This window comes from Aquila chrysaetos, chromosome 3 (genome assembly GCF_900496995.4).
Source record: "Aquila chrysaetos chrysaetos chromosome 3, bAquChr1.4, whole genome shotgun sequence".
NCBI classification, from domain to species: Eukaryota; Metazoa; Chordata; class Aves; order Accipitriformes; family Accipitridae; genus Aquila; species Aquila chrysaetos.
In genome coordinates, this window is record NC_044006.1 from 76,387,686 (window position 1) to 76,458,469 (window position 70,784).

General features: G+C 47.2%; 1 protein-coding gene across 1 annotated transcript; it reads left to right on the forward strand.

The window, feature by feature from the left end:
• The first annotated feature begins 938 nt into the window (after positions 1 to 938).
• Positions 939 to 57,499, forward strand: WNT9A (Wnt family member 9A). The gene is made up of 4 exons (XM_030010382.2): positions 939 to 1,073; positions 38,300 to 38,559; positions 42,510 to 42,772; positions 55,328 to 57,499. The coding sequence occupies exons 1-4, from the start codon at positions 979 to 981 to the stop codon at positions 55,799 to 55,801; spliced, it is 1,092 nt and encodes a 363-aa protein (XP_029866242.1). The 5' UTR covers positions 939 to 978; the 3' UTR covers positions 55,802 to 57,499.
• The last annotated feature ends 13,285 nt before the right edge of the window (positions 57,500 to 70,784 follow it).

Below are 70,784 nucleotides of genomic sequence, written 5' to 3' on the forward strand. Positions count from 1 at the left end.
ACATTTGCCTGAACCTTGCACGACTGCCCAGACCTTGCACGACTGCCCTGCCCTTGCGCACCCAACCCTTGCACAACTGCCCTGCCCTGGCACGCCCAGCCCTTGCACGCCCAGCCCTTGCACATTTGCCTGAACCTTGCATGACTGCCCTGCCCTTGCACGACTGCCCTGCCCTTGCACGCCCAGCCTTTGCACGCCCAACCCTTGCACATCATCTGCCTGAACCTTGCACGACTGCCCAGCCCTTGCACGCCCAACCCTTGCACATTTGCCTGAACCTTGCACGACTACCCTGCCCTTGCACGACTGCCCAGCCCTTGCACGCCCAACCCTTGCACATTTGCCTGAACCTTGCACGACTACCCTGCCCTTGCACGACTGCCCAGCCCTTGCACGCCCAGCCCTTGCACATTTGCCTGAACCTCACATGACTGCCCAGCCCTTGCACGCCTAACCCTTGCACATTTGCCTGAACCTTGCACGACTGCCTAGCCCTGGCATGCCCAGCCCTTGCACGACTGCCCAGCCCTTGCATGCCCAGCCCTTGCACATTTGCCTGAACCTTGCACGACTGCCCAGCCCTTGCACGACTGCCCGGCTCTTGCACGCCCACCCCTTGCCCATTTGCCTGACCCTCTCACGCCAGCGCAGCCCTCTCCTGCCCGGCCGTTTCCCCCGTCCCGTCCCGTCCCGCTCTCTCCGCCCCCCCCGCGCCGCTGCCCCCCCCTTCCTCCTCCTCCTCCTCCTCCTCCTCCTCCTCCGCCTCCCCCCCCCTCCCTCCTCCCGGGGAGTGGGCGTGCCCCCACCGCCTCCCGCCCCGCCCCCCCGCCCTCCGCCCCGCCCCTCCCCGCCCCCGGCCCCGCCCCTCCGCCGGCCGGGCGCTCGCCGCCGGCCGCGCTATAAGAAGCGGGGCGGGCGGCGGGGGCCGCAGCGGGCGCGGCGGGGGAACGAGATGAGCAGCGCCGGCGCCGCTGCAAGATGCTGGATGGACACGTCCTGCTGGGATGGCTCTCCTCCTGCGCTCTCCTAGGGCTGCTCGCCTGCGCCCCGCGGCCCTCCGCCGCCTACTTCGGGTAGGTGCCCGGCCGCCCCCGCTCCTCCTTTTTAACTTTTGCTTTGGCTTGGGTGGGTTTTTTTTTTTTTTTTTTTGGGGGGGAGTTGCAAAAGGGCTTTTTTTTGTACGTTTGGCCGTCCCGCTCGAGGTGGGGATGCTGCTGTGCGCCTGCCGGCAGGCTCCTTGCCTTCTTGCATCCCCTCCCGCCGGCGCTGACAGCCGCCCCGGGGAGCGACAACCCCGTGCCCCCCCCCTCCCAAACCCGGCCCGCCGCTCGGAGCCGGCTCTCCCTAATCCCTTCGGCGTGCTGCCTGCCACGGCCGGGCTCTCCGCGAGCTGCAGGTTGCAGCCTGCCGGGGGGTGCCGTGCATTCCCGGGGGGCCGCGGGCAGAAACCCCGTTGAGGGCGAGGGAGCGTTTCGTTCTGCCCTGTCCCCGACGGGGTGGGCGGCGGTGGCCCGCACCGAGGGGACCCGTGGCGGGGTGACCGAGGAGCTCGGCTCCCAGGTGCGTGCTGTAACCACCACCAGCATGGGACAGCGCCGAAAAAACTCTTTTTTTTTTTTTTTCCCCTATTTAAGTGCATGCTTCAGCACCAGGTGCTGGCAAGCGGGTCCCGCCATCACCCCGGCGGCGTTGTTTTTGGGGTTTTTTTGGTTGTTTTTTTTTCTGTTTGTTTTTTTGGGGGGGGGGGGGGGGTCTGCATGCTGCCATCACCAGCCTGCGACGGTGCAAAATTTATTCCCGAAGGAGGTGAGGATTCCCACCGGGCTGGGTGCGGAGCGGTCCCGCCGCATCCCGCCCTGCTCACCTGTGCGCGGTGCGGCGGCGCGCCCGGCAGGGGGCGCCAAAAGCTCGGGCCGCGCCGCGCAGGTGGATCCCGCTGCCCCCCCCCCCCCCCCCCCCCATCCCCTTTCCTCCGGAGTTGGGGGGGGGCTGATATGGAGGAGCCAAATAAAACCCGCTCACCCCCTTTTTTTCAAGCCCCCCCCCGCAGCCGCATCGTGAATTTTCAGGCCGTAGCGATGGGTCCCTGCTGGCTTTCCATCTGCGCGCCCCCCCCCCCCGTTTTGCTTTTTTGGGGTGTTAATGTAGCTGCCTCTTGTCTTTTTTCATTATATTTTTAAAGGCTTAGTCCCAGCATGGGGTCGGTTTGTGAGGGGAGTGGGGTGCGAGTGCCTGATTAAGGGGTTTCGGTGCAAGTTTACTCCAGAGTGATGGTTCTTGCTTCCTTTGGGGATGTTCTGTTGTGACCGCTGGTAGGAGCCACTGGACCGGCCCTGGAGAATGTTTTAGCAGACTTGAGGTTTTTCCCCCTCTTTCCAGTAAAACAAATCCTGGTGTTGAGGCTTGTCCATTGCCTGTGGTCTGGCAAAGTTTTCCAAACAGTGCTACTTACATCTTCTGTTTCCAACTCGAGAACCATTTAACTTCCTGCTGCTGGGGCTGGTTTTCTGAGGAAACAGCCTGTCCTGTGTTTGCAGGTTTTTAGGAAAAGCCCTTTTCTCCCTCGGCAGCACACGGAGGGCCGTACCGAGCCCGTTAGCTCGCGTGTCTGCCGAAGACCACCGGCACTGTGCAGTTGTACTGTGCCTCAGGGACTGACAGGGCTTGTAAGGAGCTTGGCTGTAACTCTCCCGTTAATCCACGCGGTACGGGAATCTGCTGTAGTGCAGCAGGTAACTCATTCCAGTCGCTTGCTTCTGGGATTTCTCTTCTGGCCTCGTGTGGCTGGTGTAGATTTTAACTTAAGAGCGAACACGTCGAGCCAAGGGAAGTGTGCTGCTAGGTCTGTCCTGACCGCTTTGGGTTATTCTCTCTGTCTCGGTACGGCTGCTGTTTCTGATTTGAGGCTCCCTCTCTGGCAATAAGGGGGGGAGAGGAGATGCTGCCAGATGTGCACCCAGCCAGATGTGCACTCCAAGTGCTCCGGGGCTGCTGCGATGCGCGGCGAAGTTTGCTTATGCAAAGCATCCCGCTCTCTGGTTAGAGCCCCAGCGAAGGAGCAGCATCTGCTGCTAATCTCCTCTTTGTTCTTCCAAGAGGCCTAAAGCAGAGATTGCACTTGCTGAGCTGCTGGGGACACGGGGGAATAGTCACTGCTGAGGTCCAGGGTCCCCGCTAATCCCCAGCGATATGTGATCTAACAAGTGTGTGTGGAAAAGCTGAGCCCTCCTTGCTGCGGGCTTCTGTATATTGATAAGGAAAGTAAATCTTACCTGGTAAAAGCCGTATGTTCCTGCAGAGCTCTTGGTGCCCCTGCGAGTGCCCTGTGAAGGCTAGTATTAGCCCTTCTTGGTATGCCTAGAAAGGTAGCCACACGCCTAGAGGAACAGCTCCAGGTGAGGAAGGACATCTCTTTTATCTTAAAATAGACCTTTCCTAAAGACCTGGGTGCATCACCCTTTGCTCAGGAGCTGAGCTGAAATGCTGAAGTAGGCTTAGTTAACGCAAACCCCTTTCTGGGCAGGGGAAGGGACATTCTTTCCCAGTCCAAGGCATCATCAAAGCTACCATGACACCGTTTAGGTGGCCTGCTGGACCCTCCGCTCCGGGTGCGAACATCCCTGTCGGAGGAGGTGGCGGGGCGCAGAGCGTGGCAGGCGGCTGTGTTAAACAGATGTCATGCTGTAGCTGCAGCTTAGCTGCTCCGTTCCGCAGTCTGGTGGGGGATAGGGACAGCTGTGGATGATCCCTTCTCCCCCCCCCCCCCTTCCCATCCCCAATGTCTTATTTCAGGGAAAGAATTCAGTGTCTCCAAATGTGTGGCCTGGCGGGGAATTAGTGCATGGGGACAGAAATCGGGCATGGTTACACGATAACAAGATTGTGTCAGCATGTAGTTATGTCTGTGTCTGTCCCACAGGGGCAGCTAGCGAGCGGGAGAGGATGCTGGGGTGGGAAGGCCACGGCCGGAGGCCGCTGCTTCGCCGTATGTCTGGCTGTGGTGTTCTTAGAGGGATGCACAAGCAGCCCAAAATGAGAAATGCCCTCTGGAAGTAGAGCTCCGTGTATGGGAGAGAAAGCGTTGGTGCAGATGGGGCAAAGGTGGACCTGAAGTGATGCTGATGTGTAGCAGTAAGCAGAGCTGAGTCTCTATAGGCACCTGCTCAGGAGGGGTTTGCTAGCCCTAATTACCAGAAAGCAGCTGAAAGAGGCTGGCTTCAGGGATGTGGTGATGCTACAGCTCCTAAGCCTTGTTCCGATACACTTCGTGATGCTAGAGAGGAGAAAGCATGCCTCCAAAAGTGAGCAGGACCTGATGGCTTGTGGTGGGTTTAGAGTTGCCCGTCAGGATGCCTGACGATGATGACGGGTGCATTTTAGGGTAGGAATCCGTATGGGAGACTGTTACTGGCGGAGTCTATACCAGAGGGGGAAGCATTGCCTTGAGATAAGCATCAGCTGAGACTGGCTGGCTGAGATGCACTGGCTGTTCTAAAAGTGAGCCTGCTTTTATGTTCAGCCATCTCCTCTGCAGCTGGGCTGTCTGAAAACTAATTTGCACCATATTGCAACTGGCTGATGGGGTAGTTTGGAGCAGCCCCAGACTGCCGGGGTCCCTGAGAAAGCATTGCATTTCACTTTTCCTCCCTGCTCTGCTTTTCTTGTGCCTGACAAGCTTTGGGTGTGGGTACCTCCCCCTCCCTCCCTTTCCTCTCTCAACTGTGGCTAGGAGGTGGTGGAAATGCCATAGCAGCATCTGGGAATTGTGTTGGGTCTTGCACTACTGGGCTTTGGAAGTGGCAGATGACAAGATTAGCCATGCTGGGGTGACAGGCAGGCTGATTAACTTCAGTCCTGCTGTGCCCTGGTGCTAGCGGGAAGGCAAACCAGCCCCGCAGGAGCTTGCTGCTATCCTGAGCTGCCTGGTCTGTGGATCTGAGGTTGTGACCTGTCCAGGCCATAAAGCAAAACTCCTCTATTTCTTTCTGGGTGTTCTCATTTATAGTCTGACTCAGTTTTGATGTACCCCCTTTTTTTTTTCTTGCTGGAAGAAGGGTTGGTGTATGGGAGATACAGCTGAGCAGCTCTGCTCCCTTTGCAAACACTTGTCAAGACAGTCGTAATGTTACAAGTGGCTCATGCTTACATAGTGTTTATATTGACAGATTGCAATGTTCTTCATAAATGTAACTGATCTGTATGCTGCACGCAGGCAACAGGAACCCTTAAATGCTCGGGGGGGAGGGAGGGGAAGCATAGCTTGCCCTAATTTACCAACACATCACTAGCGAGAGCAGGTTCCTTGCTGCATGGTGGGGGTTTTTTTTTTGGTGTGGGAAGTGCAATATATTTTTGTTCCCATTGGCAGGTGCAGAATAGGTACCCTGCTATGCTTTAGGTGCTGCTGGGGTAGAAACCCTGCAACTGAGGGTGTGACTTTACTAAAATTACTTAGAAAAGATCCGAATGCTGGACTTGAAGGGGTATTCAGGGGTTGTGACCACCCTGATGGGGTGGGATCTTAAGGGGGCTGAGAGTTAGCGTGAGCTTCTGAACTCTCGCTACAAGCGTGTGGCATCAGCTTGAATGTCATCTCCAATAAAAGCAAGCCCACTGGTGCTGGCAGGCTTTGCTGCTTGTTTTTTCCAGCCTGCGGGATACGCTAGGTGCTAACATGGCTGTTGCATATCAAGAATTTCTGTACCTGTCACTTGATGGTAGTGTGGGGCCACACGCTCGCGTTTCCAGCTTCGGCTGAAGGCGTGTGAACTTCTCGGGAAGCTGTTGCGTAGCCAGGCCACAGCGCGTTGGCTTTCCAGACGCGCCGGTCGTCTCTGGCGTGTGTGAGATGGAGCAGCTGGTTCTCGGCGCAACCCAAAAAAACAAAACCTGGACTCGGGTGGCGAGGGAGGAATGCGGCACGCAGGCAAACACAGCTGGAGCGTAAGGAGGCAGCTCCTGGGGCTGGGAGGGAGGCTTTGCCATCCCACCCTGTGGTGTTCTGTTTTTTTCTAGATGGCGATGCTGGTTTTTAAGGTGCTGGGTTTCTGGTTTTCCTTGGAATAGGGTGTGCCTGGCTGTGTTGGTTTTTGTTTGTTTTTTTGGTTTTTTTTTTTAACCCTGCTCCTTTTGAGCAGGGTGAATTGTCACGTAGAGACTGATCCGAGTCCTGACTGGCTTCTCTCCCAAAGTTGGCCCCTCTGGGTCAATTCAAAGCAGTGTTTAACCTCCATTCCTTTGCGAAGGGGAACCCCGTGCCCAGAAGAAGCATTTGCTTTGTAGATGTTTGAAGGTGGCACTGGATTTGATGAAGTGCCATAAGGGTGGTGACAAACCCAGGAGCAGTTGGAAAAATATCTGTGCGTGCAGCTAGGGTCTACCAGACCTGCATCTTCAGCCCTGGGGACTGGGATCTGTCCCAGATCAGGCTGGGAAGTACCTGAAAGTGCCTTCAACCTGCAGTGTACTTAGAGGATGGAACAAAACTTTATTCAGACAGGGATTAGTATGTCTTAGACTTCTGTATGGGAAAGACCATGTTGCTTGAGACTTGGGAACCGCTACCTTTGTGCCTCAGTTTCCCTTACTTGGAAAGACACTGGGGCTATTTTTCTCTGAACTCAATTTAATGGTGAGCGTTGTATGCAGCCTCAGTCTCCAAAAACTGCATGTTTTTTTGCAGGGTTCACCAGTGCTACAGAGGACTCCTTAGGGGGAGAAGATGGCTGTTAGGGGAATATTGAGTGTATACTTGGCAAAGCAGGAGGCCAGTGACTTTATTTAGTGTGACTGGTGATGCAGAACTGGAGACCAGGAATCTATAGGACTCTGGTCTCCTGGTGAAAGGCCTGGTCAATGATTAACTTGCTTTCTGGAAGCTGCTAACAACAATAAAAGGGAGTCCAGCCCCACAACCCCAACACAAAAAGCCCATGAGTGTTTAATAATTAAGGGCCTTGTGCTTTATCGCAGGGTAATGAGAATCGCCTTAAGGCTTATTCAGTGGTAGGTAATTGAATTAGGTTGTGGGATTGGGGGGAAGGGGGGGAGGGTTAAGTGGAAGGTCTGGAAGACTGCAGGGAGAAGCCAATGTGATGCTTCTTAGTTTGAATCTTTCTGACCAGACTGGGTTTTGTCAATCTTTGCTGCTTTCTTCATTTTTTTCTGTCTGCTTAATGCGCTGTGCTGGCAGACTTGGTGCAATTGCCTCCTGGAGAAGATGTTCCTGTTCCAGGGATGCTCCATTCCATTCCCTTCATTTAGGGAGATGCTGACAGTGCTTTTATTCCTGGTGTTTTCCTCTGTGAAATGTTGATATTTAAAGGCTCCTTGAGATATTTTTTGGGTTTTTTTGGTGGAAGAGCTAAACCAGAAGGCACCGCTGAACTGTGCTATCCATATTCATGGAGGAGCCTGACTAGTCGGAGGAGGTACTGAGCCGGTGAGCATCACGAGTGGTTCCACTGCGTGAGGCAGTTTCTGATGCAGAGCTGACCAGAGCTGCACAGGGATGGTGGGACCTAGAAAGCTCAGCTCAGAATAGCTGAAGGCTAGACTTGCCTGCCCCGTCTCCTTCTTAAGTCCCTGTGCATCGCTGCTTTCTAAGAGGGACTTAGGTTGGAAGGGGGTTTTGAAGCTGTTTTTGGAGACTGAGGAGATGCTGCATATCCCTGGGAGGGAGACCGTCTTGAGCATAGTCTCAGGCCACCAGAGGTGTAAGGACTTCTGCTGCCAGAAGCCTGATGGAGATCCTCTGCTCCAGTTTCATCGAGCAATGCGGGACCTTCGGGACTCGGGTTCTCGAGTCACCCGAGTTCTCTAGAGTACAAATGGGCCAACTCATCCTAATGTTTACCTGAGGCATTTGAGAGGAGAAGGCTCACTGCATTAAAACTGTCTTGATCTGGTATATGTGAAGGCTCTCTGTGCCTAACCATGCCCCTCCAGCTACCTCCTGGAGAAAGTACTCTTGGGTGGGATGGCCCTTGCTTAGTTCATACTAAAAGCCTATGTTAGACTATGTTAGTCTAACAAACTTTTTTACCCCAAGCTCCCTGACTGTCCAGGTAGCAACCTGCCAGCTTCCCAGTGCTTCCCTTAGGGGGTGTGTTGAAGCAATCCAAGAAGTCTCATGTACCTGGCTTTCCAGACTGCAAACATGCTGAGCCTCTGGCTTCCCTCCATAATGAAGCAGCCTTTCTCTGTGCAGCCAAAAAAAAAAAAAAAAAAATCTCTCCAGTGGCTTGTAGCATGTTAATGCAATTGGTTTCTTAATCTGACAGCCCTAAGCAGAGGGTCTGTTGCTTGCACTCTTAAATGCTGGTGGGAGGCCACTGCTGCTCCTGCAGAATGTGGCTGCAGGGAGACTGGTGCTGCAGGTCCTGGACCAGCACACGGTCTGGCTGTGGGCAGGACAGGTAGGATATGTTTTCCTAACTTGCTGGATCCAGAGCTGGGGAGCCAGCTCAGGTCAAGTTAAGTAGGAGCTAGAAATTATTGTGATGCTGGGTGGAAAGGGTTAACCCTTTAGAAGCTGGTTTTTGATGTTTATTCTCAAGTTTTTCCTCTTCCCCTGTTTTTAACTGCTTTTTAAGGTTCCCTCAAATCGTGGCTGTAAGTGCTAATGAGCCTTATCTCTTGAGATACTGTCATAAAATACACTTATGAAGCTTATCAGCTCAGTAAGCTTTACATTTTATTGTAATGCCTGTTTGCACTGTGCTAAGTGGAACGGAGTATTTTGACTACATGGATAAACATAGCAGTTACAGGATTTGCTTTAGCTGATAGAAAAATCTATTCTGACTTTTTTCCTTAGCTGTTGCAGAGAACTCTATTTCAAATGGATCAAGCAGCTCCTGCGTGAGCTATGTGGTCTTTCAGTCTGCCTGTGATCTTAAATCATTCTTCTGTAAGGTGTGGGGAGTACTTTGTTAATTCAGTTGCTGAAGGATTTCTTTTGGGGGAAGGGGAAATGACAGGTTAAAAAAACTTGAACTCTTCCTTTGGAAAGAACACAGAGCAAAACAGCTCTTCTATACATCCACTGTAGAACATGCAAACTCAACAGTATCTGACATTAATGCTGAGTCTGTGCTGGCTTGGAAGGTAGCATGGAGCGTGCAGTTCATGTTGATGGGATGTCAGGCTGTATGGGACTTGGCATGAATTTTGTGAGTGGATTCATTTGGCCTAGCTCATTAAAATAGTGTTAATTGGATAGCCAGATGCTTATGGAGTTTGACGAAAAACTAGCTTGCTCTGACTTCTGCATTTGCTGTGCGCTGGATGGACAAGTTTCACAATTGTGGCAAAAGTTTCCTTTCTTGGAAAAACTGCTCTGAGTCTTCCAGAGACTGAAGTAGCATAATTGACCATTTACTGTGCATAGTAGGAGGTAGCTTCTTGCGCTGCGGAGCAACATGTGATTTCCCCTAGATGTGAATGAAGTACTGAGATGCCCATAGGAATATCTGAGCTTTGCTGAAAAAAAAAAAAAAAAAAAACCTGTCAAATGGCCCTGTCTGACTAAGGCAATCCTGGGAGGAATGGGCAGAAGTTTAGCCCAGAGCCTTGGTCTGCTGTTGGGAAACCTCCTGAAAATCAAACTATAGAGCAGCCTCCCAAAGCAAGTGGAGTCAAGCAACTGTTGCTTTCAAGGCCAAGTCCTTTTGGAAGAGGTCAGCTCATGAGCAAAAGAATTGGCTTCCATTGGATTACTTAGATTTTTTTTTCTCTGTCTTTAGGGTCTAGCAACAGTTTACTTTGAGGTACACAAAGGTATGTTTTGAGTCTGACCCCTGGGCGATGCCTTAATGTATAACATGCAGGTAGATGTGACAGGCTGCCAAGATTAATTACTTTGTGCAGAGCCCATGGCTTGAGACTGGTTTCTTGCTTCTGTGTCTTAAGTGCCTCTTAACTTCTTCCCAAGAGGAACTGGTCACGACTTGGTTCCAAAAGCATCAGCGCTGCCAGGTGAGCATCCTCGGAGGTGGGCTCACCCATGTCTTCAGGAATACCTGTTCTAACTTCCAGTCAGAGCAAGTTATTACCCTTTAAATTCCACCTCCACAAAGTGCCTTATTTATTTTCCCTGCTGTCATCAATCAGCTGTATGTGACAGCTTTCCCAGCTCTGCATTTGGGAGCGTACTCTCTGTTGCTGCAGCGTGCGGAGGAGTGCCCTGGCGCTAGCTGACCCCTCCAGAGGCTTGGCTGGGGGGGCTGCAGGACCACCGAGTGTTCATGTTACAGCGGAGTGCTCATCCGCTCAGCTTGGGCATGCACGGCCTGGCAGGATGCTCTTGTGACTTGCTGTGATTTTTGTAGACTTCCCCACCCGATTGCTTCAAAGAAACTGCACAGAGGCATTGCTCACCATCTGCCTGCAGTGAAATCCCAGTGTAGATCTTGCTGTGTGAACCCCTGCTGAGCTGGGTGCTTTGACTGGCTTTCACTATTATGGTGAGCTCAGACCTTTAAATATCCTCATTGTAATGTCTTCTCTGCAGGTTGATTTTTTTTTTTTTTTTTTTTTAAGATCGGTGATCTCATGGTTGGTATTGCAATGAAGCAAAGCCGGGCAGCCCTGGGTGTGCATAACTGCACTTCTGTTAGAGATTGCAGCTGAAGATTGGAGATGAAGCTGGTTCTGCATGTTGCAGAGGACCTCTTGTGGGGCTTTCCAGTTCCATCTTTTAGGATTACTGTTAGTAAACACCTTGCTCTCTGAAACTGCCAAGGTGTTCAGTCTTCTGGGTGTTGAGACAGCGCTCCGTGGCTATGCCTGAAGCTGAGCTTATGGGGGCTTCGTTTTACGCTGGTGATCAATACAATGCTTCACTTTGAAACAGTGCTAAGACCTCTGGTAGCTAACTGCTGGTAGGGTGGGTTTTTTTTTTTGATGGGGATCTGTCCTGCTTGGCCTTAACACTGAAGCTCCTCACTCTGCCTGCAGGAAGGGTCGGTGTCTCACCTGCAGGAGGTCTGCCAGATTGTTTCCCAGATGGCTTTCTTCCCCAAAATCTTGCTTTGACTTCAGTGTCTCCTGATTCCCATGGAAAACCAGTCAGTCCTGTCTCCTATGGGTGCAGAGCCTCTTCTGAGACAGTGCCTTCCAGCTCTGGGGAGCGTGGGTGAGGGTACATCGGACAAGGCGTTGCGAAATACCCAGGCAAGCAAAGAAAATGTTCTTCCACTTGAGTTTAGTATAGGAAGGCCACTGTGTATTTGGGTGTTTCTCAGCTGCTTTACATCCTTCTGCTCTCTAGCCTCAACCACAAGTATCCCAATCCACCCAGGTCTGGGGACACCTGGATATCTCCTTCAGTGGTCTCAAAGGGGACTTCTAGTGTCCCCCCCAGGTATGGGAGCATCTGTACCCTACAGACCTGGGCCACGTCAGAGCTGAGCTTCTCCAATGTATAGAACCAGCCTTGGTCTTGCTCGGGTCTCAGCAATGATGTGAATGAATGAGCTATGACATGTGCTGTGACATCAGAGCGTCCGGGAGCCAAGTTCAGCTCAGGGTGGGATATTCACCTGGGAGCCAGGGCAGCTGGTGGGACTGGGTACCTGGGAAACTGCTGAGCGCGATTGCTCTTCGGGTGAGGATCCAACGTGGGAAAAGCCTTTTGGACTGGCTACAGGGACCTCTCCCGGTGCTATCTACGACTTCAGTGGAGCTTGCCCACCTCAGGGACACGGAGTTCAGCTTACTGCTCCGCTGCAAGCCCTGCTGCGCTACAGCTCTCCAGGGCTGCCCATCTCCAACAAGAAACCCTATCCTGGAGCCCAAACCCCTCTGGGGACAGTTCACCAGAACTGATACTTTATTTAAAAGAACTGACTTGTTTTGCTTAATCTTGACGGAATTCTTTTCTAGCCCTAATCCTCTTCCAGTGTAAGGTGAGATCTTGAAATACCTGGCAAACTTAGAGCATAGCTCTCTTTCTGCATCTCTGGGCCTCTCTGTAATCAAAGGTGAGGGGGGGCAGGGATGTTTTCAGCCCCTGCCAAAGATAAATCTCCTGCTGGGAGCTAGCAGGGAGCTATTTCCCAGTCTGTGGTTAGCAAGTTGATCTGACAGGCCAGAGGTGAAACAGCCACTTCAGCTGAATTACAGGGTCTAACCAAAGATCCAACACTTCCTTTGGCTCATTAGCACGGCTGTGTTGCATCTCTGGTGACTATTTCTATCTTCTGGCTTGTCCCATGTTGACTCTGGAAATCCAGAGGCTTAGCATGAGTTTGAAGAGAGGACTGAAGCCGAAGAGCTGCTCTTGGGAGAGCGTGAACTGGACTAACCAAGGCTTTGAGCAGTCCTTGTGGTCAGCGTTACAAGCCATAATCTCCATGCTGGTTTTTACCGCTGATGAAAATGTGTTTATAGGCAGAGACATGTTTCCGCAAGGTGTGGGACAGATGCTGGGCCAAAGAGATGGTATTTGGAGGGGAGTGGGACCAGACGTAATCCTGCATTTGTCTCCCGAGCTTGCAGAGGGATCAACAGCCATGCAGAAACAAATCTCACTTGATGGAGTGGAGATGCCTTAAAACTAGCTGCAGTTTGTCTCTGGGGAGCTTGTGGTCCCAGTCTTCCCAAGTGCACGGACTGGGTTCCCAGTGGGCTGTCCCAGACACTGCCTTGTGGGAGGTACCGGGGTAAGAGAAGGGCATCCTCCCTCAGCGCTGCATCCCTTGAGGCGCTTGCTTGGGCTGCTGCAAGGCTCATGGAAAATCTGAGAGCTGGAGCTGGCACAGGGAGAGGGGAGGTGAGCTTGAAGGCTTGGTCTTTTCTGACTCATTGGAGTTTGGGACGGCACCAGGCTCGATGACCCCGTTACGCGGCGACACCGGCCGTATTTTTACCGTGTCCCCTAGCAGCTGGCTGGAGTTGGATGCTCTCCCTTGCAGACCATGCTGTAGGCAGGGGGGGGCATCTCATGGTGTGGAGGTGACTCCCAGGGGTGGCTGCTCCAGCGCTGAGGGTGGTAGGAGGCTGGGGAGCTGCTCTCAGGGATGCTGTGCTTCGCTTGCTGTTGGGCAGATGAGCAGCACGGGGGCGGTGGGGTAGCCTTGTCCAAACAGATGCTCTTGCCTGGGGCCGTATACTCTGTTACCAGAGCTCTTCGGAGCACTCCTTTCAAGCGCTTTCAGTTGAAGTGGCTCTAGAGCTGGTGGCTGATGTGTCTGGATGCGTTCAGAGGCCAGGAGTAAGTTTTACCTTGTTGCTCCATGGCGGTGAAGGGAGCAGAGAGATTGCCAGGCATCTGTACGGCTTTGGGCATGTTCGTTAACCTCAGGGTGCTTCAGCTCGTAAAACAGGGCTGTCTTCAGGGGGAGCAGGCTGTGAGCGGAGTTGGGGACTTGGTGCTCATCCCTTGGCTCTTCCCGGGACCCCCAAGGGCTGTTAGATTATAGACTGTGTCTGGAAGCATCTTCTATAGGTGCCTGATGAGGCAGAGCCCTCTGGGATTGGAGTTACTGCTCCTGTTGCAGCAGTAAAGGGGCTTCAAAGACAAACGTGTGGGGGAATCTACTGATGGCTCGGTGATCTCTGAAATGCTAGTAAGCAGGAAACCCCTCGCTTCAGCCTGCAAAACAAGCTTCATTTTAGGGGTGCAGTGTTGCACCGGCTATCCTTTTCCAGAGCCTTGCTGGGAGATGCATGACTGGATTTTCAGTGCAGCTGCTGCCCTTGCATAAAGCACCAGCCATGCATTGCTCTTGCTACTGTCAGCTGCCTGAGCGCCTCTGTTTATGTATCTAAAACTTGAAGGCTGGAGAAGGAAGAAATCTGACCAGTGCAATGGAAACCTTCAATTCCCTGCGGTCCCAGGAGGAGAAGAGTAGCTTCAGGCTGGAGCAAGGAATGAACTTCATTTGTACACTGCCTCGCCTCTCCAGGAGGATCAGCCAGGAAAAATATCAACAGTTCCATTAAAAAGTCTGCTGGTTTGCTAAAGTAGTGGAATAAACATACCTGTAGGCATAACGGCCCGAACCGCACAGGAAACATTAACTAGAACGAACACACGCAGACTTGCTCCCTCTCCCCCTGTATATCTACCAGATAAAAAACACTGCGCGTCCATGGTAATGTGTAAATCAAACAGCAGCTGGGGGGATTATTCTTAGCTGGGGAAGAACTGGCTTGGATCAGAGGGCCTCGGTGCTTTCCTAGAAAGGCAAAACCTGTGCTGAGCCTGCTCGGTGCTGCTGCCTTGTCTGGGGGGGGACCTGCAGTAGAAAGTGGGGCGGGATGGGGTTTGGGGTGGTTGTTAGCCCTCTCTTTGATTCCCGTTGCCCCTTCTTAGCTTCCCTTTCCCTGTTTCTGCGGGAACTGTGTGGGGCTGAACTGCTTTTGCTCTAACCAGTTGAGTCCAGTTGAAAATCTGTGGTGGAAACCAGTGGGCAGTGGGTGACACCCTGGGAGCTTGCAGAAGAGTGGGGTGGGTGTGATAGCACTAAATGGGGAAACCAGCCACCCCAGCCGTTAGTGTGTGGTGGAGATGGTCCCTTCAGTCCTCCACTGAGCCCACAACACGTGTCCTGACATCTCTGGGACGGGGAGAGTAGAGACCTGCAAACTTGTGTTACATATTTCAGCGAGGGGATGTGAGCTTCAAGCATGGCTTGAATGAGAGACGCTGCCAGCGCTTTTTGGACCAGCAACCTGGTCCCCGAGCTGCCCATAAAAACAGCTTTCCCCTTGGCCATACCCAGTATATGGTATGTACAGAAAATACATGTGGAAAATGCCTTCAGTTGCAACCAGATGGCACCTGTCAAGCACAAGTAGACATTTCTATTAGTGTTCTTATTTGAGTGTCTTGGACCACTCCCAGCCTCTGGATAGCAAAATAGCCCTGCTGTAGCTGTCCTCCCAAAGCAGCCCCAGAGGCAGATTGATGTGATTATTGCATGCTAGAGACAGTCCCTGTGCTCCCCGGCCTCATCTGCACAGCCACTTAGCACAACTAATCTGAACTGACTTTTAAAGTGGATTAGTTCAATTACTCTTAACTAGCCCTGGTGGAAACACTCTCCTTGGGGATTAAAGATCCTTAATTCACTTTAACGTACTTGATTTCAATGCAAATCAGGCTAAACTGAATTAAAGGCACTTTAGAGCCTTGTGCAGAGGCACTCCTTCAAAACTGATGTGGTTTAACCACCCCACTTTGCATTCCTGTGCTCAATTCATTCCAGTTAGCATTGCTGAAGTGTCCCCTTACAGATGACTAATATAGGCAGCCTCTCAGATATAAAGCTGCAAACACATTACCTAGGCTAATGTGTGAACCAGCTTCTGTGAAGAGCTCCTGCATCTGCTGATTCAGTGCTTAGAATGCTCAGCCAGAGTGTTTCAGAGGTGTTTGCTCTTCTTTTTTTTCACTCTTTCTTTTCCACGTCTTGCTTTTTTAATTCTTCAAACCAAGCTCTTTGCTTTTTCACTTAAAAATGCAGGGCAGTGAGTCACACACCAGTTTTTCTCTGCTGTCCTTAACTTGCTGGATGAAATGGAAGTACTTCACCAACAGTGCACTCATGTTCTTAGCTCAGTTATTTAACTCTCCAGTTGAAGATGAGCTGTGGTTGTGAAAGAGATTGGCCTGTTTCCCTGAAGCTTGAGTGAAAAACACTCATTGCATGTGATGTCCTGGGCAACTGGGCAGGATAATTCTTCCTTTGGAGAGAGTTGGGTGGGACAGGGGTTTTCTTCCATGTTTTAAGGATGGGTTTAAGGGGTTTTCTTCCATGTCAGATAATGTGTGTCTTGGGGAGAAGAGGAGAATCCTGCCAGCACCAACTGAGGGGGAGATCCCTGAGCAGGGGGGGAAAATTATCACAATGTATTTTTTTTTTCCCTTTACACTGACCCTAAATGTTTTGGCTCTGCTTTCTGAAGGAGACAGGAGGTAGCACTAACCCCTCTGCAGATAAAGCTCTCCATCCCCTTGCCTGCATCCCTGCAGTCCGTTAACTAATTTAATACCATCCTGACCCCTTGGGCTTCACCTGAGACCCCTGTTTTGCTGCTCTGCACTTAAATTTAATCCCTGCTGAGCTGCTGCCAGCAGACCGGGGAGGGGGTTGCTATTTGGCACAGCTTTGCCATCTTTCACAGGGATGGTGGCCGAGCAAAGGAAGGGTTAAACCCGATGATTGCGATGAGTGCCGACGTTGCTCTTGGTACTGCTTCTGGCTTGCCAGAGAGAAAGTTTATTTTGCTAATAGCCCTGCGTAACTTCACTCGCCCTCCCTTTGCGTCTCCCCCTGCTTATGATATTTCAGCTCCTTGTAGTTTAGCATCATTTAAGGGCTAGGTGAGCAGTTTGGGTGGTCACAGGAGCAGCTGGCAGCTATATGAGCTTTTTTTTTTTGGGGGGGTGGGAACAAACTTCCAGTTTCTTTAGCTCGGGTTTTTCATGGCTCTCATGCCAAGTCCCCTGGCGCAGCGCAGGCTGCGGAGAAGGGAGCAGGCGTTGCACGCGAGCGGGATGCAGGTGCTGCTGCCCTGCTGCGCCGGGGCTGTGAGACCGCTCCGTGCCGCGATGCTGCAGCTCCGAAATCCCTCGAAGGACCCGCTGTGCCGCCGTCCAGAGTCTGCGTCTCGCTTACGGCCATGGGGATGGTGGAGGAGAGGCATGTCCAAAGCTGCCGGCGGTCTCTTTCTAATTAGGTGTTCGGAGATGTTCAGGGTCTGTTGGGTTTTGTTTTGGGGAGCTGAGGTAGAAGGACGCAGCAGCCTGCTGTGGTTGGGTTATAAATTGGGTCTGGAAATGTCCGTGTTTTAAGTGTCCGAACGATCCCTGGCAGACACTTTCCCACCCCAAGCTTTCAAATGCTGAATGAAAGATGCTCTGCTGTGAGCCTGGGCGCTTTCATCAGTGCTTCACTTCCTAGCAATAAAGGTTTTCCTCTAACAGGTGACGGGAATTTCTCTGGTTGAACCATAAGCTGATTTAATTTTATTTTCTTGCCACTGAGGAACTCCTCCGTCCCTCTCTGTAGCAGCTTGTGCATGGCTGAAGAACATCACCGTGGTGCTCTTCAGTTCCTGGCCTCCTTCAGGCTTGGTCGTGAGGTGGGCACAAACAATGACAATATGGATGTTTGCTGATGCAGTTATGCTTTAAATCTGGTTTCTTTGGCTAAGTTTCCTGGAGCAGTAATGTAAATCAGTGGCCAGGTTTGGGGAGTTTTTTTCCCCTTATGCTTGCTCAAAGAATACCCTCAAAAAGGAATAGTCAGGGTATTCTCTACCAATATGGGGAAAAAAACAGCCCTATAAACTTATTATATCCTTAGGTTTTTAATTACCTGAGCCAAGACCTCTGTCTTGCTAGGTTTTGGTGGCAAGCCCTAATGAGTTCAGCACCAGGAGGTGTTGGTGTTTCCTCCTCTAAGGCTTTCCTCCCTGACTCTAAGGCCATAAACCTAATCTTTAGCATCTCAAGATTTTCTGGGGGCTATTGCTCTGGGGCAGTAATGAAAATAATGATGACTGATCACACATCGCTTTCTGTGTAAGCAGCCAACTTGTAGCTTCACTCCTGAGAAAACAGCTGAGGTCTTGCTGAAAGGTGGTGTTTCACCTAGGTGCAAATTTTTATTTGGGGTTGATGCTGGCTTTCAACCTCATGATCTATGAAGAAGCGCATTAATACATTCTGCCAAACCATGGCATCTTTAAAACCTCATCCTCTCCTAGGGAAGCCTGGACAAGCCTGGGGGACCTTTCCAGAATAGCTCTTTGAAAACCTCTCTGTTGAGGCCATGCTTGTATGAAGTAGGCTTTTCAGTAGAAGACAGCAAATAGGGTTGCAGGTGCTGGGAGAAAAGGTATCCCAATAGAAAAGAGAGGCCAGCTCCCTGGGGGAATTGCCATCCCTCTGTGCAGCATCTTGGGGGGGAGGATCTGCTTTAGCTAATTATTCTCCTGCCTCTATCTTGGGGGTGTCACCCTTACTCAAAGCTTGTGGCCAAAAGACCTCGGACTTCAATGCCTGAAGGCATCTGGCATTTGATTGAGTTTGTAACCATTATCTAAAAGAGTGAGGCTAATGAGCTGCCTTTGTGAAGTGGGAATTGCTCACATCAAAGAGCAACCCAGAGTGTGGCTTTCCATCCCTTGTGGCTTCTTAGAGTGGTGGCAGAGAGCTCCAGGGCTACTCTTGTAAGTAGTCAGGAGTGCTGGAAACCTAAATGCAAGACCTGCTTAGACCTGTGAGCTGCATTTTAGACCCAAATGAAATGATTCTGCTTGAGGTGTGACTTCTTCCATTGTGCATTGCTACGACCATTGGGCAGAATGGTAAAGGACTTGCTGGAGTGGCCCTTAAAAATGGGTTTTTAGTAGATGGAAGATACCTGGCAACATCTGAACTGAGTTCTCCCTCCTGTGAGCATTCAGTCTGAGGGAATGCTGGCCTGTGGCATTCATGGGGTCTGTGGGGTTTCCTTGCTTTGTTTTCAGGCTGTGTAAATTGACCCCTTCTTTCTAATCCTGCAACTTGTCCATAGGGCTGGAGAGTATCTGCTGTAGAAGATGCCCAACTTCCATCGACAAAAATGAACTAAGCGCTGTCAAAATTGGGAGTAATGGATCAAGTGAGATATTGGTGTAAGGGTTTTATGGCTTTTTGTGATTTCAGGTTGGTAAGTACAAACCTCAGAAGTTGAATTCTTGCTGTAATCAAGTGATGACTAGGAGGAGGACTGGGTGAAGGACCTGAACAGAACTAAATCTGGAGTAGTATCTAGGCTGCTACCAAGTCCTGTCTCCTGTTATTATGAGGACTAGTTTACAGGGTACCCAAAGGAGAGATTTCTTTGCAGACTAATCTCTTCTCCACTTAGATGAGGCCAAGGTCTTCTCTGGTACTTACAAACATACCTTTAACAAAAGCACGGTGTTCTCTTAAAATCACTGAAAACTCTTAAAATCAATAAAAATCTCTGCTGTGGGATTTTTATACATCCTGCTTAATGGGTTCAGACCGGAACACTACTTGATCTCTTGCTGCCCTGTTTTCAGCAGCCTCTGGACACCGGTGGGCCGTTGCATTTAGATGCCAGTATAATTTGGTAAGGATTTGTCCTTTTTAATGGTTTCTTTCCCACCTCACTTTTTAAAGCTGCTCTAATTCCATATTGCCCTAATTGTGATATGCAAATTTTAAAAGGAAAATTGCAGCCAATGTATTTTAAGATCCTTATGGGCAAGCAGCCCCCTGCTTAACGTGATAAATTTGGACAGCTTTTCTCACTAAGGCAAATAAAAAGCCTTCCAAATCAAGAAAATTATGTAAGCAAATCCGATGAGTGTGCTCTAAAATTAAACCTGCCTCGCAAGCTCTGGGGCCTTCACTGTGAAACCAATGAAGATTATTTTGGGGAGCCTGTAAAGCCTTGCCTGGGGGATGTCCAATGGTGTCCTGAAATTCTCTCCCTCTGTTGATCCACTCACCCATTTGTTGTGACCAAATGGGTAGGAACATAAAACTGTCGGGGACCATCCTTGCCCAGGACCAGCTCCCCATCATCCTAAATGACCCACAGTAGGTGTTGAGCCCAGAAACTTCATAGAAACACCAGATAACTCGTCCCCTGCCCTCATGCAGCTCCTGCCATGCAGCATCCTACTCAAAGGCACGACTCTGCAGCACCGTTGTAGCTCGGTGTGGCTTTGCTGTGGTGGAGCGAAGCAATGTCTCATCATCGGTGACCAAAGATGTGTGGTGTGAGGTTCCTAACCCTGGAGTTTGCAAGCTGCGTTACGTGCACTCTGCAAATGATCGTTATTCTAGGGTGAATAGAATAGAGTCGTTTGCCCTCAGCCAGGGCAAACTGAGTTAGAAAGGCTTTTCCTTGTCGTCTTGCCATAAACCCCTGTCCTCCTCACTCCATGTGCGTTGTGAGGAATGCTCTTTTCTTGCTGCTGTGCCTTCATCCTCCCTTTTGTTGTGTTACCTAAACTTTTCTCCACTTTGCAGTCACACAAAGCATGTTTTTCTGTGGTACGTGGCCAAAGCTGCTTTGGAGACCTTCATTCCCGTGCTGCAAGTTGTACGTGGAAAAGGTCAGCATGATCCTCCAGGGATTTGAGTATTTCCATGAGGTTTCCCCATGGGGAATCTGGTGTCAAACTCCCCTCCAGTTTGGGGGGGGGTCGAGGGGAAGACCCTCGTCTCTGCATGCGGTCGCTAGCGCAGTATCTCCAGCCACAGTGGGAGTTAACTGACCTCCTTCTTCAGATTTGTGCTGAGACAGCTTTGGGCTGTTGATAGGCTGGGGTGATCTTAAGGGGTTTATGGCACTTCTGGCTGAAGCCAGATATAAACACCTGGAAAGTCTTAGCAGGGAGCACCTCTCACATTATGCTCGTAGTTCTTGTTATGCCCAATAGATCTGTCAGCTCAGCTGCACAAGGTATTTCCATCTGGGGAAAAAATCTCCCTTAATTTTGTTTTACTCTTTTATTTGCAGATTGATGACAGGTTTCTAGCAAACATACAAAGCATTTGGTAGCGTTGCTATCATTTCCCTTCGCCTCGGTCATTTTTTCGTTCTTGGCCCTTGGTCCTCCTGAGCTCTTGCAGCCAGGAGATACTGAAATCACAAATGTGCAAAATACAAGATGGATAAACATCTTAATCTCATGGATACTTCAATCTAAATGTTTTCTGAGGCCCTCCTTCAAGAAGGATTAGCCGGTAACAGCGTCTGAAAGGTCGTAGCCTTGCTTTGACTTGCGCTGCTGCTCAAGATGCTAAACGTGTGTGAAAGCTTCAGCAAAAGGCCTGAGATGCCATCACTGTTCTCTAAGGCTCCAGGGAGCATCTGTGTGTCCTCTTGGGCTTTGGACATTCGCCTTGGAGCTCTGCCTGCCTGTATTAGCCATTGTGATAGCGTTGCCTAGAGCGCCCAAATGTGACATGTATCAACTGGCATTTTGGCTGCACTAAGTGTAAGATTTTTCCAGTGTAGGTTTATATCTGTTTTTTTTTTTTTCTCTCAAGTGTGTGCATATTACTGTTATGATTTATTTTCAGGCTGTAACTTTGGTTTTATCACTTGAAATACTTTGGAAACTTGGAGGGCTTTTTTAATTAGTTGCAAGCCCTCTTTAACTTGGAGGAAAATTCCAGTGTGAAGAATGCTTTTGATTCACAAAGAAGTCATGTTACAGAGATCTGGTAGAAAGGCTTCCTCTCATCTTTGTGTTATTTGGGCCTTACTTTCCTCCCTGAAGCTGCCGTTTGCTTTGATAAAGTTGGTTTTGCTTCTTGACAGCTCCAGAATAGATCAGAGTTTGTTACTGAAATGTCAAGACTATCAACGTGGATATCCTTTGACAGAAAGCTGGGTGGGAAATAATAAGCCTAGGAAACTAGTCTTGAGTACTTAAACTCTTTGACACAGGGTGGGAGAAATGAATACAAATAGTGGCTTTTTTATGATAAGTAGTAGCAATAGTTGTGTGCTAGGATGGGTTATTCTTGCTCCCTTCTGTCCTGAGACCTGCTAGTCAGCCTGCAACAACCAAAAAAAGCTCATGTCTCCTGTTTGTTCCTTTGCTATAAAATAAAATGTCTTTCCCTGATTTTAGTTTTAGTATTGCTTATTGCTCCAGCTGCGTATGAAAGTTATATGCTGTTGGGGCACTTTCAACCACTGCTATTTTGGGGCTGGAGAGGGGTAAACTAGAGGGATTCCTTTCTCCACCACCAAGAAAACAAATGTCACTCTGGGGATTGTGGTGGAGAGAAAGCTGGCAAAGCAAGTGAGATCCTGCCACTCTTGTTCCTGTGGTTCAGCCTGCAGAATTGCAAGTGTAACCAGCGCTCGCGGGGTTTCAAGGAAGTGAGGTGTGAGACTTGTGGGTTAGCGTCCCTTGGGGATGCAGGTCAGGGGATGCTGGATGCCTCCGTAACCTCAGGGAGGGCTGGAGGGAGCCGGGGAGGTCGGTGGAGGGCTTGGCAGAAGACGCACGCTCCTGTAGGGATGAGGGACCAAGGCTGGGGGTGGGACAGTCTTCTTGACACATGGCCAACTGGAAAGTCTCAAGCGCAGACGAAGAAAGAGGGTGGGGAATGTGATACCATCTACCAGGGAAGGACGTAAAACCTACGAGAAGGACGTAGCCAAGTTTTGTGGCAGTGCTATAGGGTTTCAGCTGCTGCTTCAGCAACACTGTTGTGCAGTGATTTGCTTAAAGCTCTGGGAATTCTAGTTCGGTTTGTACAAGAAGCCAAAGAGATATCTCATCTTGGTGTATGTATCTGTTTAAACCTAAACTTCCTTGAATCTCCTCATTATTTCCCTTCAACCTGCATTCATACCCTTCCTTTCAAGTATGCTTTGCCACAGGATTCAAGGGAAAACATAACTCACACGAAATTGGAGTGCAAGTGGGGTTCAGCCAGCTTTTAACTTCTTTTGCCCTGACTTTTGTCTTCTGTGCGTTATCTAGTATTAAGCGGACAGCTCTGGTCCTGCTTATCCCCTACGGTGAGAAAACCTGCTTGGGAGACTTATTCATAGGCAAGTTGTTTCTTTTCTTGGAAACATAAGTCTGTACTCTTGCTCCAGTATCATTATTCATAGTTTTTTGAGATTTTGCTGTACAGCTGAACACCTTTGTGACACTTGGAAATTAAGTTAGACCCTTCTGATTTTATTTTTCTTATTGTTTTTGACCTATTGGCTCTAATTCTGATGGGTTCCATGTAGTTGTGCCCCGTATCATCCTGGGAAGATGACTCAGTCTCCAGACCCACTGAAAGAGGTGGGATGTGGGAATTGTAAAGCAAGCCCACATGTGTTTTGAAGACAGATGGAAACTCCATTTCAGGCTGGAGCTGCTCTGGTTGTGATTAGCTCTAATGAGCATCTGTTGATGGAGTAGTCCAGGGAGGGGGTTCTTGGTATTCTTTATTACTGATCATGTTAGAATATGAAGGGCTAAGCTGAAAAGGAAGATACAGGCTGTTAAGACTTACAGCAAAGCTGTCTTGCTTACAGAATATGCCCAATGTGTGTTTTAATTTTGCTTTTCCTTTTTGTAGTATTTCCATGTCAGACAAGTTCCACCTGCACTAAAGCATTGGCATAAATAGATTTATTATCTGATAGTTTGTACATGCCACAGGATTTCCCTGATGTGTATATACCCCCCCCCCAGGTATAGGCTGGAGCCCCTGGAATTGGCTTGTCCCTTGTAGTGCTGAACAGAGTTTCTGGCAAATACATGTGAAAGCTGAGCATTAACTACTGAAGTGCATCTGCAAGTGAATCCAGAAGTAATGTGATTTAATGCCAGCACCTAAAGTATCTGGGGATACCTTTTAATACACAATTACTGCTAATGTAAGGCTTCACAGTTTAATTTGGGAAACTTCAGAGGTGAGCTGTATGAGTAATCTAAATCATGTCCTTTGTGCATGCACACTGCAATGGAATTTTGTTTCATGATTGCACACAAGTTTTGTTCTGCAAAATCCTTGCTTCTTTCAGTGAATGGGCAGTTACTAAATATTTCTCTTTACTGTTCTCATTAACCGTGTGGCCCCAAGGCTTGTTTAGAACACATTATCCAGGTTCTGTACTCAATGGAAAACCCATTTGGTTCCTCGTGGGTGTTTTTAAGATGCTGAGAGACAGAGCTCAAAGAGAAAGCTATCAAGAGTCCACTTATCTACAGTATCCCTTCTGATGCTGAAAGTCAGCTTTCTTTTCATTACTTCCGAGTACTTAGAATTATTATAGGTCATCCCATGTTTAGTTGTCACACTAGGGAAACCCAAAGACTTAGTACCTGGAAAAAGAGGCATGCTAATGACTTGAACAACTGTAAAAGCTCTTTCACTGAATTTGCCTTCTATCGTGGCCCTGCTAGAATGAATTTTGGATCTCAAAAATGATACTTATAAGATCACAGTTTGCTCCTCTCGTGGTCCACTGCCTCCTTTCCATCTAGTTGTCCTGAGGGCATGAAGACAAGATGGGAATCTGGAAAAGAATATCTGTCTCATGCAGTGCTTGTTTGCAGAATGTGGCCACGTAACCTTTTTTAGATAGAATTGATTTGCTAATGGATGCACATAATTATGCTGATGTTTCCTGGACCCCGAGTTGCTGAGTTGCAAGTTGTTTGTGTATAACAATTTTGTTCTTTTCATTTCTTCCACTTACAGTTCTCAAAGGAGTTCACAAGGAATAATTTAGGTAAACTTTCAAATCTCTTCATCTCCATTTCACAGATGGACTCTAAAGCATCCTGAATTCAAGAGTTTAGGGATATAGATCATAATTATTTCAAATGAGATGTTGGCTAAATGCCTTTATGAATCTGGGAAAGACTGATCATTCAGGCCTGGACTTGGGAAGATGGATCATGTATTTTCAGCCCACACAAACAATTTGTTGTAAGACAGAATATCAACCTGGATCATTCTTGTAGAGTTGAGTGCAGAAAGTGCACTGGTTGGTTTTTGTTCTTCCCTGTTGGTTTTCCCTAAAAGTGTGGACTAATGGGACATCTCTCAGTTGGAGCTTCTGACCTCGCTATACATTCTCACCGTCAGCTGAACCTTATGCCATGTATTCAGCTGTAACTTGATAATCTTTTTAAAGGAAAAGATTCCAATCCTGAACTGTAGATTTATTGAAGAGGGTGGACCCAATGACATTTCCAGGGTCTAAGGAGTAAAACGATTAAGACAAATGGAAATGGGAAGTATTTTCCTTTTTCCTCAAGTTCTTTGGGGCTGTACGCTGCATTAGATACATGGCCACTATTTTGCCTTTCAGTCCTTGGACATGGCTGTTCTATGACACATCGAAAGGCCACGCTCAGTGTTAGACCATGGCAGTTTCATACACCTCTTAATGCTATTCAGTAGGTGAAGATAGGGAGTCATGTAGTAGGTACCCACAGAGCTCATAGCTTACCTCCACGGTGTTTTGGGGTAATCAATGATTTAAGGACTGTCTTTCTGCTCTGCTTGTTTTGCTAGCTGTTGGTGGGTGGTTTAGAACTTGCACAAATTGGTTGACAGTGTCTTGGATGATGTTTGCATGCTGGGATAGCTCTAAGCCTGTGCATTCTCTTCCCATGAGACAGCTTTTCCTCAAGATGCTTTCTAGCATGTTTTCTTGCACTTTTTACTTGGAATTGAACATGTTTCTCCCTTTAGATGTCTGCAGGCACTGGGAAAGAGTGGTGTAGGGATTGGCATAGGAATAACATTGTGTAGCTCTGCATTTGTTGGGACTTCCTTGTCCAGCATAAGCAACTTGCAAATCACATGGCTTCCTTACCTGGTTTGCTACTTCTGAGGTCGTATTTTATAGGCAGTGGTTGTAACTTAAGGCTTGCTCTGAGTTCGTTCTTGGAATTGTGGTGAAACAGTCCCAGCTTCATGAAACATATGTTTCATGAAGCTGGGAAGCAGTTCTGAATGAATATGGATACAGCTGTGGCATCCCACAATGCTGCATCTTTATGTCCAGTCTTAAAGTGAAGCTCTATCCCCCACAAAGTAACATGAAATCTGTCAAAATACTGTGAAGAACAGCTTTCACATTCAGTGAGGATTGGGCTGGCGAGGTACAGTGTGACATAATATGTCTTTGCCCTCTATAATCTTTTACCCCTTCCAACATCCAGGCGCACAAGAGCCGATTCAATTCTTAATCTTGGTGTAAAGAAACCACCTCGTGGTTTCTGTATTTGAGTTGATCTAAATTGGGATGGAAGGAGTTCTTGAATCCAACAGCTTTAGGCTATTTTAGGTGGTGAAAATCTGCCATTGGCACTATGGAAGGTATTTATAAGTAACAAGCTAATTATGTAAAATGCACACTGTCCACTTGTTAAGATCTTCTTAAAGTTTCATAATCTAATCAGAATTTGCTATGTATAACACTTGGCTTGTTGTACTCCCCCCTGCCTTTTTAATGCAACTTACTTGGATGGATGGGTGATCGATACAGGAAGGAAATGCTTTCCTAAATACTGGTTGGTTGAGTGTGCCCCACATGCCTTTTTAATACAGTGCATAAAGGAGTCTTCTTTTAATTACTGAGCACAGATGCATTGCTTTGAAGATGGGTGATATGCAGTCCTGTCTGCTCAGCATCACTCATAGAATAAAACTTTGGCTCTCCCTGGGCTATGGTATTTTGGTTAATATGACTCTCTTTTCATATAGATTCTATATAGTACCATAAAAAAAGTATATGCTGAAGTCACCAAGTATTCTGAGGGTATTCACCCGAAGTGTTGGCAAAGGTAAGCGTGGCTGAGGTCCTTGCTAATGTTCTGTAGTCCGGTCACCTTCAGAAGGTAAGTGAGGGTCCTGCCAGCAGCACAGGTCTGTTAAAGACATCTTGGCTCTCAATATTAATTTATTCATCACCTGTGATTAGCCACTGTTGCGGCATCTGCTTCCCTTCCACAAAACCGTGCATGGATTCAGTCCTTTGAGGAAGGGTTGCACCATTCTTATAATGGTGTGGGACCTGGGTCTGTCTTGATAGTTGTGAATGGACACTGGGAGGTTGATGGCAGATGTTCACATGGTTTGTTCTTTCCCTCTTCCTCTTGCTGGGACAAATTGTGGTGTGGAGGAGCAGGGTTTTGGGGTGCTGGGGGAGATCAAGGGAAAGAGAGCAATGTTGTTCAATGGACGGCAGTGAGGGAAGGACCATGCAGTGCCCTTGCATCTGGAGCAGAAGACAGTAAGGTTGGATGTTGGTTGGCTTCTTGGGAACTTGTTCTAGGATACATCAGCAAGAGTGTCGTCTCCTGCACTGGTGGTTTATCCTTATGTGATAACTTTGAAACCTTGGGCAGAGCTAGTTTGCTTAGCTGGAGATCTGACCGTTGAAGTTTCATTTGAAGCTTGTAAAACCTCAGGACTGCAAAGCTCCTTCAGAAAGAAATTCATGGCACCTTTTGTCATGGGATGAGCTTTACGCAAGAGCCTTCGAGTATCCTCCTGTTGAGTTTTGTAAGGAACCAGCCTCTATGTTCCCAGTTCATTCCCACAATCTCTGTTGGGGCTCAGAATGAGGATAAACTTCTCCCATCCCATCACCATAATGTGTGGCTCATGCATCCTGCTCTCTCCAGTGCCCAGCAAGTTTGTTTTTTCACCTGTTTAGTTTTTAAACCTGCCATGAGGATAATATGACATTAGAGTGGAAAAGCTATCGCTGCTGTGCAGGGGAGGAATTGCAGAGCCGTAAACTGCTCCCAAAATAGATCAGATGAGGTGTCAAACCGCCCAACCATCTAAATACTCCACGAGCTGACCTCCGTGCGATATATAATAGGGGCTGGGTAAAATGTTTTGAGGGGAGGGGGAGGTGAAAACCCCCTTCTGCCTGAATCTACATGCTTGTTTCTAGAAGTTGTCATTTGTCCAGAAGTTGATTAGGAGCCAGTCTCTGCTTCCAGCTGGGACCTCCAGGTCCTGAATATAAAAGCTGGGGCTGGGGAAGGAGGAGGAAGCTCATTCTCCGGTTGTTTTTCTGTCCCAATGAACTCGAGGAGCTCTGTGCTTTCCCTCAAAGGTTCAATTTCAAACCCCCAGCTTCCGAGATTTGTGTCGTCTGGAGAGTAACCTTTCTTTTCTCTGTAGCCGCTGTGCTACTTGAGTGTGTGCATAGGGATATCTCCAGGCAGCCAGGGAAGCTGCTGTGCTGGCTACAAGGAGTTTCTTCCCTGCCTGCCAATCTCTGTGGTCTGGGCAAGGGCAGCTCTGTAACTGCAGCATCTGCCGAGAACAGACCGGGCAGTGTTCGGGAGGGACAGCACGATTTATCCGACAGACGGGACGGGGAGGGGGAAAGGAACAGGCCAAGTCCCCCTCTACGATGCGTGCTGGCGGAGCTGTTAAGCCTTTATCTCCCGAATTTAACACAAAGGGCTGGCCGAGGTGTTAGGGAGACAAACGGGCGATTCATTACGAAGTCAGACGCGTTCCCTGGCAGGGGCGGGCGGCAGAGACTGACACGAACACATGGCTGGCCGCGCTGTCGCTGGAGCCGTGCGAGGCATGCCCGCGTCCCGGCGTGCTGAGGGCTGCCGTGGGTGGGAAGCTCGCTGAGGACGCGGCAGGATCGCTGCCGGCACCGCGGAGGTGGGGGTTGCCGAAAGTAAGGGCGGCAGCGACAGCTTCTCGGGGTTGGGGGGTGGTGGGGGGGGAAAGAGCGGGGTGCCCTGGATGTAGGAACCCGTCAACCCGGCGCTGCGATGCGTTGGCGCGCGCCGGGCGCCGTTGGGTTGGGTCTTGCTCTCATCCGGAGGGTTGGAGAGCGCGGGCGGGCTAAGCGCCGCGGCCGAAGGGGAGGTGCTGCAGCGCGTCTCACGGGTGCCCGTCTGCGGCGCTGAGAACATAACGAGTGCCGTACGGCGTTGAACCGAAGGTTTCTTCAGCCAGGCATGGACGTCTGGGGGAAGCCAAGGAGAAGTGGGACGAGTGATGTGTCTCCTGGCGTGCCCTGCTCGCTCCTGGCAGCCAGTGGTTTAGAGGCTTCCTGAGCCAGAGGCTACGTTCAAGCCTTCATGTTTCATCACCCACCTGGGTGAACCTCCCTTTCCTGAATTTGTCTAATCCCTTTTGGAATCTATTCATAGTTTTGGGCTTCACAACATCCGGTGGCAATGAGCCTTGCAGTTTAATGATGCGCTGTTTGGAAAAAAGGCTCCATTCTCGGAGTGTCTAGCGTTTATTATTATTATTTTTTTAATGCTGTGCCTAGCCTGAGTCAAAAGGTCTGATCCCTGCATTGCCCTGAGCAAAGTGCTCCCTGTAGAGCTCCCAGCCTTGGGCAGATCTGCAGGACTTGGTTAGGCTTCATGTCAGTAGCCTGAGCTGTAAAGAGCCAGAAGGATGGATGGGGAGGTGTTTTGGGAACTGGAACTGCCCTTGCGAAGGACTGCCCTTACCCCATGAGTGATGCTTTCCGATGCCTTCTTTGTAAACCTGCTGGAATAAATATAAAGTAGCAGCAGTGCAAAAAGCACAACAAATATCTATGGGTTTTTTGGTCCTCTTTGTTTAGATTTCAAATGCCTGATATCCTTTGCTATGTGCAACTCTCCCCAGACAAGGGAAGTTACCGAGAAAGGCCGTGAACTTGGATTTTTTTTTTTTTTTTTTGCTTGGAACAGAAAAACAAAACTGTTGCTGCAGGTTTATTGCACAGATGACTTTCTGGCTTTTAGGAATTCGGGCTTCATGGTAGGAGCAGATGTTACAGAGTTTGCATATGGCTCAACTCTTTGTTGCAAGAAAATCATGTCATTGAACACTTGGCCCATTTCCTTTGGTCTGCTGTCTAAAATCTGGGATAAATTCTTTTGCGGTGTTCCTTTTGTGTGATCCATTATGTCTGTGGTCTTCTGGTCCTCAATCCCACCAAAAACTATTCAAAAGCAAGGCAGGGGGAGGGATGGTTATGTGTATTTTCTACAAGTGTGATCTAAAAATGTCGCTTGTTTTCTATGTCATGGAGAGCTGTTAGGCCCAATTCTAGATTAAAATGATCTACTTTAACCCCATGTCAGGGATGGAGCTGAGCTGTTTTTTACTGCAGCAGGGATCTGAGATCCTGGGATGGCAGGATTTTCAGCAGTGTGGAAAAAACCCAACATCCCCCCAAAAAAAAGAAAAACCCAAAACCCCCCAAACAAATCAAAACACCAACCACCAAAAAAACCCCACCAACAATCAAACAAAACCCCCTACCTTATGGAAGTTTTGTCTTCCTGCTGCAAGGAGGTGTTACTATAGGGCACATATATTGTGCATGTGTGCACCTCTGACCAATTCATCCTATCATGGAAAATATTCTGAAAAGCCCTCTCTCTCCTTCCTCCATACTGCGTGGAGCTAAATGGGTTAAAACAAACCTTTTATTTTTTTCTCTGAGCTTATTTCTTCATCTTCCATCGCATTGCTCCCCACTTAACTGCTTTCCTGCCCCAAAACTTACAGCTACACATTGCCTACGGTCTAGTGGGAGTCGTGCCAAAAGAAATGATGTTAAACTAAAAAAAAAAAAAAAAAAAAAAAAAAAAAAAGCAGCGGCCGGGATGAGGAGCAGCAGTGGTTTGCAGGGTGGGGGTCCAGGAGTTGTCCAGCTGGGGAGGGGGTTGCTGGTGGGGGGGTGATTCCTGGCGCAGGCTGCCAAGGGCAAAGCTAATGCCGTCTTAAATCAGGAGTGAAATCCCCTATTGCTGCCTGGCCCGTGCATTCCACTGGCACCGCGGCTCACCGGCCGGTTTTAAGTTGGTTTGAAAATCCTTTGTAAATCTTGCTGATTGCTGTTTCATTCTTGAGAGGATGAAGGGGAGAGGAAACAACCTTCTCCTCTTCTCCCCCTTCCCCGCCTCCTTTCTCCACCTCGGCTCGCTTACTGACAAAATGGGTTGTTCCACTGGAATTAGGTTGCTCTTGGGGTCAAGCTGCCTGGGACCTCCCAGCCAAGGGCGGCTAATAGTCATGGAGTTGTAAAAACTGAACACCCCCTCCTCAAAAACCCAGCAGTGTTTTCTAAAGGTGTTTTGGTGCTGGGAACTGTTCAGCTCAAGCCATGGGAATTGCAAGGGAGTATTGCAAATGCCTGTAGAGCAGGTCCTGATATTTGCCCTGTCCTTGTATCGTTCCCATGCTGGTGAATTTTAGATATTTACCTAAAATAAAAATGTCTTTTGCTCTGGTGGACTGGAAACTTCCTGAATAAGGTTTGTTGTAAGGAGAGGGGGAGAAAGGAGGAGAGGTAGTTCAGCCTTGTGGTTCGGGCACACCACCAAGGGCTGAAAGACCCAAGTTTGATTCCTTCCCCTGCTGTGGGGTTTCTCTGTGATTGCTTGTGCCCTCCTCCCCTGGGGGAAGGGAGGCAGAAGGGAAGGCAATGCTTCCTTACTTCAGTAGAGTGCTAGTAGCTGTAATTCATAACCTGTGCGGGTCTTCTGCCTTGCATGAGTGGGAAATGCTGCAGCAGCTTGAAGTATTTGCTTGTGGTGCTTCTGATTGCCACAGTGCAAAAATAGCTGTTCCTCACGGCACCTTGGTCCCATAGGTCCTACGCAGGAATGCACCATAAGGAGAACATCTCCAGCCCTCCACATCTGAACTGACTCATTCACCCTGCTCATTCACCAAAGTATTTTTCATTTGGTTGCTAAATTTTGTCCTCATATACTATGTGCCAAACTCTTATTTGGTAATTTGTACAGGAGAAGTTGAGGCATGTTTTGTCAGGAAATCGCATGGAAGCTTATTTATCCGTGCGGCAACCATCCTGTATCTGGGAGGCAACTGTCTGTGTCTTGCCCCATTCACAGAAAAATCCCTTCTGAACTGATGTGACAACTCTTTTGTAAGGGTGTTGGGGTCCAGCTCCCTTCTCAATGCAGGACAGCTGGCCTGGGGAGATTTCACTTGCTTGGACTGCTGGTGTTCAGCAGCCTGGGAGAAGTCCTCTGACTTCTCTGTGAACATCAGCTAAGGCTAAAATGGGAAACTCGAGCAGAAATTATCTCTGTGGTAACACCTGGGCCTGAAAAGAGCTTAATGATTTGGGATCAGAGTGGCTGCTCTGAGTCCTAGAAGCATTCAGGAAAGCGGTGTTGGAAAGGGAAGAGCTGGAGATTTGCACCAGCAAATTCTTTCTTCCAGAAGAAGCTGCTGTTTCTCTTTTTGCTGGATGCTGGAAATAACTCTTTATAGAACCCAAGAGCCTGCCAGGTATGTGTACTAGGTTTCTTACATGCCCATTCTTCCAGTCCCTTGCCCAAGATGCTCAGAGAAGAAGCCCAAAGGAAACCACTATATAGATCTACCCAGGTAGAGGAGTGATTGAAGACAAGTTTGAATGACTGAAGCCTACAAGAATCTGCACCTTTGTCTCCTAAAAAAAAGAAAAAGAAAATCTGTTTGAGCATACTGCATCAGCAATCTGATGGGGACTGATGCTTCCTTCCCTGGTAAGTGGGACCTACTGGGTTGGAAATTCCCCCATGCTGTAGCTCTTCTCCTCTCTATCCTAACTCCCACCACTCAGAAGCAAATCCAAGGACTGGAAGGCATTTCCCTCTGTGAAACATGTTTTCTGTTGGAGAATGAGTGTAGGGTATGGCTGCCTTCCACCTGCGTACAGTGAGGTTGCAAGGCCCTATTGCTCCTACCATGTGTTGGTAGAAGTGTGTAATGTTGTAGTAGTCTCTGTGGTGGGGACTGCTACTTGTTTCTTTGCAAGTAGAAGCTGCAGCTGAGATTTGGGCACTGTTGACTAACGAAGAAGCCCACATTTGAGGGGTTGCCACCTAAAGAAAAGCTTTGGGGGTGTGTGCTATGCTACTGAGAGGAAGTTAAGGATCAAAATAGCAGTTGGGACTTAACAAATACAGCTATTCTCATCACAATTACTTGAGTTTCCAGATGGTTTTTTTGCTTTGTTTAATGGTCTTCAGCAGCAAGCTACCATTGTTTATGGAGAATGACATGGAGAGGAAAAAAAAAAAAAAAAAAAAGAGGTGAGCACCAAGCAGAGAGTTGATTGGGAATGACCTTGAAGGAAAAGAACTGGCATGTGCATAGAGGGTAGTGATCTGTGGGTGATAAGGGGAGGAAGCTTTGCAAAGTGCCAGGATAGATGAAGTTTTAGCAAAACTGGTTTTGATTTCTAGGTGGAGTGTAGGCTGTTTAGCTCTGTCCGGTAAAGCCCTGGATGGTCTACACTTTCCCAGGCTGGGAGAAACACTTTTCCTCCAGTCACTTCCTTTGACCCCCACAATGTCACAGCACCATGCCAGAGGAGATCGGTGGAAAAATTACACCGAGGAAGATTTGAGCTAGGAGTAACTCTAACAGAGCAATCTTCATGGAGGGACTTAACACTTGCTGAGATGGCAGGATATTGTGGAAGCCAAGAAATCCTTGCTGAGGTTTGGAGAATACCTTGTGTTATTTTTTTGTAAGGACTTAAGGAGATATGGGGTTTTTTGTGTGTATGCATAAGCCAAAGTAGGAAACCCCTGGCTTTGTAGCTCAGAGAATGGCAGAGAATTTTGAAACTAGCATGTGTGGCTTTAGATTTTGTGGTCTAAGCAAGGCAGCGATAGACATGAATGCCCTGAATGCTGGGGTGAGCAATGTGTCTTGGAGCAAAAATACTTAGTTCTGACTTTGAGGGGTAGAAAAGAAATAGAGAACTAATTATTTAGTAGCAAAGAATAGAAAGCCTTCTCTGACACCAGATGATTTGGGGATACACCAATACTTCTGACAGCTGTGGGAAGAGTAGAACTGAGGTTGGCGAGTGCTCTTCAGATGGTTTCCTCCAAAGGATGTTGAGTTAGTGTGAGCACAATGGTGACACTTGGACCTGTGAACACTTAAATCCAAACAACACAGTGCAGAATGAGATAGTTGATTCTTCAATGGCCAACTCTTGCTCCAAATACCAAGTCTTTATCACTCACCATGGAATTCACAGTTTTCTTGGACTTTTGGCTTGTTATACTTCAAACAGCAGCTAGCCTTTGTGGGATGGGGGGACCATGGTAAATTAATTTAGGAAAGCTTCTTCACAGTGTGGGAGTCTGATGGTGGGAGAGAGAGAGGGCAACTGAAAGTTGTTGGATGCAAAAAATAATAATATAGGCCTGGTGCCCAGCATAAGTCAGTCTGACTCCTTGAGTTGTGGAGTCATTAATTTAGGTATTGCAGAGAAGGCTAGTGTTTAAGTTGTCAACTTTTCAGAAACTTTTTTTAATTATTAAAAGAAAGTAGAGAAGTGGTAGAAAAAGAAGAAAAAGGGTTGGAAGAGTAGCAATACTGCAGGAAAAACATTCATGTAAAAAGTGAAAATAGAATCAATTCGGCCATTGTACAGATGTACCAAAGATAAATCTCCCGACAGAAGGAAGTGCCGGGATAGGAATGCAATATTTCAGCAGGCCTGTCATTCCAGGCGGGTATAGCAGAGGCGTTTCCTTGCAGGAAAGCAGCTCACCTTGGCTCGTGTCTCTGGCGGCACTTGCAAAGGAAACTCTTGAGCATGTCAAAAACGAGAGTGCACTCACAGGTCTGTGCAGGCGCCTGCCTTCTGTCTTGTCCCCCTCAAATTGTCATCAGGAAAATCCCCAGTTAAACAAGGGAAAATACAGGGACACTGATGGAAGAGTGAGCTGACGAGGCAATAGAAACACTTGACTTCTGAGATGAGCTGAAAGCAGGGACCCATCATGAATTGCCTCTCTGGAAGGGCAGTAATTCCATGGTTCTACAGATAAAACTTGGCCATGCAGCTATCAGTGCGAGTTGTGCAGTGGCAGGGGCTGTGTTTGGGATCACTCCCAAGCCTGGCTGATTGGAGTGTAAACTTCAGCAAAGCAATTAGCAATGTTTGACATGAAGTTCACAACCAAGGCAGCCAAATGCCACCAGTAATGTTACGTGCAAACCAGATAGGTCTTGCTATTTACATCTGGTGATAATAAACCTTCTGGTTTCCTGGCTTCAAACTAGTGACAGACTGAACTGGAAGGAGAATAGTGCAAATGACGTTGCAGAGGTTCCTCAGCTTGGTGCGTACGGCACTGAGCAACCAGGTCCTTCCTGAGGTCTGGACAGTGCAAGCGTGCCACTCGGAGCAGAAGTCAGGCAAGGTGCACGGAAGAGTAGGTCAAAGTCTGAAGCAGAAAGTCTCTTGACTTTGTAGGTTCATATTGCTTTCGGAGGCCAGAGTTAACTTCCAGAGAGTTAAAGCTTCCTGGGTTGTGTGCAATGAGCTGTTTGGTCTCTCTCCAGGTTCCTAGTGGACAAACACACCTTCATCTCAAGCTCAGTTCCCTCGATCCAAAATAATACAATTGCACAGAGTGCTGGCTGGCAGTTTAATTGTAACAGTTGTGGATCGGGTGTGTATAAAATAAAAACCACCCCCCGCTTCCCGTGAAAAATTTCCTTGGAAGGAACAGCTCTGTCTTTGTGAGGAGCTGAGAAAGCATCCGACTCTGACACCGTTGCCTTACGGGACCTCACTCAGCCTAGGTTGCATAAAAGGGCTTTATAGGATTATAAAGGTTCCATGCAGCGGCAGCTCCGGGGCAGCATTTCAGGTGGGGGCACCAGCTCTCCTTGGCTCTGCCTGCACTTGGTTATTATTGATGCCACGCTCCGAAAAGTGCTACCTCACCCTTCTTTCCAGGGCTGCTGGAACGTGTGTGCGGAGCTGGGGCTGCTGCATCGGTCCCCCCTGCTGAAGTGGGCACACGTTCAGTGCTGGGGAGGGAAAACGTGTGCGTGCGTGTGCTGCTTTTGCTCATGGAGGTCTTCACCTGGAAGAGCTCTATTGCTCGTTGGCTAGGAAAAGCCCCTTTCCCCTAAATTGAGTCCTTGTCTTCTTCTGGAGATGCTTTCCTAATTCTCTTGCTTTGCTCTGATTCAGACCAGCTTGAAAGCCAGTGAAATTAGTCTGAGCACTAAGCCAGGCAGTGATGGATGGGTCTGTGTTCAGCATGTGCGTCGCATGGCTTGTTTTTTTACCAGTTTGGACTTTCATGTCCCCTTTTCTCTAATGGGTGAGGACAGGGCAGAGCTGGGTCAGGAGACAGGAGGTGGCAAAAGGTGGTATTCTGCCTTCTCTATAGGATATCGTGTTGGTGTCTTCTCTTTGGGTGGTTTTCTCAGGAAGGGGTGAAGTGGGTGTCTGCACGCTGGCCCAGCTTTCTCAGCTCGCTGTGGCCACTGCGTCCCAGATGTCAGAGCTGGTGAACTCCTACAGAAGCCTTTTGCACAGAGCAATGAAAATGGACGTTGCTGACAATTAGTCCATTTAATGCTTCAGTTTTCTATTGTTTCCCAAGACTTTCCATCCACTAGTTCTAAGTGGCTGCTGGAGGCCTGTCCTCTGGTGTTGTGCAGTACCGCACATCCTATTTTCTACCTTCTCCCTATCCCTAGCTCTTTATTTTGTCTATTTAAGTGAGTTTTATTGGAGATACAAGGAATTGGGCTGTGCTATCAGCAAGTTTTGCAAGGCTGATCTGTGGGAGACTATACTTTGAAGTATCTCAAAGCCAAGCACCTAAGGGGCAGGGTGGGGAAGGGGTTCAAAATCACCAATCGCTCTGCCGAAATCTCAGCTGTAGGATCAATTCCTGTATCCCTCTTCACTGTGATAGCCATCTGCCATATGATACTTGGAGCTTATGTTTTCCAGAACATTTAGCTGAACAGTACCTGCTTAGTTGGAAAGGTAAATCGGGGAGGGGGAGCTGTAGAAAATGTTTTTATGCCTCCTTCTCTCTTCTTTGCCAGCTGAGGGTATCTCTTGCACCAACTGTGAAAGCTTGCAGGAATGAACCTTCAGAGCCCAGTATTGAGGAAGGCCAGGAATGAATGTCCTGGAGATTTTGTTACAGGTCTTTACTGCTGTGAAGCTCAGACCAAGCCACCTTTCTCATGAACAAACCTGGTCGGAGCTTTGGTTAGCGAGGCACCAGGGCTGGGTGAAGTCTCGTCTCCCTGGGGAGACAGAGTGAAAATGTAAGGGTTAAAATTTGCCAGTGCTTCAGATGGAGCTTGCTATATGGCCTTTTGGATGTTTTTATCACTTTTGGGAAGCAGAATTTGGGGAAAAAAAACTATTTTGGGGGAAAGTTACACTGGGTTGCACTAGTTTTCCATGTTTCCCACAAATCACTGACTCTTCATTTTTACCATTGCAGGTTGGTTTTTTTTTTTTTTTGCAAAATGCTAATACTTTTGAAGGTAAATGAAGGAGAACATTTCCCCGCCCATCTCTTTGTTCTCCTAAAAATCTGAACCCCAAATGCAGCCATCTTTTTTCTTCTCCCTCCTCTAGACATCTGATGTTAAATCACCTTATCAATTCATCAGTAATGATTGCATCTGTACTGGATGTTGCTGGCTGTGGCTTGGGTCAGGATTTTGTACCCATTGTGCAAGGAGGTTTGGGAGTTAAAGCATCCTAGCTGCTTGTCCTCGGGGACTGTGCTCCTGGCAGGATGCTTCCCACTCAGAGAAATCCATTAAAAAAAAAAAAAAGAAATGACAAATTACTGCTCCTGCAGGACAGGTGGGGTTTTAAAGGGTTTGCAGGATCCATCTGTGTTCAGGGAAGGGGCTGAGCGTGTGCTCCCCTCCTGTGCCCATCACCCCATTTCCCCCAGTGGTCCTGCCACGACGGTGATGCCTGAGCCTGCGACCCATCCCCGTGCTCGCCTGTGCAGGATTGCGATGCTCCAGCATGTTTTCAATTCTGGCTTTAAGCGATTCTTCCTTTTTGGCTAGGGAAACGTCTCTTCAGGTCCTTCGAAACCCTGCATAGTGATTCCCATTGACTGCGTGGACTGGCACCTGGCCGAAAAAGGGCAGAGCCAGGAGAGTGGGGTGCAGGCAGCCCGGCCAGCAAACCGCTCATGAGCCCAGCAGATGTTCCTGCAGCCTCTCTGCTCCCTGGGGCTGATGCCAGCCTGGTCCTTTTCCAGCAGCTCGTCACTTGACACCGGGAACAGTACGCTGGCTTCTTTTGTTGCGCATTGTACGAGTCAAGGACCTTGTGCTCGGAGAAGGCGATGGGACACAAATGTCTTCGGGTCTTTTTTTTTTTTTTAGGTTTTGAGCTCGTTCTGCCTTGTAAAAAGCTTTTGGCAGTGTTGCCTGGAAAGTGTGTCCTGCTCTCAAGCCTCAGGCTGTGGCTCGCTAGGTTTTATGTCGGGATCTGTTCTGCTGAGGGCAGGGTGGCTGTACTTGCTTTCTCAGTGTGTCTGTTAGGGTTCTGGTGGGACGAATCATCCTCTAGCCCTTCCCAAGCTGGTTCTGGCTTTGCTTGATGTGCTAAAATGATTTTTTTTTTTTTATGTGCAAGAGACTGACTGTAGCCTTTTGTATTTTTGCTCGTTTCCCAAGTTCATGCAGTTAGGTACCTTCAATTATTTCTTTACAACTTTAGTTTTCAACACCGTGCTGCGGTGGAGATTGCCAAGGTCTTATGTCCGAACAAGCCCTGAGAGAGCTGGTAGAGAACGTAAATCCAAATATTGCTTCTTACCCTTCTCTTGCTCCCACCTTGCACGCCCACTGCAGGGTGCCTCGCTGTAAAAATCTCTCCTTGCCCCGACATCAGCAAGCCCACGTAGGGTGCTCAGCCCAAGAGAGCCCGATCCCACCACAGCCCCCCGTTCTACCACGGGCTGTATTTCTCTCTCCTCACTGCTGTGCCCTCCTGTTCCTCTGCAGGCTGACGGGGAACGAACCCCTGACCATCCTCCCTCTGACCTCAGAAATGGAGGAAGCTGCCGTCAAAGCCCACTACAAAGTCTGTGACCGCCTGAAGCTGGAGAAGAAGCAGCGTAGGATGTGCCGGCGGGACCCCGGCGTGGCCGAGACCCTGATGGAGGCCATCAGCATGAGCGCGCTGGAGTGCCAGTACCAGTTTCGCTTTGAGCGCTGGAACTGCACCCTCGAGGGTCGCTACCGGGCCAGCTTGCTAAAGAGAGGTGAGCGGGGGGGGGGGGGGGGGGTTCTCATTTGGGGGGTGCTGGCATCCCCTGCACCCATCAGCTGTCCCTGGCATTTTGCGGAGCGGTCATCCTGGTGCATCCTTTGCCAGTGGTGGGTCACCGCCTCCCCAGAAGTCCAAAAAGAGCTTGGTAGAAGGTAAATACCGAGCCAGGCTCAGCTCGTCCGCGTGAAAGTGCACGGCAGGCAAAGGATGTGCTATGTGGTGGTAATTTATGCGCTTGTACTAGTGAAGCAACCCCTGTCTGCTTGCCGTTGCTGGCCATGGCTTCTCCCCTTGGAGGCTGGAGGTGTTTGTGCATGTGTCTGCAGCCAAGTAGCTGCGATCGCTCCTCGCTTCTGCTGGAAGTTGAGCTGTTGCTGGAGGGAAAGGTCTTGAAGTTCCCAAACCTGTCCCCTCTCTTTTTTTTATTTTATTTTTTTTCCTATTCATAATGTCAACCTTTCAGGGAAGAAGTTGAGGAAATGCCTTTTTAAGGGAAATAAGGCAAAATGGACTGTTCTGTGCTGCCCTGTTAGTGGGGGCAAGGGGAGCCCTATCGTAGTGCAGGGCAAAATGCACAAATGCTCGTGTGTCCTGAAAAGCTCCCTGGATGTGAGCGGTGGGTAATTCCCACACCCCTTCCCAGCTTGACCAGAAGCTGAGAGCGAGCATACTGGAGGAGCAGGTCCTACTTTTATCTCCTCCTTTTGTGCTACCTCATAGTCCAGTTGTGTGCACCCTCCCAGTAAAATCCAGTTCTTATTTCTGGATTGCAGCTAGCGGTGCAGCAGGACCATTTTACAGATAGTTTGCATGGGTCTCGAGGGCTTTAGTGACTTCCAGAAAGTCCCACGCTCAGTGATCGAGCTGGACCTAGAAACCCAGGGTCTGACATGCTCAAAGATAAGAGCGGAGGTTTGCAAAGCGCCCTCCCTTGCTAATTAGTGAGAAGGAGTAATTCAGAAGCGCTGGGGCTTAACTAGTGCACTGTCACTGACTGCGCTGGAAACAAGGAAAGTCCTTATGAAACCCAAGAGGTCCAGCCAGAGCTGCAAGACATTTAAAAATATCCCCGCATGCCAGAGGAGTCCCTGGGTTAGTGGTGCCTTGGGAAAGCCAAGCACTTTCTCATGCTGACACCTGGAGGCCACAGCTTGTTCTTTCAGATGTGCCTGCCCCGGTGGGCAGCCCTCGCAAGGGGTATTTCAAAGCAGCCTGAAGTTGAGCTGCCTTAAAACACCATGGAGAACCTCCCCCCGCCACCCCTCGTCAGGACCCTGTGTAATAAATGAGAGCTCTGAGGGTTGCAAGGCTCTGCCTGCTGTCTCATTCTTCCATGTTTTATGCCCCTGCAACATCTCTGCCCTCCACCGATGCTGTAAATCCTTCAGATGTTGTTCCGGTGGCATAACACGCTGCCCTGTAAATCTTTCTCCTCCTCTCCAGGAGCTGCTGGTTCCTGGTTCAGCATTGCAGCAAGCGATACCCCGGGGCAAAGGGGCACATGTATCACCCACTAAGACACAGCTATTCAAATACGTCGGTGTGGGCTTGCTTCCTCTCCTCCAGGACCATTGCAGCTTTTTAAGGAGAGAAGAAAAAAACAAAACCCCCACGTTTCACTTAAGAAAAGTTTCTCCCTCCATTTTTACACTTGGTCACCAGAACAGCCTGGCTGCTGGTTTGCAACTTGGGCTGATGCAGCCTGTTTCTTAAAATAACGGGGGATTGTTTAAGGGACTTGTTATCCTCTTTGGATACTCGTGAACAATTTTGGAAATGGTTGAAACTGGATAGCTGCGGACGGCAGGCTGTCGATGCACTGGGGGTTAGAATGCCTGCATTGATTTAAAGCTCATTATCTTGTTACAAAATATCTTGGTGCAATCAAATAGTGCATGGCGGAGATGGCTTTAAATCTGGCCAGAGCCAAATGTCACATGGACTTGCTTGGAAGCCGCCTGAGCTGCCTGTGGGCGAGATGATACCCGTGCTGATGGGCACTGGGAATTTGTGAAGCTTTCAGTGATGAAGAAAGGGAGGAGTAGAGCCGAAGCTGATGGGGAGATTGATGGAGGGGGAGAACCTGGCAAACGAACCGTTCCTCCTGGCTTTCTGTCAAACCTGGTATGCGTTGCGGTTGCACGGCATTGACTTTCTGCTGAGATTTCACAACCTCTCTGAATTCAGTGCTTCAGAGCAGGAAGCCTTCAAGCAGGTTGTAGATCTAGGCTTTCTACTAAATCGGACCACATCCAGGCTGTTTGCTGCTAATTGCAGTGTCTCACTCTCGGAGGAGGGTTTACGTGCCCTATTCCGTCGAGGACTTTGTTACCACACTGGTACCTCTCCATTTTGTAGCGCAAGTCGTAGCAGTGGCAAGGGGCCAATTCTACAATCTGGGAGCATCTGTCTCTAGCAGTGGTATCCCTCTGACAGGCGTGTGGGCAGTCTGACCTGGGGCATAACCTAGAAAAAGCTGAACTAGCCTACAAAAGATGAAAGCTGTTTAGAAGGCATTTTCTACTCAGAGGAGTCCGGTGGCCTGTATACCCATGAGTTTTTTCTTGTGTGAATTAAGTAAAGAATTCTCCCACTGCTCCTGATGAGGGTGTTTGCAGTGCTGAAGATGTTTCTGGGGTGCCAGAGGACATGGTCTAACTTTAGGGAGAAAACAAAGAGGGGAAAACTCCAAATTGGGTTTCTTAACCCTGACCACTCTTTACGGTGTCCTCAGTGAGTGTTGAGCCTTTTTTATTTTAACCTTCCTTTCAGTGAGGGAAAGGTTCCTGCTTTGTTTTTCCAGCAGTAGAGTGGTCGGACAATTCCTACCAAGATCTGGTTTGAGTCAGCCCCCTTGGGAGGACCAAACCTCAGTCTTCTAGGCTGGATTTTCATCTGTGTTCTGCTGAAGTTCAGCATCGTACACTTGGGAGTGCTTTGGGAAGGCAGGCTCTGGGGATGGGCCAGGGTAGCACCCCATGAGCTTGCTTGGACTACCATGAACCTCCCAAGGAACAGTTCCAAAAATGACCTGGCAGTGTCTCTGCATGTCCTTGGTTGACACACCAGCTTACAGATATATCCACTACTGTCACCATCCACTTGTGTTATTTTTGAGTGGGGGATTTCTTGAGTCTGATCCAAAGCTGTTCTGGAATTGCATCTCAAATATGCAGTCGTTTACAGCTTCCATAGCTGGAGAATGAGGAGCTATAAATACTGGCATGTTTGCTTTTTATTTCTGGCTTTTATCATACAGATCGAAATTATGGGTCTCTCTGGGCCTCAGTTTACCTATTGGGGGGAGCGGATGCTGTCACATCCCTGCAGCTGAGCATGGAGGTGTAAAAAGGGGTTGTACATGAAAGGTTTGATGTGTAAACTGCTTTTTTGAGGCATTTAAGGTGCTGTGTTAGGTGACAGGCTGGCTACTGTGTGCTTCCCAGCCCTCAGGGGCCTTCTGTTATCAGTCTTGTTGGACTGGAGTAGGACCCAGTAATTATTTTTTTTTTTTTTCAGAGGGAGAGGAAAGAGCAAGGAGTGCTCATGGTTTCTACCCCAACCATCAGACTGGAAGTCTATGCTGGGTTCCTGCTATTTGGTGTCCCCTTGGTAGTAGTATCTCTATACCACGGTGATGGTACCTCCATGGCCTGTCCAACTCTTGCTCATGCCTTCCTGTTTTCAGGCAGAGACTATCTGAAGAGTGGCAGCCACAGAGCTGGCCAGATTTCGTTTGCATTCTTGAATCCTGGCTCGTGCCACCTCCACTGTGTCCTCTCCACCGTCAGCGATGCGCGTAGAGCGTGGCACGCTTTGACGTCGCTCAGACTCTTTTCACAATGGGTTTTGCCTCAGTTTCCTCATTATTTTTTTTTTTTTTTCCTTTCCTTAACCCTTGCTCCGGCTGCAATTAAAGCCGCTGCCTCCTCTCTCCTGCAGGTTTTAAGGAGACAGCCTTCTTGTACGCCATCTCCTCCGCGGGGCTGACGCACGCCATGGCCAAGGCGTGCAGCGCGGGGCGGATGGAGCGTTGCACCTGCGACGAGGCCCCCGACTTGGAGAACCGTGAAGCTTGGCAGTGGGGCGGCTGCGGCGACAACCTGAAATACAGCAACAAGTTCGTCAAGGAGTTCCTGGGGAGGAAGCCCAACAAGGACCTGCGAGCCAGGGTGGACTTCCACAATAACCTCGTGGGCATGAAGGTGCGTTGCAGAGCGCTCGGGGTGGGGGTTCGTGCCGTCGTGGGGGCACTAAGATGCCGCGCTTGGGTGCGGAGACAGGAATGTTGGATGCAAAAAGCGCGGAGTGATCCTTCTGCTGGAAGGGGCAAGTCTTAGTTATGGGACTATGCCTTGGTTTTGTCACTGGGCTTCAAGAGTTGTGCAAAACCACTGGAGGGGGACCACAGGGAAAGAAACAGGACTGTCCAGGTCTAGAAAACATGAGGTGGGGACAAAGATTGCTGGCTTTCCACAGGGAAGAGAGGGTCTTACACGACAAAGCGATGGAAAGACAGGTTCTTCGGGCTTATGTGAGGTAGGACAAGGAGGAAGGGGTTTACGCTGCCACGACACAGGTTGAGGGATGCTTTTCTTGCTGCAGTTCAGTAGAGCATGGACAGTCTAGCACATCCGTCGCCAGGTTTCTTTAAAAGCCGCTGGACAAACACCTGGCAGGGAACCAGGGTTCAGCTATTATTCTCTGACTGACCTCAGTCCTAAAAGTCCCTTCAGCCTTGTTTTCTGGCAGAAGCCTTCCATGTAGCCTAGAGCTGCTGGGTTTGCAGCTGACAGTGCTTGGGTGTATAGATGCCCTTTTTTTTTTTTTTCTTTTTTTCTTTTCCCATCCTTATCCTCTCTGCTGAAGGATTCTCTGCTCTTTACCTCTTGTTCTTCCCACGAAGCTTTACCCTCCTGCCTGGAAGCTTCCCTGCAGGACTGATGTAAAGGACAAAGTGTCTGCAATTGCTGTGTCATCCCAGCAAGAGAGGGGAAAGGAAGGGGCTTTCCACCTTCTCCTGTAATCTTCTTGGCTGTACCTAGCCTAGAGTTGCTCCAACACTAAAATCCCTCAGATTGGCCAGCACAGGTGCCTAGGATCAGTGTTTCATTGCGCCAACCTCAGAGGGGGACATACTGTAAGGCTATAAATAGCCTTCGAGCCTTGTTATTGTCCGTGTGATTGGATGGAGGGTTGGGGCTGGGATGGGGGACCTGGGTCTCCAGTTTCCCAGGCAAATGCAGCCCAGCCAGTTGTGCATTCTAGGAATCGCCACCCCAGCTCAGTTGTTCCTGTGTGTATGCATAAAATGTCATTCCTCGTGACAGAGTTGGGGCAGTGGAGAACGCCACCAGTGAGTGCTGGCCAGCAACAAGTCTCCCCCTCTCCCCACCACCAGATGCTCCTAGACAGCGCTGAGATCAGGATTAGAAATATCCTGGATTTAGCTGGTGTCTGGCTTTGGCTGACAGCTTTTCTGCCTCTGGATTAAAAGGCTCAGTGCCTCTGAACTCCTGTTGCAGCTCTTTGGCGTGTGAAACAGGCTTTGCAGGGTGATGAAATTTGTTTTAATCCTTGTGGTTGGTTGTTCCTGAGGGCCTGTCCCAACTCTTTGGAGTTGGCTGGGTAGCAGATGGGACTGAAAATGGAGAAGGTGGTCCGTGGAGGCTGTGATTTCATGCTGGAGATTTGCTGTGAGATGTCCCAGCTCTCCTTCCTTTCCAGAGTCATATAATACGGTCTCATCAAAACCTACAAGGCTGTGGCTTTAGGTGCCGGTAACATGTTCTTGTAACTCCGTGAATATCTTCCTTTCAGCAGTGGTGGGGCTAAAAAAACTTGCTGAAGGGTTTTGACCTAACTCCCAGTGCTCTCCACCTCAGTAGCTGCAGTCAGGACACCCATATGGCTGAGATCCAGTTTTGGTTTTAGGTTAGGTGTCCTTATTTGTCATTTCTGCTCTACGCTGCCTATGTGACTTTGAGTTAAACGAACTCCAAGGATGAGCTGGAGGGAGTGAATCTCCTCTTTCTTCTTGCCCTTTCTTGTCCTGATCCCACTGTGAGTTATTTCCCAGAGGAAGGGGAGATGTCAGGGACTCTCTTGCATCCTCTGCCTCCACTTTACTTGGCACAGTCAGGCTCTGGCCATTGGCAGTGGTTTCTAAGCACTGGTGTAGTATCTGCAGCGAAACAGCTGAGTAACAGTTGTGACGGTTGTCCAGACACTGAGAGCCCTCACGGCAATCCAAGTCAGAGACCTTTGCTGCAGGTCAGTGATCCGGTGTTCCTATTTTCGTCCACCCACGCCGTGTCTGTCGAGTTGGTATTGCTGTCTGACAGCTTTCCTTGCCTATTTGCAGCAGCACTTGAAACGATTTCTCTGTTTATGCTCCTGGAATAATTGTACCATAGTCTGGTTGAAGGGCAAGCCAAGCAACCCACCAGTTCACACCACCACCATGAAGGCAGGCAGAGAACAAGCGAACTGCATGCGGACAAGGAAGCTTTTAGGAGGATGGTGGCTCAAGATCAGGAGAACATATGTCTATGTAGTCAGGGTATGTGGACCTAAACCACTGGCACAATACGATGTCATTAAGATGCTGATCAGAGATGTCTGAGTTGGAGATGAGGACCCAGGCTGGCTTTGTAATTGCAAGGTCAAAACTTGCAGCACTTGCTTCTGGTTTCAAAATATTGAAACTGATTTGAAGCCTGAGCATTGACCTTCTTGGTGTGGTTGATGGATTGTCTCTGACATTGCTTACACTTGGGTGTAGATTAATATCAGGTTCAATCTGCTTCCTTCCTCCTGGTCCCACCGCAAGTGCAGTGTTGGTGGAGGATGAGAGTTGCTCAGCAGGCAGTACTAGGTTGAATTTGCTGAATTTATTGATATTTTCCTCAATGAAGGTAGTGGGTTAAATATAAAACTCGGCATGTTTCCTCTACTCTTCTTTTTTCAAAGAAGCTGCCCATCGACTAACTGCTGCTGTATAGACCTTCCAACTATTGAGTAGCAGGAGATGCTAACCTAGTGACTATAACAGTCTGAAACCACTTTGAACTAACCGAGTTTGGTTATTTGAACAAGAACTCATATGTATTTGATTTGATGTGAATCAAAGGCAATGTAAGAGGAGTGCAGATGGCACAAATCAAAGCTATTTTGGAACTGAACAATTTTGAACTGGAGCGCTCATTATATAACTAAGATGCTCTTACGGCTTCTAATGTGTTAAATGTCCCTGTGAGTTCCAAAAAGATGATTATGGCCATTTCAGACAGGAGCTGAGATGCAAACTGAATGGCTTTCCCAAGGTTATGCAGCAAGCTGATGATGGAGCAGGAGACTGAAACCAGCTCTCCTGAATTCCTGCTCAGCACCCGCTGCATTTTTCCTCTAACCAAACCGCAGATTTTATGTCTGGTAGTAAAGCCATACATGCATGAACCAAAATCTTTGCACTACAGACTGCTTCAGACTGGGCTGAGAATAGACAAAGACTTTCTTTTCCAGTACTTTGTTTTGCTACAGGAGCTTGCTGCAGTGCTAGCCTATGTTGGAGTACTTACAGTGGATGGATGGATGTGCGTGTGTGTGTTCGCTGAGGGAGTGGAGGAATATCTATTAAAGATATAGCACAAGCTTGGTGGTCTGTCACTGATTCTTAACAGCATATAATCCTTCCCATCTAATTACTCCCAGCCATGGCAAAACATATAAATAGTCCCTTGAGACCCAGCAAAAAAGGACCTGTGGTTAATTGACTGATTTGGCAACCAACCCTATACCCTTCTGGTCAACGCAGCGCTTTCTCCATGGTGTCACACTAGCAAACAATCTGCGTATTTCTGCGAGGGTGACATTATCCTATCCCACCTAGTTTTAGTGTCTCTTGGTAGACGTTCTCATTTAATTATTACTTTACTTGGTTTTTTACAACCTTGATGGGCCGACTGTAATTTTGCCACCACCAATGAACTAATCACTGAACATGTTGTGGCTGTGATGGCTCACAAAGTTATATGATATGACCTCAATTGCTAATGAAAGGGCAAGCTTGTCTAGTGTGAGGATGAGGTAATTAGACCAGGACTTCTCCAGCCTTCTCTTTATTGAAAAGTAGGAGCTCTGAATAGACCACTTATTAAAAAAGCAATTTCCCTTCCCTTGCCAAATCTACTCTTGCTCATTCAGCTATTCTTTCAGAGGGGTCTTGGGTGGAAGGGGTATGTGTTGGGGGGAGATGTGTGTATGCGTCAAGGGGATGTGGGGGGCTGGTGGTGGTGAGAGAAGTCAACTGTATTAAAGGTCTGTTGCCAGCAATGAAGTTTCTTGGTTATATTAAATGAAGCACAGGCAGCCTTGCTAAAGCTCTCTTCTTCTCTATATCCTCTCCCCTTTTTTTTTTCCCCCTTGTACACACAAGTGCAGCCCTCTTTTGTAACCCATTAATGAAAAGTCGGAATATTAGAGCACTCAATTAGTTCCACTGGGCTTGAGTAAGTGATGTTTTAATTAAATTTGCCCAGTTTCTCAGCAAAGTATCATTAAACATGACTTTCCGACTCCCTCTCTGGAGCGTTGCTAAGTTTCTTAATCCCAGGAGTGCTGACCTCTTCCAGAGGTATGTCTGGTCAAGCATGTCTTACAGATCCAAGGGGCACTATTAAAGGGGGCTGCTGTTACCCAAGGAAAAAAAAAAAATTGTCATGTTCTCATTCCCTTTTCCCTTTATCCTTTCAGAAGGAGGGACACAAGGAAGCCTTTGCCTTCAGGACCCTGAAGTCAGGGGTATAACCACAGTCTCCTTGAGAGTCAAGAGTGTTTAGCACAAAACTATCGGAGGGCAGAAATGGAGAACGAGAAAATCCCCCCCTCTGGCCCCCGCAAGGTCTCTCTTTAGGCAATATCCCCCTTTGAAACTGGTTCCCTTCATGAGGCTTCCTTAATTGTTTTTGCACAATATCAACCCATGTGTTTTGGTCTGGGCAGACTCTATGTGCATTTCTGAAGAGTCCTTGTCACCCGTGTTGCTGTAGGGTTCAAGTCCAGCCCCATCCTGAGACATGTTAGCCTGCATCTCTGAAACCCCATGGGATGCTCTGGAGAGGACAGTGGGAGGTGCGTGGACTTTTCCTTGCTGTTGACTTGCTTGGTTTGGAATTCCATGCAAGGAATGGCTTTTCCCCTTAGGCAGTGCTGGCAGGGATCTATCTCAAGGGCTGAGCGTGCCTCCTGTGCTGGAGATGGACTCTCCATATCAGGTAGAAGTTTGCCCAGCTATCATCTGTCTGAGGAACTTCACGAGCTATCATATAACATGTTATCAGGGCATACCACCCTCTTCATTTCTGTATCTCCATTTTACAGAGGGGAAATTGAGACCCAGAAAGATTAAGTGACTTACTAAAGGTCACACACGGGCGTAGCAAAGCAGAGACTTGCAGCCCGGTCTCTTGTTGCAGAGACAGTGTTTACAAGCACTGCCCATCCTCTCTCATACAGCTCCTACTAGCAAACATGATTCCAGTCAAACTCCAGAGTTTAACAGGCAAGCTTAAATGCTAATCCCTCTGTTTTTTTGCACCCTCAAAAAGTGTAATAATTGCTCTGTTTGAGACAAATCCGTATGAGCTTACTAATACGGTTGATGCATGGAAAAAAAAAAAAGGAGACATAACGCATCCTTTAGGCAGTTTCTTTAGGGGTGTGTTTGCAGTGAGAAATCTAGCATCAAGCTTTTACTGAGGTACAAATCTAAATGTAGCAAATAGCAGCCTCTCTGAGACTAGCTCTTGACTTTGTATGTACAGATCAGTTTGCAGGGCCACCACTGGTATTAATTGCTCCAGGTTATGACAGGTAGGAATGCATAAGCATGCTCTCTGGATTTTTCCCCTCCTTCTTTCAGGCTGAGATTGGCTCAGCCAAAGTCTTTCGAAGGCCTGGAAATCAACACTCTGGAAGAAATTGCTTGCTGTGTCCCATAAGTAATTGCAGTTAGTTGTTTATGTAGAGCTTTCTTTGCATGTGAAGCACACTAGGAATACTGAAGGGGGAAAAAATACTTTTGAAGTTCTCAATTTAAAGTAGGGTTATGTTATTATTCTATGTTTAAGTGGTTTGTATTTTAATGCATATTTCACTAAAATATGAGTGTTCATATTTTTAAAGAAGGAAGGGTAGTGGAAAAGGAAAACTGTACTGAAAAAACAGTTTGAGCACAGGCTCAAAAGAAGGGCTTTTTTTTTACCGAGAGAGAAGAAAAAAGGCAAGGGAAAAGAAAACTTCTAACTACCTGGGGAACTTTTGTACATTGACCAATGGCGATGACCAGTGTTAGGGGACAAGTCTGGTCTTCTAGTTGTTTGGGCACTGTGAAGAAACGGGGACCGTGGCTGCTGTCCAAACAAACATGAATACTTGAGCCGAGAGAATAGCTAAGCCTGTTTAAATTGAAGGAGGATATGTATATAGAGGATGGAAGAGATTTGATTTGTAAAGAAGCATCCCAAAGTCCTTTCTGAAGTAAGGCAAGACGAGGGCAGGCTTTTTCCTGGATGAGCTGACTCTAAGGAGGTTCATCTGCTCCCTCCTCTCCCCCAAACCATAGCGAATGGTTTGAAGCCTTGGAGCCGCAGACCAGCCATGACGACATTGGAGCTATAACCGAGGAATTCCCACGGCTGCGCGTCTGCTTCGGACTGCTGCTGCCCAGACAAGAGTTGTCTGAAAACCACTGCCAGAGCCCCGTGACCCAGCTGGGAATGAATGGGAATCTGTCCTCAGCATTTCAGCTAAAACACTGAGAAATTGTGTGTTGCAGCATGTCTGAGACTGATCATTATGGGGGCACTTAGTCTGAGCTTCGTAGCAAACCATTGTTGTGAGGAAGGATTACATGTTGCATAGCAATGCTCTGCTGTGATCCCTTTCCCCTATGGCTCTTGTAAAGCCATTTGGGCAGGCGGTCCTGCAGTGCTATCTAATTTCCTTTTAGCAGCAAGCACCAATACAGACAGTTCAGTCTTGCTCTATCATAATTGTTTTCCTCCCTGTGCCTTTGTCAGTAGTTGGTATTCTCATGACAAGATCAATGGGAGTTTGCGTTAAGTCAAACAAACTAATTTGCTCAAAGAGCTTTATTTTCGTCCAAAATTACTCTCCTATTTGTGAGACTGCAAGACCAGGTGGTTGTTCAGAGGAGAGTGGGAGGACATAATTTCAATGTTTGATGCTATCCCTGATCCACTGATTGTCTTTGTTTGACTTTGCTTTCATGGTGGAAGCTCGCTACAGCATATAACACGATGAGGATTCAAATGCGCACTTGTGGTGTTACTCCTGAGTTACTATGACCCTGATGTGTGGTAGCTATGGTGTTTAGCCCATGGGGAGCATGATATGTTTCGTGCTTTGGATTTAAGCTAATACACTTTGCTGCTTTGCTTCACATTTGCGACAAGATAGAAGCATGCACGTGGTGACTTACCATGGTGTAGATGAAATACGGTTATTAAATAAGCGGTGAGGCCGTGTGCATTCAAGAGAAAAGTTCAAGTCTATGTAGGATGGAGGCAGATCAGGCTCTGAGCTGTGTGATGTCCCTTGAAAAGAAAACAGGAGCTACCTCTGGCTCTTGAAATGATAAGCTTGTGTTAAAAGTCTTAGTCTGCCTAGACTTTTTTGATAATAAAAGCTAAGCTATTCTTGCCTGGAAGTCCCTCCAGGTTTGAAAGCATGATCTAGACATTTACTCATTTGTCTCGGGGCCCAGCCAGGAAAGGTTTCTCCTACACTGCTCCAAGCAACCTGCTGACTTGGATAAGTCTTGCTCTGCTTTCTGGAGGAATGAGGTGGATTTAAATGTCTCTGACAGGAGCCTGCAACAAGAGGAGGAAGGTCTTTGTGGAAGCTGGGGAACAAGGCAAGAAACAGAAGGGCTTTGCCAAGATTCATTTTGGCTCGTGGGTGGTTAGGGGCCCGTCGGCAGCAGTTCTCCATCACGCATCACCTCGAGTAGCTGCATCGTGACTGACAGCAGCAGGGGAGGCTGGCTGGGGAAGAAATTTTTCTAGGATTTTCACTATAGCTGCCTTGTAACATTCTAGAGCCCTTCCTGGTCCTTCAAGGAGAAGGTTTACGGGGCAGTTGGGATGCACCATGCTTGCACAGTGGCCATATGAAAATCCACATGCTGGATTTCATGAACTGGTGCTTTCATGAGAATGGGGACAATGGAAACCTTTTATGCTTTGGTCCACCAGTGCATGACATCTAAGCCGTCCTAGGCACTGCTTAACAAGGAGCTAGAAGTGGGTCAGGAAAAAACAGACTGGGATTCAGCAGAGGCTTTGTTCATCACTGTTTAAGCCCAGACAAGAAGAGTAGGATTCATCTACCTAAATATATGTATTTCTATCCTTTGAGAGACCTTGATGCTCCTGGAGGGGCAGCTGGTGGTGAAGAGCAATATTTTACAGCACCTCCATGCTAGATGCTGATATTTAGACACCTGAGTTTGTCCCAGACGGTGGGATTCTGCTAATAGGTTAAGATGTTGGAACTGAGGTGCCTCTGTATGAGCTGGGTCCTGAGGGTCCTGTTAGTGAGTAGAGATGTGGTCAGCACAGTTGGTGGAGCCTGGAGACCTGTTCAGTGGAGCATGTGCAGGTGTCTGCTTTGCTGCAGGATCCTCTGCCTGCTTTGGCTCCACTGAGCCGGATGGGAGTTTAGAGGTGTTTCTCAAATGCAGGCATTTAAACTCAAATGTCTGCTTCAGTGAGGTCAACCCTGGCTGGATGGTGTGATTCAAGTGCCTAAATCCACATGCCTATTCCTGACTGAAGGTCTGCTGCCATCTGCTAGCTGCCAATCCATCAGTATCTGGATTTTCAACACGTGTTGTGCCGTATCTACCAGCCCCATGTGGATGCCTTGGATATACTGCACCTGCAATGTCAGCTCTCCCCCGAGCTCTGGAGAGGTGGTTCCTGACAAGAACAACCCTGTCTCCAGGTTCCCTTCCTGCATTTCATGACCATGCCTTGTTCAACCAGCTCTAACTCCAGCCAAGCCTGCGCATAGGAGCGTGTCTACCAGCTGCGCCAACTCCTGTTGGTTTCTTGCTTTCCCATCTCCCGTAAAATGGTGGTCATCTCCTTTTCCAGGTGGAGCAGATGCGAACGGCTTGGGGGAGGTGGAAGGGTTGAGAAAAACTTGAACTGATGAATGACTGCAGTGTGCAGCCCTTCTGCATCTCAGCAATTTTGCCCAGTTTGCTGATGGTCTGGGCGTGAAATCAGGTATAGGAGCTTTGTTTCACATGAACTCAGCTCTCACTTCTGGACAACCAGTGAAATGTGACTTTACATGAGGGACAGTATGGGTGAGGGTTGTTTTTTTTTTTTTTTCCTCGGTGCTGAAACGTGTTCTGTACGCTCTTGTCTAACATTGTGGGATTTCTTGCAGAGTTGGCTAGACACTTTGGCACACAAAGCGTGACAGCCCCTAACCAAGCCGGCCCAGCTGAGTACTATAAGCAGTAACACATCTCTCTCTGTAACCCGTCACTTGTTTGAATGCTACTGTGTATTATTGGATTGCATTTGAAAAGGTCTTGGCTGTCGCAGGAATGAAGTGTGACCATTGGCCAGGCTTTGCTGAAGGCCGTATTATGCATAGTGTCTTTCTAAAAATGTCTCTGTAATATCAGGATTGGGCCAGACCCCAATTCTGAGTCCATGACCTATTGCACATTTGCACATGGTGCTCAGCAGGACTCATGCAGCCAAATAATTAAGAACCGGATGGTCAGGAAATGGCCTGGAGCCAGTCCTCTGCTGTCATGAGGCCATAATGTAGGCAGATGCCATAATGGGCAGAAGGGGGAGATTTTTTTTTTTTTTCTTTTTTAGATAACGTAGATGCCCAAAGGAAGGGCACTTTCAGTAGTACCTTGACAGGAGGCAGCTCTATAAAACAAACTCTGTTTGAACTTATTTTAAGGTGTGGTTATACCTTACCCATTTAAAATTAAAATGTAACCTATTTTTGGGGAAGTGGTGGGGAGGGAGAACTAGAGCTGTGAATATCTGTTTATAATCTGTGGACAAAATGCAGGTTACCTGTGACTGTCTAAATAGCATGTCTGCTCTCATGTTGTCCACAAAGGAGTCCCAGGCATAAATCTATCTCTGGAGAAGATGGGGGAGAACATTCAGATGCTTTTTACAAGGAGATGGATATGCTTTTGTGCCATGAAGCATCTTTATTGCAGCCTGATTCAAATGGGATGGGATGCTTTGTTTAGCATCAGTCAATTTATGGGTATGGGGTCCTTTACAGGACCCGGGGGGATGTTGCCACCTTTGTCTCTCTCCAAGATGAATAACCATTGACTCTCTCTTTGCTTTCTTCTCTTCCCTTCCTGCTACTGCTTCTCCTTCCCGTGCTGCTTTTCCTGTTGAAAATAACTGTGTCTTTCCGTTCCTTCCAATTTGTATGTGAACACTGTGGTTCCACTGGCTCTGCTCTTCCTTCTGTATTTATGTTTTGTGGTGGTCTGAAGAGAGCTATTCCCATGCAAGCTATCCCCAAGCAAGATCTGGATGCCTTTCTATATGGAGACTGACTTTCTTTTGCTTCAGGAATAAATCATACGCATTTACTTTCTGTTGTCTTGAAAAAGTTATTTCCCTCCTTTAGGGATCTGTGAGATGAGTCTTACTTCTCATTAAAACACCCACTGCAAGTGTTGTATTATTTTAAAATTCAAAGTAATTAAGAAAGGACTTGAAACCAAGCTTTGTCCTTGATAGTTGTAGTCCAGAGGCATAAGCAGGCACACAGTTTTTAACATAAGAGTCCCGACATGGAGGGGATAGAATCTGCTTCAGTTTCCAAGGGTTTTAATGCCTTCCTTTTCTTTTCCACCTTGCCTTTGAAGACCTTGGTCATAAGTGCTCTGCTTTTTTTGTGGAGAGAATAAAATATAGATTTCCGTCCTAGTTGAAAACACCTTACAGAAGGTTCTGCCACTACCTTATATAAGTTATGCTAGCCTGGGACTTGAACCTTGCAGCCTGTTCCTCCCTGGACAGTGGCTTGTGTAGACCACCTTTGGGCACAGCAGCCCCTGAATGCCTGTGTGATGCTGCTTCCCTTTATCCCCTCACTAGAAGCCTGACACCACAGCGTTTAGCTAAGTGGCTTTTCCACCCCTGCGTCAAGTTCTTTGTAAATACTTGTGGCCTTGCTTGCTGTGTTGCCTGGTCAAATCTCAGGACCCACTGAGGTGCTGCTGAAGCATCAAGGCAGGAGTTGAGGTTCCTCACCCTGACATGGGGCAGCTCCTCTTTGCTCATGATGGGGCAGATGGTGCAGCCTTTAGTGCAGGGAGTCTGTTCCCGTGGCCAGAGCTGAAAATATAGAGTCCCCTTATTTCCCTGCAGAGTGACTGCCCCACATCCTTTCTCCGGTTGAAAATTGAAGACTGCTCCCCTAGTTCTCCCTGCAGCCACCAGCCCCGTCGTATTCCCCAGGGGTCACTGCCTGATGGGCTGAGGACTGAACCCACTGGGCTGGACTCTTCTCACTGTAGCATCAACCCAGATTTCATGTTTTTCCCCTTCAAATCATCAGTGTGAGAATCCAGATTCCCCTTCCAAGCTACCTGCAGCTGGTGACACAGGCAGAGTAAATCCTGGGGGCTGCATTAAAGCACCTGGAATTGCTGAACCCATCACGCAGGGGTCTGTTTTCCTTTTCTTCACATCTTAATTTTTCAGAGGAAGGGAGGGCACAGAGGAGACCACGGCAGCCTTGGGCTTCACCCTGCATGAAAATGTTCTTCGTTAAACATGCATTTGGCCAGCAAGCCATGGTGCTCTTTGTTTTTAAGAGCACATGCAGTTGTCTTCATTGCTAGCAGAAAAAAAGTGGCAGGTCCTTTTGAACATGCTACCCTACTCCAGAATAAAATCCTGAATACTGGTTGGAGAGGTGGAAGCTACCTGGATGTTTTTGGAGCTGCTGGTTTTGGTGATGGTGATTCAGGCTGTTGTTCTGGAGGGCTTATATATATATATTTCGGCTACACAAAGTTTTTTCCTCTAAAGTGAACTGGGTGGGATGCTATGCCTGGTCGCTACTGGTGGAAACAGCACAGCTTAGCCATGTTTCCACTGAGCCTGTGCTGCTAATTGGAAGCTGCGTGAGTTTAAGGTGGTATCCTGTGTGTTGTGGTACGGAGAAGGTTCCTACTGTCCATGCTCGTGTTCTGGAGAATGTGCCACCCCACCTGTGTGTCTGTGTTACAGCAGCACTCTCCCTCTTCTCTCCATTAAACCAACTCCTTCCACTTCTGTTACATATTATCTCCTTGTTCTTGTTAAAATAGATAAATAGGTGTTAAATTATGTGTTAATCTCTTAGCTGCATCACAGCTTCAGATCTCTGTCTATGTAGATGAGTGCCAGCACTGGAAAGCCTTTGTATACCTTACTAGTATCATTAACTAGCCAATAAAGCAGTATTTTGGCAGGTAAATGTCATATTCCTGGAAACCGGGACCCTTCTAAAACAAGTATTTCCTGTAGTATGTATTTTCCGTCCTCTTCCAACAGATAGTTTTTGTATCGTCATCGACTTTGTGTTCCAGAAGTGTCATCTCGCAAACTTTTTTTTGCTCTGTGTCTTGATTTCTTCCCCCATAACTGATTTTCTTTTGGGGCCGTGTGTGTCTGCAGGTCATCAAAGCTGGAGTGGAGACAACCTGTAAATGCCACGGCGTATCTGGATCCTGTACTGTCCGAACGTGCTGGAGGCAGCTCTCTCCATTCCATGAGATAGGGAAGCAGCTGAAGCAGAAGTACGAGACATCGCTCAAAGTGGGCAGCACTACCAACGAGGCCACAGGGGAAGGAGACATCTCCCCACCCAAGAAGTCCATCCCTGGTCACAGTGATCAAATCCCAAGGACTACGGATCTCGTCTACATTGACGATTCCCCAAGCTTCTGTATGATGAGTAGATACTCGCCTGGGACTTCGGGAAGGAAATGTTACAAAGACAAGAACTGCGACAGCATCTGCTGCGGGCGAGGGCACAATACGCAGAGCCGGGTGGTCACCCGTCCGTGCCAATGCCAGGTCCGTTGGTGCTGCTATGTGGAATGCAAGCAATGCACCCAGAGAGAAGAGGTTTACACCTGCAAAGACTGACGCGTCTTCTGCTTGATGGCAACCCTTGGTGACGGGCGGTGGCGATCTATGAGAACTACATATGGAGACAAACAGGGTTTGATTGACCTTCTGGGATCTGAAAGCTATGTTGAGACATAAGCACTTTGTAGGGTACAGGTGACCCAGCTGTGTTGCTGTTTTGTTTTTGTTTTGTTTTGTTTTCCTGTAGACTGAATTTTAATGAGGTCCAACCATGTGGAAATAAGTGCCTGTCACACTGGGGTTAGACACCAGTTGACCTTCACCTTAGCTGTCTACGCAGTTTGACGGATCATTTATCCTTGGAACATCTTGATCGTTTCACCAGTCCTCCATGAACTCCCGGGCTAATACATTCTCTTTGGCATAAATAACCTATACTTATTGCTGAAGCTTACCCAACCGCTTAGAGAGCTAAGCAGATAGGAAAGTAAGATCTTTCTGCTTTGAATGTGATGGTACGGGAAGTGGTCGTTTATTTCCCCTTCTAAAACTGGAGAGAGGTGTGTAGGGTAAGCAGGAACAGCCCTGATGGTTCCTCCAGTGGAGTTTCTGCACATCGAGCAAACAAGGCTCCGACAAAGAGACCCACTGGGAGGGTAAGCTTTTCAACAACAGCTCCGTATCCGCGTGCTTTGATCACCAAATACAGCTCAAAAAATGTTGGGTCCACCATGTTGCAGACAGAAATATATCCAAGAAAGAGGTTGGGAAGACAGTAGAAAACCAGACGTGCCTGTCCCCTTCAGTCCAATCACGTATTCTTTTTTTAAAACAATTTCTTCGAATGTAGTTTCTTTAGCACTATTGCCGTCTTAATTTTTTTTTTTTTTTAAAAACCACTAGATACTTTTGTTTTATTTTCACTTCGTGCATGATTTATTTTTCTCTCCTCTTCCCACCTCTTGTTGATCGAATTCACCCTGTGGTAACTGCTTCAGAAATCTGAACTGGAACTTTTTAGTCTTATGCCAGCTGAATTTGGACGTGTGTTTCTGAGTAGGACAACAGAAATTCGAGTGCATCTTGGAACTCAGTGCTGTCTTGCATTGTATAGCAGCCGTTTTGGACTGGATCAGACCTCTGGAGGAGTTGACTTTTCTTTTACTAGGTCATCATTCCATTTACTCTAAACCATGGCAGTGGTACATGACACAAGCTGTATGTAAACCCTATGACCTTAAGATTTTTTTTTTTTTTTTTTTTTTTAACCACTAGATCAACAACTGTATTTTAAAAATACAACTGCTAAATGGTAACCAACTATTGGATTCGGAACAACCAATCGACGCAGAGACAAACTATCAAGTGGCCAGAGAAGCCAGAAATTGACTGCAGTGGTAGATTGCTCTGACGCTGTGAAAGAGATGACAACCTCCAGCATTTCTTTTTTCCTTTGAAGAGGATACTTACAATCCAGGACTTGATGCGGCAATATCCTTTAGTCATATAAAAGTGGATTGGAAGCAGCCAGTGAATGCCTCAACGAAGCTTTCTAAGGAAACACTGAGGAGCGGAGAGCATTATATTTTATTTTTGGTAGCAATTTTTGATTGTCTGGTAGTAGCAATTTCCACCAATTTTATATAAGCCATTGATCTGGTTCTCAAAAGAGGAAGGCTGGCTGGAGTTTTCCAAGCAGTAGTAGATGTTAGCCAAGCAAAAAAAGAGCAGTTTTCCAAGATGGACCATTATTTTTCAAGGTGTTTTTTCTTTTTTTTTCTTCATTTAATTCCCCGCTCCCCCCCCCCCCCCCCCCCCCCCCCCCCCCCCCCAAATAGTAGCCACTAATATTTAAGCTGTTCATGTGCATCTACTGGGAGGAGAAAAGATTTTTTTTTTTTTTTTTTTTTCTGGTAACAAATACCTGCAGTCCAGCCTGGCTTGTTGGCATCAGATCTTGAGGTGGGGGGCATGGGGAGGGACAGGTTGTTACTGTTAACAGCGCTATGGTCCTGCAAAGTGAAGCGTACTGTCTCTTTTTTGATGTTTGCTTATTTGCTGTACAATTCTGGAGGTTGGGGTAGTGCTGGAGAAGGAGGAATCCACACACGGTGTTTGTCCTTTCCACCACAGCAAATGCACGGTGGTGCATTTGACGCAGAAAGTTTGCAGGAAGGTCTTGCACCTTCTGGGAGATGCACCGCTTTGAAAGTCACCCATGAGCAGTTTATCTAATGGTTTAAAAAATAAACTGACTAGAAACCTATTATTCAGTGTGTGCATGTGTGTATACATATACACACACGCTGACACATAAATATATATATATATAAATATTGAACGAACATTTATTTATTGTAAAGCCCTTCAGAAGGACCTTATGGTTTCAATGTGGTATTATGTTAATTTTTTTTCTCCCTCTGTCTCTCTCTCTCTCACACATACGTGCAAACTCACTGTTACATTTTTGTGTGTGTGCTAGAATAGCTCTTCCCCTCCAAAGTAAGGCTGGATCCAAACCTGCTCAAAAGATGAGGATTTTTGGGTCTGAATTACTATTTCTGGCTCCATTCTTTTTAAAAAAAAAATTTGTTCTTAATTAAAGAATGGGCCGCAATTTATGTGCATTATTATTATTATTATTATTATTATTAATTATTATTATTATTGTTATATTTAAACCATGGGCCTCATTTTCTTTCTTTTCACTGGTGTCTCTGTCTCCGTTGACCTCGCTGGAGTAACTCCACATTGCACTGGTGTGAGAGGAGAATGAGTCCCTAGATGCAGAAGAGAGGGCAGTGTTGGCATAGATATCATTGCAGAGAAAATGCCTGGGTCGGATGGGATGGGGTAGCTTGGTGTGTTTGGCAGTGGCGGGGAGAGAGAGATGGGTGGGCAATAAGGCAAACTGTCAAAGCTTGACTAGAAGAAAGCGGCAAAGAGTGAATGAACTACTGAGTGAAAGAGCTCTTCTGTGTATTATAACTCACGCACTGAAGCCTGGATGCTTTCTGTAAGTATTTAAAAAAAAAAAAAAAAAACCAAACAAAAAAAACCACCACAAAAAAAAAATTGTATTTATGTTAATGTGGATATATTACTTGCCTGTTATATATTGTAAATAGCAAGGTTTATTCTCCTGTGGTTAAAAAAAATTATAAATAACTAAATAGTAGCGAGGCACATGTGTTAAATGTATAGGCAGTGTATAAAATATACTAACACTCTGAAATCAGGAGAACTTGTCTTCTTGGCCTTTTGACCTAGGGTGGTAAAACATATGTGGGTTATTTTTCTTGTCCCCCCCTCCACGTTGTGTGTGTTTTGGGGGGGGGGGGGGTGTTTAGTTCCAGCGTTTTCCGATGTTTGCCTTATCTTTGAAGAAAGAATGGGGGGAAAAGCCTCATTTTGGAAAAATCCAGTGGAGCTTGAGTAGGATGAAACAAGTAGCAGCTGGTAGAAAAGATGTCAAACCCTCTCAAAACCCTCTCAAGTGCTTGACCTGGGTTTTCTGCTGGTGATAGATGTGTGTTGGAACCGAATTAACCCATGGAGCAGGAGCTTCTGCTTGTGCTACTCCATACACGAGTTCAGAAAACCCTAGATAAGAGATCCTGAAGTCCTCTAGAAAACATTGGGTAGTGTCCTGTAAACCTCTTTTTGTGCCAGCTGTATGAAACTGGATTTTTCCAGAGAGGCTAATTCTACCACCACACCATTGGATCTCCAGTGCAATTCAGTGAAATTGCTTGTTTTTGTAAAACTACTACAAGAGTGGATTTGGGTCCCTGAATCTTTCCTGGTGTCATTTCATATAAAAAAAAAGAAAAAAGTGCAAAGCAGCTTTTTCCCTTTATCTTCCCCCCAGAGAAACAGGTTTTTGCAGCAGATGTAACTGGAGAAGGATGGACGGGTGTAGGGGAGGTCTCTGGTTTCTGATCCCCTTTCACCCCCTGTCCCCCCAAAAGTGTCAAAGTGTTGGTTCTCCTAAGCTGATCCAGCAAGACTTGCGAGATCAGTTTTGGGGTGGGGGGGTGCAACCATTATTTATATAACTTTTTTATTAATTTTTTAAAAGAGAAGTTAGCTGATGGAAGAATATTTTTATTGAATAGTGCATTTAGTTATGTCAGAAATATAAAAAAAATATATAATATTTTTGTAAACAAGGCAAACTGAAAATGTTTGCTGTTTTATATTAGAATTTTCTATTAAAAGAAATAAAAACCCACACAAATAATTGTTGCACCCGTCATCTGTTTTTTAACAAGCTTCTATTCTGTGTGACTGACTCATATATGCCGGATGAGGAGACATGCAAAACAAGTCCTAAACATTACGTTCTCATTGTCTTCCAGCTCTCAAAACACTCCAGTTGGCAAAACAAGCAGTGTTTAATCAAAGGGGCTTTTTTTTTTTTTTTTTGAGTCTTGACACTAAAAATGAGTTATGAAGAATGAGTAGCTTGTAATTAAAATACAAAAACCTACCCTGAAACTTCAAGCTTACCCTTTTTTAGTTGTGCATCCTAGTCTTCAGATGGCTGTGGGAGGAGGAAAACCGAAACCTATTTACAATAACTAGATATTTGCCGTTGCTTTCAGTTGGCCTGGGAAGAATGACTCTTAAAAAGGTTGTTGGGGAAAAAAACAAAAAAAAATCTGAGTACACGGGAAGGTTAAATGAAGAGGACCAAATTCCAGGCTTGATCTAACACAAGCAGTTTTTATCTATTTGAATGGGGCAGTGTAAAACTGGGGAGCTGGGAACTTGGTCTGCTGTGGTTTAGGAAGCCTGTCGTTCACCTTTGGAAGTGGGGGATGAATTATGGACCATCTGTTTTCAAAAGAGCTTTGGGGATTGCTGGTTTGGAGACCTGAGCAGGGGCGAAATAATTTCTGAGGATTTTTTGTGGTCGGCCAGCTCGTACACATCTGCCTTCCTTCAGCCCAGGTCTTGAATTTCTTTGTTAATTGTTTTTCAGCTGCCCTATTTTAGCCAACATATATTAGGTTGGTTTGGCTGTAGTAGGGTTGGATGAGAACCCAGATGAAGGGACGGATTTCTCAAGGGTTACTTTCATGGAGTAGATGCTGCTTAAGGTAATTTTCTGGTGGATTATGGTGCCTGTGAAAAATTCCTCAGTTGATATTGCAGTAAAATTAGGTCTGTTCTGTACTCGATAAAACAGGTGCAGCAAAGCTCTACGTTCCCAGTTTATTCAGCTCTGCGTGCACATCTGTTGGGTTGAGTCTGGCTTCCATGGTCAGCTCGTCCTGGCTTTCAGTTTTCGGGATGCTAACTAGGTGATGACTTTGGGAGAGCAACATTTTCCTGCAAGAGAAATAGTGCCTTTTAGGACCATTACTGCTCGTGTAACTTGAAGGAGGCTCAGCATGGCGCAGGATCAGGCCTGTAGAAATCTGGTCATTGCTAAAGCAGTTAAGCTTAGGGCCATGCATCTTACCATTGAATAGTTTTTAGATCTATTTTTCACTGATGAACATTGGATTTGACCAAGCTATTTACATGTTCCAGGAAACAGAATATTTCTGAACAAAACCAAAGGGAATCTCTAGTGTTTGTGGGTGGGGAGGAAAAGCAAATGGATATTGCAAGCACAGTTTAGCTCTGGCATCATGGTAGGCTTCCTGTAACTACGTTTCTTCAGGTGCAGGGAGCGAGTAGGTGTAAGTTAAGACCATAAATGGTTCAGAGACATAATATTCAGCAGGCTATCAGGGGACGCATCTGAATAACGGATTTTTCTCAGTTGTTGCTGAACGTTTTCAGAAATGGGCAAAGCCCTTCTCAGCAGCATTGGGCAAGGTGACCTAAAGGGACAGGAGATTCCTCCCTTTCAGCACAGGGTTGCTCAGGAAAGTTGGGAGAGATGCTGACACGCGTGGTGTGGTGGGGCATTTGCCACGGGCCTGGAGTCATCCCCCCTTAGATAAGGAGCCCGTGGTCTGCAATCAGTGTAAGCACCTCTAGAAGGTGTTTTGGTGCACGTGGAGGTGCCAGTTTCTTCCCGCTGACAACAGAAGGGGATAAAGACATAGACACCCAGGTTAATAGAGGTGGGGATAAATTCAGGACTAATCAAGGTATGTGTGGGTAACCCTGCTAGCTCCCCTTGGGCGTGGACCCATCTGAAACAGCGATCACCAAACTAGCACAGGAATTTTCCCTTGTTCCACCCCACCCCAGTCTCTAACAATGCCCTTTGAGGCCTGAATGTAAAGTCTAGGATTTGTTTTGCACACTTGGGATGGCATTTCCTTTTAAAGGGAGGTGGGAATACTAACATGAAGGATTAGTATTTTTCTTTTGTTTTTTTTGTTTTTTTTTTTCCAATGTCTTATGGGAGCCTAAGTTATTTTTCTCTACCTCATATGTACAGCTTGTAGGTATAAATCTGATTCTGAGTGACTGTTGAGAATGTATTTAAGTTATTTAACATCTTTGTATAACAAAAAAAGCCAGAACAAATGAAACAATAAATGTATTTTAAATTATACTTGAAGCGTGCTCCTCTTTCTTTGCATCTGTTGAAAAAGGTCTATGTTCAGTGGTTGTGAGAGCCCCTGTGCCTCCCTCAGCACTACTCCTGACCTCTGGTCCTGGAGCCAGCCTGTCCCTGTGGCTAATGTAAGCCTCAAAAGACTGTAAAGCCTAGTAGGGTGGCAAGCGTGTTGCCTAGATGAGTAGGATGGTGTATTTCCAGCCTGAGGTTGCAGTATGCTTTGGGAGAGGTGAAATGATCCCCATTAAGTGGTTGGGTGGTAGAGAACCTCATCTATGTCTCATTGCAGTCTTGGTGTCATTGCTGTCTGCCCCCCCTTTAAAAGCCCCCAGGCTTTTAGGGGAAGGGATGCTCACAACCTTCATAGGAGAAGGTGTTCTCCTTTTCTGTCTGCAGTAATTATGCCTGCAGAAAGCAGAGTCAACAGCTCAGGAAACAGGTCCTTAACAAGCCCAGCCTTGGCAACAACTAACCCTGGCCAAGTGAACTCTGAGATCTGTCCATCTTGGGTCCTTGAGATGGCGCTCTGATCACAGCCCATTTAGTGCCTCAGAAGTTTAAACGTAGTCGTCCTTGTAGCATTACTGTAACCTGGAGAAATGCCTCTATGCCAATTTTGCATGAAGATGGAGTGACCTGTCTACAGCAAGGCCAAAACCCCCAGATTCCTGCTCTCCCCCACCCCAATCATCTACTCTCCCAGTGAAACAGCTCACAAAGTACGATCTCATTGAGGACTGTTACCGAGTGCTCTGGTTTGGGCCGGTCACTGTGCCAGTGTTTTGAGCAATATAATGTTAAACAAGCTCAGGGGGTTGATGTACTCCATCAGATTTTCATGGAATTGCATTCATCATCATATGTTGCTGGAAAAGTAATGACACCTTGGCAGAATGTCACTGTCATGATGTGATTGCAAAGTTACTCTGATAGAGTAACTGGCTGGAGCTCAGAATAGGGAGGACGTGGCCAAATTTAGTCTGGCTGAATGACGACAATTAAAAAAATTGTCATTACTCCAGGCTATATATTGTCTTGCTCGATCAAATGTCTTTTTCTTCCCAATGGCCCCCCCGGAGCTATTTAGTACCTAAAATTCATTTCAGCTGAGCTTTAAATAAGCAGAGCCTGTTGCTATTCATCTTACAACCTACTGATGACTCAAACATGGGTGATTTGGGTTTGCAAAGCCTCTGAGAAACAACACAGTGCCCCCATACGTGAGTGCGTGTAATGAGATGCTGCTTCTCTGGACGGCAGCTGTGGCATGGTTCACAGATGCTGCTTTTTCATGTGGATGAGGAGAAAGCTTAGAAATCAACCAGCAGCCACCTGAGGGCCAACTGCTCAAGGTGTTTAAAACTAACAAACAACCAACCCAACCCAAAACCTACCCCTGGAGTAGACAAACTTGTGGCAGAAAAGATCTTAGTGAGATAGCAGGTGGTGGACTATTGATTACATTACTGGGCTACTGTCTTTTGAGGCAGGCAACCTTGTCATCTCCCTTAATGGTCAAGTAATCGTATTAACATAAAGCATCTTCATAGGGTGGGCTAAGAAAAAGCACATAACCAATAATGGTAGGTCAGCAGGCAGAAGGTAACTTCCTACCCTGCAGTAATTTAATGGTTTTCATGCATGTGTCCAGGTACTCCTTCTCAACGGTTTGGCACCCTGTCGAGACAGCTAAGTGTGGTCCAAATGATTCAAAAAAGCAGACAGCCAACCCAAGTTGCTTGGCAGGCTGACTGGGCATGTGATAGAAAAACTGAGCTTGGAAAGAGCCTTAGCCACAGCTGTCCTTTCAGTGTACCCTTGATAGACTTCTGTACACCCCAGGTTAGACTATTAAACAAAGGCTACTGTGTTCTTGATGGTGTGCTGGAGCACTTTGGAAACTCTGGCTTGTGTCTCCAAAGTGCTTCACGAAGTCAGAGTTGGTTATCCAGTTCTCTCCTTGCCACGCATGCACAGTTCTTGCATTTATTTTACCTTCCAATCTCATTTTCCACTGTGGTGCAGCAATTGCATCCAGGCCTTTAACCAACCCTTTAAGAGATGGCTCCTCAGTACTTTACGCGGAATCAGCATGGTCCATCCTCAAACAGAGATGATGGTATCTTTATCCAGTATCATGCTGATGTTGGTATCGTATAGCACTGTTGCACTCCTCACAGCTTATTATCCTCAGCATCCACCCAAGGAAATGTTTACTAAATCACTGAGAACCCTGCACAATCAATGCACCTTCTGCTTTTCTTTTGCTTTGCCCCTCCTTGTGACGAGAAATATCAGCACCATGCTCTGAGGAACAAGGCAGATACTTTGGCTGATGTTTGGTCCAGGTAGTTTTAAGCAAGAAGAGTGGATGATTGGAGATGATGGGATTGGAGGTGGGGATCCATGGAGCTACCTCTGGTCTACCTCCCGTCAATCCCTGCAGCATACCTCCCTGCCTTCTTCAGCGTCCCAACTGACCTTGCATTACACTTCCTGGCAGTTGGGTAATGAGAAATCGCAGGCTTGAAACCTCACAGCCAGCCTCCGCCAGACCCTTAAAGAGCTGCTAATGTGAGTCGTAAAGCCACAGTAGCCTAGGATGTAACAGCGTTTTGACAGCTGTTCCCGCAGAGGAAGTGGGTGAAGCTAGAATGCATTTTGTAAGAATTTGGGATTAAACAAAGAAAAAAAAAAAGTTTCAAATGAGAGACTTCACCTCCAGAAAAATAAAAAATAAAATAGGTTTCCTTCCCCCTTCTCTGCCATTGCTTTCCTTAGGGCCACTGCTAGGTCTTTGCAAGAAGGTGGTTTCAGCCTGCATCTGTGGATGTGCTGAGCAGCAGGGGAGCACGAGAACTAAGTAAAATCCAATAAACAATAGAGGTGCCTTTAGGGTAGAAAGAAGTAAGGACTTGCCTGAACCTCTTATGAGCTTCTAGCTGCACATCTGAGGAATGTGTTCTGTGTGGAACTGTGTGTGTAATCCAGCTAGGAAACTAATGACTGAGCACAGATGAATGTAGAAGAGCATGTGCATTTGTAAGCAAAAAAAACAGAATTAGGAGAAAGAGAGAAAAAGTCATGAGGGGACAAATTTTATAAAGAGATTCCTCTTAAATAGGCATGAAGGATGAAAATCTGACTGTTACTTGGACAAAAATAAAATTCATCACCAAGAGATGAGATGGGAGAGTCAGGCCCCAGATATTGATTCATCATCATCATCATTAACATAACTCAAACTGTGTAGGTGCTTTTGGACATGTCATTGTAGAAGTCCTGAGTTATTTGAGACAGATGCGATGCCTACTCTCTTTCAGTCTAAATAGAAGTACAGACACAGTATCAGAGAGATGAAAGAGGGCTAGAAAGGAGATGTGACTTGTCCAAACTCATACCTTGGTCATTTTGAGAACTGAGCCTAGAACCAGGTCATGGTAAGTGCCCTCAACACTATTGGAGATGTGGGGGTACCACAGGGGGCCAAGGAAGAGACACAAATCATGCTACACTTCAGTGTTCATATCCTGCCTCTCTGCAATGGGAAGCAGATGGGATGGCAGCATGATTCGTGTGCTTCCCTATGGATTTGCTTCAAGCCTGGCTCTCCAGGCTTATGCTAGAAGCCATCTTCTCCATTTCTGCCAATTACCAGTCTTGCAGTGGGAATCGAAGCTGGCTGGAGATGACTGCCTTCTATGCTGATGGCTACAGTACTGGTGGGCTGTAGCCAGGCTAATAAAGGGTATAGCTGCTGTCAAATGCAAAATGGAGCATTTCCCTCGGGACCTGGGATATAGAGATAGTGAGAGGAGATGCTCCCAGTTGCTTAGAAAAGAGGAGGAGTCATTTCACGTCCTACCTCTTCTCCCAGGTCATCTCTGCTCCTACTTCCAAGAGTCACAGTGTCAGTGTAGGGAGTGGATTAGACTTTCTGGCTACATCTCCACTAGTTAATTAAACGTAGCTCTCGTGCTGATGCCACCTGACATAAAACAGCCCACATCTAACCTATTAAATACTCTTGCCTTCCAGAACAAGGTGGCTCTATGCAAAATGTTTCATGGGAATGGCCCTTGGCCCATGCTAACTCTTGAACCATGCCCAGGAATTCCTTGGGAGTGTGCTTTTACCTGAGCCAAAAGCACACTGGGGACTTTCTAATATTTTAACAATATATTCGACCAAGTTCCAGTGCCCAGGAATGTTCCTTGCCACTCTTTAAATCTGCTAAAATAGATGCAGAAATTCAAGTGCTCTACAAATAATCCTCAAACACTAAGCCTGAAGTAGTCGTTGGTCAGTTCTTTCATTCTGCTGGTGGGGAAATCACATCTTAGGGAAAGCTGGCCTTCCTGGGTGGCCAGGGCTAAAGCAAGAACCAAGTCCATCAGAGCTGCTCCAGCACATCAGCCTCCAGGTATCCCTGAAGTGATTTCTGTAATGGTGATTAACAATAACTAGACCTCACAAAACTCATCACTTTTTGGATGACATGGACAGATCTTGAAAAAGACCTCATGCCAAAAGACAACCAAAGTGGGGGTTATCCATTTGTGTGCTTATCACTGTCTGTAGGCCCTGCATAGCCTTCCACAGCTTCATTCAACATGCTCAAGTACTGAACAGCCACAGCTTGCTTTAATTATTTAATTGAGGTATGTATATAAGGAATGCAGGTAGTGTAATTTCTGCCTGTAGTTAATGGAGAGGTAATCAAACCTAGAGGATAACAGAGAGGGTAAGTGGTGCCTGTCATATGCCTCTTTCTCCATTGACTGTTCATGCCTTGAGTTATCTGTATGTATATGTGTCTGTGCTTGTGCCCATATATTTACGGTGACATATCCTATAAATTTAATGGCTGGTAGCATTCACCTCAAGAATGCCAAACGCAGGGACTGGTACAAAACCTTCAGGATTCAACAGAAAGACCCTAATGGGCTCTGATCAGAGTGTGAAATCCCATGTAATCCACATAACTAACATTAGAATATCAGTTGTAAATATCAGAATTCAAGTCCAGAGCCTGTGTTTCAGGCCGTTCTCCACCTCTCCTTCGATGATGAACTACCCAAAGCCCCGGTCTGCTAAGTGGACTCTGGCCAGTAGCTCCTGTTTTAAAGAGCTTGATATTGCATCAGGTAAGTGAAAGGGGGAAGAGTTTCAAAGCTCTGGTTGCCTGGGGCTGTGCCCCCACCTCTAGGCTATGCTATCCCTGCCTTCCATCACCTCCCGCTCCCGCTGACTTTAATAAGAATTTAGACTTAGCATCAGAATGACACTTCTGTCCTGGCTACACTTCCATTTACAGCCTTCTCAGCTTCCCTGGGCAGTGTTATTTTCCAAGTTGCTAATTGCAAGGGCACTCATCATAAATTATCACTCATTTCTCCCCCTCACTTGCACGGAAGAATCCCTCAAGGGATTATGCTTGTTAAAGCAGGACCAGGCTCTCTGTGAGCGATGTCCCAGGAGAACTGGGCAGGCTGCTGGGAGGACTGAGGGAATAAAAAGAAAGCAAAGGTGGTTGGGCACTGAGGTGTAAACTGGAGGGACCTCCAGCCCTAGGGAATCCCCCAACATCTGCTGGGAATGTCTACCAGCTAACCCTACTTGACGATTCAGACAGAAGGACAGACGACTCTGCGTGTCTGAGATTTCACTGCTTTTTGGAGGGATTAAAGATGAAAAAAATGGGGTTAGTTACTTCTAACAAGGTAGCACTTAAATTGAAGTATTGGACACAGCTTAACAAAAAAAAAAAAAAAGGCATAAAGAAGACATTTGAGGCACTAGTGGGTATTCCTTACCTGATTTGGTGTCTTGGTTAATTTTACAGACTGGCAAAATGTCCCAAGCATCAAGACTGGTCTGCTATCATGTTTTCCATTAGTTACCTCTCTCTTGTTCGTCTGTTTATTGTCTCCTGAGGCAAGGAAACCTCAACAAAACCAAAGTTTTCCCTTCCCCAAGTGTGAATGACCTCACCTGGGCCTGTTAGCTTTTCTCTTTTCCTTGTGACAGGTCACTGGGCTATGTGCCCAGTTCAGAAGCACAGACTGGCTGTACAAGGACATAGTAAGGAGAGGGTATATTTATAACTGAGTTTTACTTTGGGATCACATTGGCTATTAACTTTAAATTTGCCCTCTTTCAAAAAACACACTTCTACCTGCTGACATTTGGAAAAAACATGAAGAAGCCATTCTTAGCTTTTTTGGATGCTCTAGGCAGCCCATCTCAAAGCCCTGGGCTGATTGTGGTCTTGCCCAAGCCATGCTTGGTTGAGTCTTCTGTGATTCCTTCTCCCTGCTGGGCTGGCTCATCTCAGTCACTACAGCTGTAATGGCACTGAAATGTTATTAGTCATGTACCATCAAGAGAAATTACTTTACAGACAGTTAAATAATTTGTTTCCTAACTTCCAGGTCACAGCAAAGTGTTCACGGTGGTTGCGTACAGCACATAAAAGCATACATGATGGACCTAGCATGAAGATGCTTGTCCTAAATCGCTTTTCCTTCATGGGTCACCACATTAGAGGTGGTGGAAATCTTCAATCAAGCAATCCCGTGAACTCCGGTGGGTGTCTCATGCTGTTCATTCCCTCAAGAATAGTTAGTGGTGCCTCTCAGTGAAATGGAAATGATTATAAATACCGGACAAGTGAAAGGAAAGATGGCAAATGTCTGTTTTGTGCGGATCTGGTTGGTTCCATGCAGGGAAGTCAGCTGTTGTTTTGTTGTGGCAGTAAATCGCGTTGTGAATAGAAAATGCTGCAGTGGAGTGATCTGCAGCGTGAGGGCTTTGCTGTGGAGAATTTGATGAAAATAGCAATATTTTCCATGGAAAACAGAGCATATTTTATGAAGAAGGTAACTGAATTGAAACCAAGATTCTCCACTGAGAGCAAGTATTTACAGGAATATTTTACCTATGGTTATCTGCAGATAAGAGGATCCTCAGAGGAGATCATCAGTACAATACTGAAGTCTCCTGATTCCACCTCTTGGCTCCCGTTGCCAAGATCAACCCGAGGACAACCTTACCCACACCACCTCAGTTTTACATCTCACTCACCTGATGTCACTTGACATATGGGATGTGCTAGAGCACTCTCAGAAAGTCAGAGTGGTTTACATGTAAATCCATACTTCAGTTTTATTTTGGGATTCTTTATTGCTGAATCCTAACAGAAACCCAGAGCCTATTCTACCAGGTTATACTAATTTAAAATGCAAAACAAACAGCTCTGTGAAAGGCCCTATAATTTAAGTATTCAAGAGTTATAGAACTGAAGATATGTTCCATATTTTATGAATTATTTATTTTTAATCAGATATTTCATTGGCTTAAAAAGCATAATCTTTTTTTTTTCCTGTTCCTTTCTTCCCAAATAAGCATTTTGGAATATTCTTGCTTTTAACAGGGCTCTCAGTTTACTGTTCAAAAGTATCTTCCTGGTACCTTTGTTGTAGGAATCACTAATGGAAGGAAACAGATGTTGTAATATACAGTTAGTCCTAATCACGTTGTGGAAAAAATTCTGCCCTTGTGAAAAACATAAAATCTGAGCAGGTAACAAAATGCAAACTTTTTGCTAAATGCCGCTCCCCGCCCCAAAATGCTCTGTCCAGCCTGTCTCCCACCTGAGCTGAGTAGTTCAACTAGAGCTTATGGGAATTATTGTGACAACTGCCAAAGATGCTTTGGAATTAACGAGCAATTACTGACTTCACCTTGGTTATTTCCAAACATATTGGTTGATTCTGGAGTTAGGGGAGACAGTGTGGCTCTCGTACTTCCTTTTTTGGGTTGGAAATGCCCTCTATGCTGTCTTCTGCCCCAGGAGAGAGCCAAAGGCGGATTTCGCGTTGCATCCTCAGTGCCTTGCTGCTGCTCACATCGGTACCTCTCCCTTCCCAAAGGGATCTGCTCGAGAGGGTGGAGGACACTGAGCCGCAGCAAAAACTGCCCTTCAGATCCCCGTGGGCGGAGGTTAGACTGGGACATCTGCTTTGCTGGTCTCCATATGGCTTTAGCTTAATATATACTCAGGCGGTTTATGGAATAAGTAGGATTCCGATGGGATGCAGCCTTTTTGGAAGCGTTGGCAGCATGGCTTTGCCTCCCCTTTTTTCCCCCCTTCCTTATGCTGTATTGTCTCTATACAGCTTCATCTGTGTTTCTTAGCCCAGCATTAGCCCTCTATAGCTCCTATAAGTTCCTACAAAGCTTCACTTCTCACACCCTGATGTGTCTCATACCAGTGACCTCAGCTCCTGGCATGGATAAGCCAGGCCTGTTACTTGTAAGCTAGGGGAAGATCCCCAAAGGATACACGTAGCCTTCCCAAGAGCATTTTCAGCAACCATAAATAACAGTGTTTGCGATCAGCTTTATGTTAGAAGTCAAAGTATTACACGCTTGGGTCTGTAGCATCTTAAATAGCTATGAGCCAGTCCCAGGACTTTTTGCCAGTTCATGATTTTTGATAATTTGTTA

Excerpts from the sequence above, each read along its gene's own strand:
- WNT9A (XM_030010382.2), top strand. The coding sequence starts at position 979 with ATGCTGGATGGACACGTCCTGCTGGGATGGCTCTCCTCCTGCGCTCTC. Across the intron at positions 1,074-38,299 it reads CCCTCCGCCGCCTACTTCGG|GCTGACGGGGAACGAACCCC; the intron begins GTAGGTGCCCGG and ends GTTCCTCTGCAG. Across the intron at positions 38,560-42,509 it reads GGCCAGCTTGCTAAAGAGAG|GTTTTAAGGAGACAGCCTTC; the intron begins GTGAGCGGGGGG and ends TCTCTCCTGCAG.